This window comes from Petromyzon marinus (assembly GCF_048934315.1).
Source record: "Petromyzon marinus isolate PM22_M1 ecotype Great Lakes invasive population chromosome 84 unlocalized genomic scaffold, UKy_Petmar_22M1.pri1.0 chr84_unloc.4, whole genome shotgun sequence".
NCBI lineage: Eukaryota > Metazoa > Chordata > Hyperoartia > Petromyzontiformes > Petromyzontidae > Petromyzon > Petromyzon marinus.
In genome coordinates this window covers 231,367-293,092 of record NW_027422641.1, presented here as the reverse complement: position 1 = coordinate 293,092, position 61,726 = coordinate 231,367, and the positions used below count along the sequence as shown (strand labels likewise).

General features: G+C 47.1%; 3 long non-coding RNA genes across 3 annotated transcripts; 1 reads left to right on the top strand and 2 right to left on the bottom strand.

Annotated features, from left to right (window-relative positions):
- The first annotated feature begins 22,546 nt into the window (after positions 1-22,546).
- LOC142908461 (uncharacterized) lies at positions 22,547-27,491 on the top strand. Its single transcript, XR_012931793.1, has 2 exons — positions 22,547-22,745; positions 24,790-27,491. It is a non-coding gene; the product is annotated as an uncharacterized LOC142908461 (long non-coding RNA).
- Positions 27,492-38,834: 11,343 nt separating this feature from the next.
- Positions 38,835-43,948, bottom strand: LOC142908460 (uncharacterized). The gene is made up of 2 exons (XR_012931792.1): positions 43,631-43,948; positions 38,835-41,405 (listed from the first exon to the last, which is right to left on the bottom strand). It is a non-coding gene; the product is annotated as an uncharacterized LOC142908460 (long non-coding RNA).
- Positions 43,949-54,592: 10,644 nt separating this feature from the next.
- Positions 54,593-56,439, bottom strand: LOC142908495 (uncharacterized). Its single transcript, XR_012931812.1, has 2 exons — positions 56,307-56,439; positions 54,593-55,423 (listed from the first exon to the last, which is right to left on the bottom strand). It is a non-coding gene; the product is annotated as an uncharacterized LOC142908495 (long non-coding RNA).
- Between the last annotated feature and the right edge of the window lie 5,287 nt (positions 56,440-61,726).

Here is a 61,726-nt window from a genome sequence, read left to right as displayed (position 1 = left end):
TGATGAAGGCCATTTAATAAAATAATGATAATTAATTATGCACACACACACAGGTCACCAAAGTAGCCTCAATAGACATGTTAGGGCAAGTTGTGGAGCCTTGTGCTGTGGAACACACGAGGGGGTGGTATGTATTTTGTATGTTGAACTTCTTTTGCACGGTACGTAGCCAACCGTGCTAATCGGAGGTGCAGGGGAAGGGCAACAAAGTAAGCACAAAAAGTAGTTCTAAAGAAATGAGTTTTCAATTTAGATGTAAAAGTGAACAGCTCCAGTGGCTTCTAATATCAGAAGGAAGAGCGTTCGAGACGGCCGCAGAAGCGCTTCTGAAAGTGTGATGCAGCGACCGCCTTTGTTCGATGGTTCGCCAAAATCCGCTGTGGGAATGTGATGTGGCCAACACCATGCACGCGGCCACCTTTGTCTCTCCCAATTGCTGATGTTTATTATAGACACTGCACCAGGTACTCTTTAGAGGGTGAGTCGACCGAGGGAAGGTTCAGGACTGGGTCACACAGACACACACACAGAAAAAGATGCCCTATGTCAAATCCAGAGGCTTCTAAGAAAATGGAGGTATAAGACGGACACAGCTATTACATGGATGAAGGTGTAATACAGATATTTGTGTTAAGGTGGTGCTGCTCACCTGAAAACAATAACAAAAATCCCAACACTCATTCATCTGTTTAATCTTTGATTGGAAAACGCTGGGCGAGACCTGCGACAATCGAGTGAGCTCACCTACTCGCTCACAAACACAACACTCAACCCAGTCAATCAACATGTTACACACCCTAAATATGACCCGCCTTGTCCTGGGGAAGACCTGCAACATGCTACTGAGCTCACCTCTTCACTCACCTACTCACCCACTATTGCTATGTCATCCACACACCCACACACTCGCTTATCTTAAAAGACCTCAATAATTGACATTTAGCTCTTGAAGATATTGCTACATGCAATAAAACGCGAGTGTGTGAGTGATTGAGTGATTGATTGAGTGTGTAAGTGAGCGTCTGGTTGCGTGAATGAGTGAGCATGTGAGTGCGTGTGTGAGTGTGTAAGGTGAACGGTAGTGTATCGGCGAATGTGCTGTGCTACAAATCTGGTGATCCGAGTTCAAATCTCGTTCACCAGTCTATGGGTCTCTGTGTAAGTCTTTACCTCTCTGTAAGTCTATGGGTCTCTGTGAGTCTACAGGTCTGGTAAGTTTACTGGTCTCTGTGTGAGTCCATGGGTCTCAATGTGAGTTCATGGGTATCTGTTATCATCATCTGTGTTTGAATGAGTCGATGGCTCTGTGTGATTGACTCCAAGTCTCTCTGTTCGAGTGAGTTTATGGCTTTCTGTGCGAGTCTATGTCTACGTGACTTTACCGAAATAACCAAAGAGTAATTCCTGCAGTCACGAAAGTGCCAAATCAAGTTTGAGTCTATGTCTCTCTGTGTAAGTGAGTACAACATATCCTTGCTTAACGCGGGGGTCGCGTTGTCGAAAATTGCTGCTTAAAGCTATTTTACGTCAAGCAGAAAACTTTTCTACAAGGAAAAACGGTAAATGGGGAGGCTCCGTTTTAGCACAAGAGAACTTTCATTATTATTTTTAATTGAGAGTACAGTACACTGTTTTCTATGTTTATTTTAAATGTGTTGTGTATATGTAGAAGATCTATCTTATAATCTTTATTTATACTGGAGGAATCTAAAAAGCCCTTTTTCACAGATTTCCAGTTGGGGTGGTACAGAAAGTTACAAGAACAAACGATGCAAAAACACAATCGAAGTGAAAAGTATAGGAAAGGTAAGCAAATCACAAAAAAATAAAAATAAACTATTTTTATCTTACCTAGTAAAGCCCTCTAAGCTATTAGCTTCTATTTCAGAAGCGAACTGGCCACAAATGATAGATGAATGAAGTAGCTTATGACGTGGAAATTTATAGCAGCCAAATAATAATAAAAAATTGTGTTACATTCATCAATATACATACAAAGGACGTGAAAGGGAGATATGATGAGTGAAAACTATAAGGGAGTGAGTGAGATGACACTACACACATGCTGGAACAAAGGCTGAGGAAGAGGATGACACGCCACGTAACACAGCGCGCACCGGTACAGCATCAGCTCCCAGCAATACAGAACAATGCTGCCAACACCCACACCACTCATAAGAGCAGTCCGTCATGTGCTACTCCAGTTATAGTGGGTGTGGTGTGCGCTAAGCGAAACACATTACATAAAAGACGAGGATGTACTGCATATAGTCCTCTGCGTAAGTGAGTCTATGTCTCTCTGTGTGAGTCTGTGCGAGTGACTCTATGGTTCTCTGTGTGGGTTAATCAATGGTTCTCTGTTTGAGTGAGTCTATGTGTCTCCATGTGAGTGAGTCTATGGCTCTGTGTCAGTGAGACTTTGGCTCTCTGTGTGAGTGCTCTCTCTGAGTGAGTCTATGGCTCTCTGTGGGAGTAAGTGGGTCTCTAAGGCCACCACCATCTTGCTCCCTGCCCAGTGCGTCCACCTGGTTGAGCTGCAGAAGTCTATTGTCCACCGCTCCAGACCGCACAGATATCCAGACGTCCACCTCCAGCACAGACACCGGCAGATTCTTAAACCTGGTTGTGGAAGTAAGGACACGAGAGGGGTAATAGTCAACCACCATTACCACCATCAATACCACCATTACAACCACCAAAATCACCGCATTCGTTAAAACCACCATCAATATCACCACCTCCACCACAACGATCACAATCAAAATTACAATCACAATACTCTTTGGTTCTTTCGGTAAAGTCACGTAAGTATAAAAAATAATAGATCACGACGTTTCGATCGCAACACGAGCAACCATCATCAGGCGAAAAAATATAGCGAGAAAGCTGCTGAAACACGAAGTTATATTGGCTTGAGATAAGCTCAGCCCAAGGGTAAGTGGGCGGGGCTAGAGGTATAATTTGCATGTAAATACAACACCACATCGTGGAAAAGGAAAGAGAGAGACAGACACCGAGAGACATCCACACACACAGAGAGGCACACACAAAGAGACACACGAGAGACGCATATAGAGAAAAACACACCGGCAGAGAGAGACACCCACACAGGTAGATGCAGAGAGAGAGACACAGAGAGAATTACATAATTGCCCATGAATTACTATGGTGTGACAATGCCAATTACCAATGTCAAAGGGAACATCAATGAATGGTAAATGTGGGGTAATATCCCCAGAAGAGCATGTAGACTACATTAAAAAATCAAATAATCAGGCAATATAATATCACATATGGGTTCAGTTTAAAGTTTACTTATGACAAATAATACTGAAATAATTGTGCTCCATAGATTATCTTAATGGCCAAGTTACATAACCATCATGGAATCACTTAAGCTGACCATTTAAAAAGACATTAATTGCAAGATGTTGAGCAAAGGAAATTGTTTGGAAGTTCATCTCACACTAAGTACATGTTACTATTAATCTAAATCTGCATAGTTCTCGATCAGCAAAGTCGCAAACATGTTTTACCACAAGCAAGGAGTTCGGTGTAAAGCTATCTAGAGTATGTTTGGCTGGTGCTACACATTTCTACGTGATTAGCCATTTCGCTGATCTATCATTTGTGGACAGGTCGCTTCTGAAAAACAGCCACATAGCTCAGTGGGTCTCACCTGGTAAAATAAAAATAGTTTATAGAGTTCGTTCTGCCTTAACGCGTGTTTTCATAACGCTATTTGGATATGGCACGATGGATGTAATAGGGAACACGTTTTATAACACGGATGCTAAGTGGATATAACGCGATTGAGTCAACAGAACCACGTCGCGCGAGTAGGAATGTGCGGTTGTACGGCTGCCTGGGCACAGCATCACACGAGGCATTGGGATGCTGCTGGATGCTTCCTGATGCTCCCCACGCGCCTCAGTCTTTGTTCAGCCGACACACGCATCTCACGCTGTTATCACGGACTGTGCTTTACCCTGTATTAGTCATTGTAACGAGGGAGTTTACATAACGCGGTGTTCTTCAGCAACGCAACTACCGCGTTATAGAACACTGCAGTAAATATTGTCGCGGTGTGGAATCAGAATCAGAATCAGAAATCAGAATCAGAAAGGGTTTTATTCGCCATGTAAGTTCACACCGACACGGAATTTACTTTGGCAGGATGGTGCATACATTCAACATATAGGAATCTAAAATCTTAAATAAGTTTTAAACAAGTCTTACTATAATAAGGGTTAAAAGTCTAACACTAAGGGGCTGAAGTATATAAAATTAAATAAATATCGAATATAAAATAGCTTTAAGATATAATTAAAAAATACAAATAGGGAAACATAGTTAATATCAGCAACGTGTCGTTATGTAGATCAAATGTTAAAAACAGTGTTAGCCCTTGGCCTTGTTTAACAGGCCAGCAGCAGATGGGAAGAAACTGTTTTTATGGCGTGAGGTTTTGGTCCTGATGGACCGAAGCCTTCTGCCGGAGGGGAGTAGCTGAAACAGAGAGTGTCCAGGGTGGGAGAAATCGGCCATAATCTTCCTCGCTCGCCTCATAGACCTTGTCGTGTGCAGGTCCTCGAGGGTCGGTAGATTGCAGGCAATTACCTTCTCAGCAGTGTGGATGATACGCTGCAGTCTGCTCTTGTCCTTGGCAGTGGCAGCAGCGTACCAGACGGTTATGGAGGAGGTGAGGATGGATTCAATGATCGCTGTATAGAATTGCACCATCATTGTCTTTGGCAGGTTGAATTTCTTCAGCTGCCGTAGAAAGTACATCCTCTGTTGAGCTTTCTTGGTGAGGGAGCTGATGTTCAATTCCCACTTGAGGTCCCGGGAGAGAATAGTGCCCAGGAAGCGGAAGGACTCTACAATTTTTACTGGGGAGTCTAACAGGGTGATGGGGGTGAGTGGTGCTGTATTCTTCCTGAAGTCCACAACCATCTCAACTGTCTTTAGAGCATTTAGCTCTAAGTTGTTCTGGCTACACCAGGTCACCAGATTGTCAGCTTCCCACCTATAGTCAGACTCATCCCCACCAGAGATCAGCCCAATGAGGGTGGTGTCATCCGCAAACTTCAATAGTTTGACGGACAGATGATTGGAGGTGCAGCTGTTGGTATACAGGGAGAAGAGCAGAGGGGAAAGGACGCAGCCCTGAGGAGTTCCGGTGCTGATGGACCTGGAGCCAGAGACTTGTGTTCCCAGCTTAACGCACTGCTTCCTGTCAGACAGGAAGTCTGTGATCCATTTACAGGTGGTGTATGGCACGTTCAGCTGGAAGAGCTTGTCCTGAAGCAGGGCAGGGATGATGGTGTTGAAGGCAGAGCTGAAGTCCACAAACAGGATCCTGGCGTAGGATGCTGGGGCGTCCAGATGCTGTAGGGTGAAGTGGAGGGCCATGTTAACTGCATCGTCCACAGACCTGTTGGCTCTGTAGGCAAACTGAAGGGGGTCCAGGAGAGGGTCTGTGATGGCTTTGAGGTGTGCCAGGACCAGGCGCTCAAAAGACTTCATTACCACAGATGTAAGGGCGACCGGTCTGTAATCATTTAGTCCTGTTGGCCTTAGCTTTTTGGGCACAGGGATGATGGTGGAGGACTTGAGACAGGCTGGTACATGGCATGTCTCCAGGGAGGTGTTAAAGATGTTGGTGAACACCGGAGACAGCTGGTCAGCGCAGTGCCTGAGGGTGGCTGGAGAGACAGAGTCCGGCCCGGCTGCTTTGCGTGGATTCTGCCTCTTGAAAAGTCTATTAACTTCTCCCTCCTGAAAGGAGATAGTCGTCTCTGTAGTATTGGTGGTGGATGGTGCCTCTTGGGTTGGAAGGGGTGGTTCAGGACAGTCCAATTGTCTTTCAAATCTACAGTAGAACTCGTTCAGGTCGTTGGCTAGGCGGGAGTCGTTAGTGGTGTGGGGGGCTCTGGGTTTGTAGTTGGTGATCTGCCTGAGCCCTCTCCAGACAGAAGCAGCGTCGTTTGTAGAGAACTGGTGTTTTAGTCTCTCTGAGTACAGTCGTTTAGCCTCTCTCACCGCTTTGCTAAACCTGTTCTTCGACTCCTTGAATCTGTCTCTATCTCCACTCCTAAACGCTTCCTCCTTCTCCAACCTCAACCTTCTGAGCTTTGCTGAGAACCAGGGCTTATTGTTGTTAAGGAGCAATGAACGTCATCTTGTGGCATGGAAAGGCATCGCAGCCCTAGCGAGCAGCCAGAGACAAAGCCTGCACGCACGGCAAAGTTGTGATTGACCCGGAGACTATTAGCAAGTGACACGTATGGACTAATGGTTACTCTAAATGACGATGTTGACGTTGGTTATAACGTGCTACAAATATGCTAAATGCACATCGCATTAGTTCTGACAAATAGCGTACGCTTTTTTTAAAAGTTATCGTTTACAATGGTTAATTTGTATATCATGCCAAGTGAGTAATTTGCGTGTGGACCCTGACAGCGGCACTCAATGTCCAACTCTTGCGAATGCTCTCAGGGGATCTTTACCGTGCGCTGCGTTCACTCACTCAGCCCCAATCTCCCTGTCGTGAACTCACCACTCACCCACTCACTCACCTCACCCTTCAACTCACTCACCCTCCTCACCTATTAATTCTCCTCATTAACTCACCCTGCAATCCACTCCCTCACCCCCCCTCTCCATCACCCGGCACTCACCGCCTGTCCGTGACCACCTCTCCCGTGACTACAACCACAAACACCACCACCACCTCTCCCGTGCCTACAACCACAAACACCACCACCACCTCTCCCGTGCCTACAACCACAAACACCACCACCACCTCTCCCGTGCCTACAACCACAAACACCACCACCACCACCTCCTGCTGCTGCTGTCGCGGTCTCCGCGTGGCGCCGCGGGCCCAGGGGGAGGCCTCGCGGCCCAAGAGCGGCACCACGGCTCCCCCCCTCCCGCTCCTGGCCCCTCGTCCCTCCTGGCTCCTCCCCCTCGTCCCTCCTGGCCCCTCCCCCTCGTCCCTCCTCCTCCCGCTCGCAACGTGGAGTGAACTCAGCCCCGCCCCCCCCGCCCCCCGCGTCCCCCCCCTCCGCCCCCCCCACCCTGCGCGGCCCCGCCGCCCATTGCAAGAATGGCGGGAAGCGGACGCGGGGCCTACCGCGCGCCGCCTCTCGCGTGATTGGCTCGCTTCGCGTCACGTGGGGAAGGCGGAAGAAGAGTATGGGGGAGGAGCTGCGCGGTTAGGGGCGGGGCCGTGGAGTCACGTGGTTGGCAATGATCGACAATAAGTGGGCAGGGATGGCCGTACGTCAAAGCGTACGTCACATCCGGTAATGACGTTAGTATAAATAACACGCCCCTTCGTGACGTGTCTCTCACTTGCTTCTGTCCCGGGTGCCGTCAACTCGAGCTGAGCATGGCGCTGCTGATCGTTGGCGTTCTGGTCTTGGCCATGCTTGGGATGGAGATCTTCATTTATCGTCGTTTTACGCTTTCCATCTCAGACTTTTACCGCGAGATCATGACGCTGCAAACGGAGAGGATGAGCCAGCAGAATGTGGAGCTCTGTCAGAAGAACAAGATGCTCCGTCTGGAGCTACAGCAGCAGCAGGAGGAGTTGATGGAGAACCGAGAGACTCTCCAGAGAGAGAACAGGAGCCTGGTTCAACAGCTTAAAGAGTGCCAGTTGGAGCTGGAGTCCACGAGAGTGCCTTGCAGGGAGAGCAAGTCTCTCCATGCGGATTTTCTCCGAGACTGCAATGCAGCACAGCGGCAAATGTCGCTGCGCTGTGAAAACAAAGATCTCCGGAGGTCGCTGCACGCCCACCTGACGGAGTTGAACTTCCTGGATCCGCAGAGAGGCCAGGAACAGTTTAGGCTACGCGGGAAGCTGGTGCGTCACGAGGACATGTGGCATGGGGAAAAGAGGCTGCATGAAGAGAACCTTCATCTCAGTAGCCAGCTGAAAGAATTGAAATGCGCCGTGTCTCAAATGTACCATGATGCCACCGATGCCCCTTCCACCGCCGCTTCTGCCACCACCACCACCAGGCCCAAGAAGAAGAAGAGATTTATCCATTGGGTGCGAAAATTGCTGACGCGCAAGTCGGCCATGTAAAATCATTGGGGAAATTATGAAAATGACACCGCCCCAATTAAAACATTACTCAGCAAGACAAACATACCCCATAGAACATCAACATACTATTGGGAAAAGTGCTGTACAATATATATGTATCTATATTTAACTTTCTTTGCATCGTATGTAGTCAACCATACCAATGGAAGGTGCTGTTAGCGAATAGTACAACTTATGGGTTCCATTCCTGAGAACTGTCCGTAAGTCGAATAGTTCATAAGTCTGAATACAATAGTGTACTGTATTGAAATCCACATGCTGTAAGTTTTTTAAGATGTTATCACGGTTCAGCAAAACATGTAAACATTGTCAAAGTCATATGTAAGACAAAATATCGTACATTTGCATGCAACACTGTAATAAATACTGTATTGTGAGCAAAACATAAAGTTACTTAAATGGAAAAAAAAAAATCTGTTTTTATTGTCACTTACCTTTAGTCCGGATGCTGGCCTGCTTGTCGGGAGGGGGCGTAATGAGTCCCTAAAACTGCACACACGGGGGCGGTGGGAGGGGGGTGAACGTCCATACACACACAACAGCGACAATCATTCGCCGTATAGCCTTACCAGAATGTTGGGGCAAGTGCTGTTAGCGAGCAGCGCCTATGCAGCTTAGAATAGCACACGGGCCAGCACCACGCCCAGCTGCCTATCTTTCTCTCTCCATACAAGAGACTCACAGGCGTACATGCGTCCGTGCACACACGCACAACACAACAACCATTGTTCACCCCTAAGTGGCGGTGACATCACCACAGCACTTGTGCCATGCTCGATGTATTTTGAGGCCACGTGAAGTGTCGAAGGCTGGCTGGCAGGAGGTCATGTAATAGACGCAGGTGCCATGGATTGACTTAGGAAGATGATGGACTGATGCAACAGCCGTGCTCCCCACTGTGCCAACTTTCTTTGTTTCAGTTGTTTGGCGCTATGCTCGTTGTTTTGAGCCTCTCTTCTCTGCCCTATGCTGTTGCTGGAGGGCGACTGCCTCCACCTCCCCAGTAGCGCCGTTCATGAACCTCCTCCACAGAAGCCGATCATGACACTGCTGATACCAGTCATCAATACGTCCAATCAGCTCCACATCCTTCTGTACCACATCAGTCCATCTCTTCTCTAGCCCGTACCACGCCCACTTAGCGCCATCTATCCAGCCAAATTGAAGCTGCTTGGGGATGCCGTGGCTGTACAAACGGACTGCATGACACAATCAACGCAGCCTCGCTTACTGGAGGAGCCCACAGATGGGCATTTGTCCAGATATTCTAGGAATCTGTGAGCTCATAAAGTCCAGTCTGGTTAAACCCTGGATAGATCGTGGGCAAGCTAACCTAAATGTTCCTTTCGAGAGAGAAAAGGGAGGGTATAACTTTGGCCGAGAAGACATGAAGATTTGTATGGAGTGGCATGCCAGGTAGCTTCCACACTGTGTTGAGCAGCTGATGAAAATATAATGCTGCTCGAATTATTTGAAATGAGACCTCAGCTCCCAAAACGGAGATGATCATCAGCACACTGCCCACTCCACTCTCTCCTCAGGTGCCCCAAATACATGAGGAATTGAGGAAGGGAGCATTTTTATGATGTAAAATACCCAGGGAGGTGATTTGTTTTCGTGGGGCTGATGGTAACGGCCCATATTTTAGTAGCATGCTTCATGTTTGGCTGTAGTGTCTCCAACTTCTCCTTAGAGTGGGCAGTAATCACCAGGTCATCCGCATTCATAATATGATTTAACAATAGAGATTCATACCATGACCGGCTCGGGCATCGATCAGCCTCCCATTATATCTATACCAGATATAAATTCTACTGGTACATCCATGGAAATAGTCTCAAACTACGTAGTCAAAGAAAATGTTCAGTCGTGTAGGGGCCAGAGGACATCCATGTCGCACATTACTCACACATTCTATCATCCCTTAGCTCCATTACGTCGATTTCCCATGAGACACAGCAGTTGTCTTTATATTGTTTATATATGCTTTATCGAAAGAAGAAAATAGTATATTTGCTTTAATTACTGTAACTCTGTGTTTTTTTTAGCTTTGGTAATTTGGGTGATCCAGGTCTCTCTTGCAAATGAGACTCATCATGGTCGCTTTAGTTCTCGCCTTGTTCAACTCAATAAACTGGTACTCACTCCATTATGAACCTACCCACTTCCTTAAATCTATGACTCACGTAAATACTCCCTCTCCTCATGAGTCATATATTTACCTGATCACACAATCACCCGATCATTCACTGTGTCAACCTCACTCACGCACTTTTTCATGCTCTCAAGAATGACCCACCCATTCTATCACTACATTAATCACCATCCCCTTCCCTCATTGACCCACTGGTAAAATTAAAATACTCGACAGCAACAACACGTGAGATTGTACTCAGGCTTACACTCACATGTGTAAAGAAGCTCCTTTGCAGGTTCCATTTGATAGATGATTTATTTCACGATAACGTATTTACAACGCAAGAGTACGACTCACACGAACCTTCCCCCGTACAGTAACCTGTACCTGTTTCAACCCATCTCCACTGCCCCCACTATAAACTTTGCCATCCAAGAGAAGTGAAGTAGAAGACAATAGAGTCTGCTGAGAGAATCTACCGGGGAAAACTGCTGGAAGTTACCAGGGCGTGGCCGTGCGGGTATATAAGGGGGAGCATGGCCCGCAAATGGGGTGATGCCTTGGGGACTGAAGAACAACTGCAGGTGGATGACATCGGGGCCGACTGTTGGAAATCAACATGGTGGAAACCATCAAGAAAGACTGTTCGAGATTAATCTACTCTATTAGAAACCACCGGGACTGCAGATAGTCATAGCCTTGTGCAACGTGTGAGTTGCACTCTCACCTTGTAAATATGTTATCGTCGGGAATAAATCATCTAGAAAATGAAACCTGCGAAGGAGCTTCTTTACACATGTAAGAATGCAGGACATGCTTTATCAGCAGGCCGTTGTTTTTGTCTACAACAGACTTATGCACACGATCTTGAAAATGGCATTTGATTAGGATTGTCACCTGCAACCCATTATGAAATCGTCCAACTACCAAAACCCTTGTCTGCATTATACCTAAGACTTTTGACTTGTACATCTCGTAATTTTCAGACGATGGGTTGACCAACGTGGCAATGTTATTTTCTCATTTTATTGACAGTAAACAAAAAAACATGGCATAGTTTTTAATTTCCCTGTTAACTTGTACATACGAGTGAAACGGTGGCACAATGGTTTGTGCATTGCACTATGAATCAGGCCACTTGAGTTTGATTCTCGGTTATAGTTAACATCAAACAAACTGACCATGAGCCTTTTCGTTATCAACCCACGTTGAAAAGCATGATGGCGTATGGTGAAACAATCTCCATGACTGATCCAGTATGGGAAGACTTCACCCATGACAATGGTTATACATTTATCATTGTTTTTGTTGTATATTAACACCAAAGGAGTAACTTCATACCTGTCAGCCAGCCTATATATACTCATAGATAAACTTTCGCCTAAACAGCACCATTGGGATGAAGCTGACTTGGTATCTTCCATACTCTTTGGTTCTTTCGGTAAAGTCACGTAGGTATAAAATAAAATAAATCACGACGTTTCGGGTGCAACACAAGCGTCCGTCATCAGATGGCAAAGCATGATCTGCTGTTGAGGCAGAATGTTTAAAAGAGTTTGAAATGGGTGTAGCCCAAGGGCCATAAATAAGTGGGCGGGGCTAGTGATGTTAATGTGAGAAATTAGCATGTAAATGTAAGAACGGAGAGCGGCCTCCTCATAGAGGGCATGAAAGGGGCTATGTTAATGTGAGAGATTAGCATGTTAAAGTAATATCGAAGAGTGGTGGAATCCAAAGGCATGAGAGTGCAATCCAAAGGACATGTGAGCATGAGAGATCTAAGAGAGAGGCATAGAGAGAGACACAAAGAGTCGGAAATAACAGCTGACATAGGCAGGTAGGATGGAAATATCAGAGTCATAAAGAAGGTACACCACTCTGTGCTATCGTCTCCACCAAAGAGTATGAATCCCTGCATTCATGAAAGCTTTAATTTAAGATTATTCCAGCAAACTTTACCGTCTTCTACCTCGAACCTTCCCTCGTACGGTACCATGCACCTGTTTCCACCCATCTCCACTGACACCACTATAACTTTTGCCATGTACAGTACCCTACATCACCCTCTTCTGCCCATAAAAATATCTGTCCCGGCTAAAACTCTAATTTAACAGGTCCCTGCAGGGTGGGCTGGTAGGAACATTGGAATTTTGCGCAATTTTATTTTTACACCCCAATAGCACGAGATTTCACTTCGTTAAAGTATTGAAAGGGGACGGACGGACGCATTAATCTATTGCAAGCTGGTACACTCATCTATTGCAGGCTGGTACACTCAGTTTACAACTTCGTTCCTACCAGTAATAGGGAACTCTATGTGGGAATCAATGGGATCGCACACGGGATTCAGTGATGTGGGCATGGAGTACAAAACATTTAACCTCTGGGTTAATGCTTAACATAGGCGCTTGAATCAAGGGGGGGAAGGCATTACAACCCAACTTGACCATTCAGTATCATCACCAAACTCTTACGTGGGCTGCCCTATTGAAGGTGTACATTCTTAGGCAAACAATACGCAACATCATTAGCCCTACATTTACAACAAGCCATCAATATGTACTGTAGGTGTGGTCGAGCAGCACATTCGACCTGGTGACACTCCTTCTCGGCACCTCTCTAAATTAGTCCGTCGGCCTCCCTCATCGTGGCCATCTTCATTCCGGTCGATCCTGAGAGGAGAGTGCGGGGGCAGTATTTCTGTGAGGAGGATGCTCCCCTCCCTGGCATTCATCACGACGCCCCTGGACACGGCTTTGTGAGCCTGAACGATCCCTTGTGACGTCAGTTCTCTATATGGTTTAGGGCGACTCGGATTAACCACCCATCTCTGGCGTCCCATTTGGATGCGAACACTTTGTGGGCAGAGGATTTTAACAATTCCACTGGGCTTTGCCAAGGATGGTGTAGTTTGGCGGATTTTCTAACCCGGACCTCAGGACAGTGTAACCAGGCCCGATCACCCTGTTCAAAGGGTACAGGCGTCTCCGTTCTTTTCCGCAACCGTTTGTTTGCTATTTGCGATCTGCCTGACTCTGCTATCGCGGCTTCACGAGCTTCACAGAGCTTTTTTAGTGGCAGTCTGAGGGAGGCTGGTGACGACACAACTTTAGCAGGGAAAGCCACCAGTTGGTCCTCAATAGGTGGCTCAGGGTCTCTCCCATACATCAAAAAGAAGGGGAAGAGCCCGGCCGATGCATGTGGCACTCTACAATATGCCCCTAGGACCCCTGGGATGTGCAAGTCCCAGTCCATCTGATCACCATTTACAACATGGCACAACATTGCGGACAGCGTGCGGTTAAGCCTATCTACTTGTCCATCACACTGCAGGTGGTATGGTGGCGTTCGAATTTTCTTAGTGCCCACGATATTACAAACCTCTCGCAACAGGTTAGTAGAAAAATTCTGACCCTGGCCTGCTAGACGTTTCTCAGTGGGGCCCTTGTCCAATACATAGCCATGGAGAAAGGCTTCTGCTATTATTGCAGCCGTTTGGTCATTTATCGGCCATGCAACGAGCCAGTGTGTGCAATACTCCATCCCCTCGAGCAAATATTTATTTTATCCTTGCTGTTTTAGGAAATGCACCCAGGATATCCAACGCTACTAGTTCGTTTACCCTCACCACTGCGATCGACTGCAGTGGAGGCTGTATAGGATGGGGAGCAGGTTTCCTTTTTGCACACTCCTGACAATGATTACCCGCTCACGTACATCTTTTGACATCACTGGCCAAAAATATCGAGCCTGCAGTGTGAGCAATGTGTTTCGGTGGCCCAAGTGCATTTGTTGTTTGGCGTGCACTTCTAGTAGCAACTGTTTTTGCAAGGGTTTTTGCACCACTAGGCAACAACGCTGCATCTTCATGTCCCACCTCATCAGGAGTCCTCGCCATGGGATGAATGGCTCCCCATTTTGACCAGTTTGAGCACATTCAGCTGCCTGTGCAGCCAATGACTGTATAATTTCATCCTGTTTTTGCAATCGGATTCATTCGGTCCTTATCAGCCCAAGATCATGATCTGTGGGTGGTACATCATTTTATATAGTTGCTGTGTTTATTGACATCACCTGTCTCGGCGAGTCAGGGAGGGTCGGTTTACACCATGCTGCTCCTGTCGCTGCTGCTACGACCGATCTCACTAACTTTTTCCACTTAGCCCGAGATGTTGGCCGAATTTTCCCTGTTGTTTCACTCCAGGTCGATGTGATCGAGTGGTGTGCTAGTGATGTTGGTGATGAGGGTTTTGGAAATGAGGTGCACGTGTGATCTGGCAGGGTGTACAGGCGACACGCCTGGGTGTTTCTTGGTTGTCTCGGGATGACTTCCCCTCGGCAACCTCTCGCGATGTGGCCCGACCTCCCGCAGTGGTAGCAGTACATCACCGCATGGTCCTGAATTCCTCCGTGGTTGTGCCATGGTCGCTGATGCTGTAGTTGACACCTTGAATCGTTGAACCCCTGGATGGCCACAGCCATCTCTTCCAAGGTCGCCTGCAGATCACCCTCCATGCTGGGCATTGCGGCGGTCCCTGTTGTTGCTGTCCCTGTTGGCTCCGTTGGTCCTCCTGCTCCTCCATTCTCCATCACCCTTGTCACATGGGCTGCTACTTCACATGGTGCCCTGGGATCTGTGTGTGCCCAGAGGCATTTAGCAAACTACATTGAAGTTTGCTCACTCTCTGGCAAAATCGGCAATGTAATGCCACTTTGATAGAGGAGAATTTGTAGCCGCTGCGCCACTAGCACGTCTCAGGTTGTCATGTCCATCCTTGGAAATGCCACATCTGCAACCGCATGCAAGGTACTTCTATAAGCCATCAGTGGCTCGCTATCTCCTCTTCTCCAGGATGAAAATTGCTGCCTTGCGCTGGACGCAGGACAGAAAACATCGGCCATCCCTTGACAACCTTGTTGGGTTGTGGCAGGTTGATTTTCCGGGATCATAAAGAAGGCCAATAGTGCTCTGTCATCCAACACCGTAGGCAGCAGTCGTAGCACTTCATCGTCAATCAATCGGCTGACTCTGACAGCTGCTTCAAATCTTTTGATGAATGCAATACAATCACCTCCCGTATTTTTATGCATGGTGGTCAAGGTCTGTTGAACAGCTTCTAGTTGTGGTTGAGTCATTTGATTGGTTCCCGCCTGCTGCTCGACGGGGGGAAGCGATGGCTGCTGCCCTATGGCGCTTTCTCCTCGCCATTGCGGTCCATGGTGGAGATGGATCTGGCTTCAGCCGCGCACTACCTGTTCCTTCCTCTTCTCTTTTCTTCATCATCGAAATTATCAGTCGATCCACCACTGAGGTAAGGTGGTCCAACCTGTCCAACAGCTGCCGCCAATTTTCTTTGTTCGGCGATGCTGGTTCTTGGGTCTTTGGCGGAGCATCCACTTCCATCGGGAACTTGGCTGCCAACGGGGTCCGGCTCTCACTCGCGCTATTTGCCGAGTCTGAAAAACCTGGAGCGCTTAGGGTTGATAACTCGTTCTCTGCAGGAGCTCTTCGGCGGGTCTTCCTTCTTGAACTTGTAGACTGTATCCCACCACTGCCACCAGAAGCCTCTTTGCAGGTTCCATTTTTGAGAAGAGAGTGCAACTCACACGCTTCACAAGGGTATGACTATCTGCAGCCCCAGTGTTTTCCACTACATTCATCTCGAACAATCTTTCTTAATGGTTTCCACCATGTACAACAGTCGGCCCCGATGTCATCCACCTGCAGTCGTCCTTCAGTCTCCGAGCTAGCGCCCCAATTGCGGGCCTCGCTCTCCCTTTTCTACCCACGCAGCCTCGCCCTGGCAGCTTGCAGCAGTTTCCTTGGTACATTCTTCCAGCAGACTCAACCGTCTTCTACGTCCTTTCTCTTAGATGGCAAAGGATATAGTGGTGTCAGTGTTGATGGGTGGAACAGATGCAGGGTACTGTACGAGGAAAGGTTCATGTGAGTCGTACTTTTGCGTTGTAAATACGTTATCGTGAAATAAATCATCTAGACAATCTAACCTGCGAAGGAGCTTCTTTAAACACGTGAGTGTTAGACTGCGTATTTCCATTTTACCAGTGGGTCAATGAGGGAAGCGGATGGTGAGTAAGGTAGTGAGTGATGGGATGAGTAGGTCATTGGTGAGATTGTGAAATAGTGCGTGAGTGATGTTGGCACAGTGAATGATCAGGTGGTTGCCTGAGTTATCAGGTCAATATATGACTCATGAGGAAGGAGAGGACGTATTTATGTGAGTCATAAAGTAAGGGAAGTGGGTGAGTTCATAATGGAGTAAGTAGTAATTTATTTAGTTAAAACAGGCGAGAACTAAAGAGACTAGGATGATTCTCATTTGCAAGAGAGACCTGGATCACCAAAATAACAAAAGCTAAATAAAAACACAGAGTTACAGTAATGAAAAGCATATATAAACAATAGAAAAACAACTGCTGTGTCTCATGGGAAATCGATATAATGGAGTTAAGGGATGATAGAATATGTGAGTAATGTGCGACATGGATGTCCTCTGGCCCCTACACGACTTAACATTTTCTTTGACTACTTAGTAATGAGACGATTTCCATGGATGTACCAGTAGAATTTATATCTGGTATAGATATAATGGGAGGCTGATCGATGCACGAGTCCGGTCATGGTATGGCTCTCTATAGTTAAACCATATTATGAATGCGGATGATCTGGTGATTACTGCCCACTCTAAGGAGTTGGAGACACTCCATCTAAACACGGAACATGCTACTAAAATATGGGCCGTTACCATCAGCCCCACAAAATCAAATCACCTCCCTGGGTATTTTACATCATCAAAATGCTCCCCTCCCTCAATTCCCCATGTATTTTGAGGCAGTTGTGGAGAGAGTGGAGATATTTCCGTACTTGGGCAGTGTGCTCATGACCAACTCTGTTTTGGGAGCCGAGGTCTCACTTCGATTCATTCGAGCGGCATTATATTTTCATCAGCTGCGTAACATTGTATGGAAGCTACCTGATCTGTTACTCCATACAAACCTTCATGTCTTCTGGACCACAGTTATGCCTTCCCTTATTTCTCTCTATAGGATTATCTGCAATGGTTTGAAACATTTGGTCTAGCCTGCCTACGATCTATCCAGGGTTTAACCAGACTGGACTTTGTGAGGAGGCCAAAATTTCCCAAAATATCTAGACAAAGGCTCATCAGTGGGCTCTTCCGGCAAGTCAGGCTCCATTGGCTGGGTCATGAAGTCTATATGCACTGTCACCGCATCCCCAAGCAGCTTCAATTTGGGCGGATAGATCATGCTAAACAGGCGCGGCATGGGCTACAGAAGAGATGGACTGATGTGGTACAGAAGGATGTGGAGCTGATTGAACTTGCTGATGACTGGTAGCAGCAGTGTCGCGATAGGCCTATGTGGAGGAGGTTCATGAAAGACTCTACTGGGGAGGTGGAGGCAGTTGCCCTCCAGCAATAGCGTAGGGCAGCGGAGCGACACTCATAACAATGAGCAGAGCGCTATACGACTGAAACACTGAAATTTGGCACAGTGGGGGGCACGGCTTTTGCATCTGCCCGTCATCACCTTAAGTCAACCCATGGTACCTGTGTCTATTCATGACTTCCTGCCAGCCATCCTTCGACACTTCAAGTGACCTCAAAATGCACCAAGCACCGCACAAAAGCGCTGTGGTGATGTCACTGCCACTTAGGGGCAAACGGCGAATATTGTCTTCTTGTTGTGCGTGTGTGCACGGACGCATATACCCCTGTGAGTGTGTGTGTGGGGAGAGATAGTGCAATGGTGAACACTGTCTACCATCCCACCGATCCCAGTTCGATTCCCACTCACGACCAACACCTTTAACGATTATATTAATGGTTGCTGGGCTTTCCGTCGATTGACTCAGCCTCAAATAAGTGCCTGGTGTGGTGTGTAAATATCACCACTGGCGAGACAAAGGCAGCCGGGCGTGGTGCTGTCCACGCACCCCCTCGTGCGACATTCCAGCCTTCATAGGCGCTGCTGGCTAACAGCACTTGCCCCAACATTCTGGTTAGGCTATTCGGGGGATGACTGTCGCTGTTGTGTGTGTGTGTGCTTGCGGGCGTTCACCCCCAACCCTCCCGTGTGCAGTTATGGGGACTCATTATGCCCCCTCCCGACAAAAGGTCCCACATCCAGACTCAAGGTAAGTGACATTAAAAACATATTTTTTGTCCTATTTACGTAACTTTATTTTTTGTTTACCATACAGTATTTATTACAGTATTATTTGCAAATGTATAATATTCCGTGTTATGACTTTAACAATGCTTCAAAATTTTTGTTAAACCGTAATACATTTTACAACACTTCCAGTATGTGAATTTAAATACAGTACACTATTTTATTCAGACTTATGAACTGTTCAACTCACTAACGATTCTCTGTAATGGAATCCAAAAGTTGTACTATTCATTAACAACATCTCCCATTGGTATGGTTGACTACATGTGATGCAAAATAAGTTAAACATAGATAAATATATATTGTACAACACTTTCCCCAACAGTGTTGAGGCTACATGGGGGACCTTTGTGTTTGTGCTTGTGATTGTATTGTGGAGGCCTTCTTAGGTGCTGCTCCTTGCTAATAGCACTTGCCCCAATAGTCTCTTGAATCTATACGGGGAACGTTTGTCTTTGTGAATAATGTTTTAATTGGGGCGGTGTCATTTTCTAAATTGCCCCAATGTTTTTAAATGGTCGACTTGCGTTTCAGCCATTTTCGGACCCAATTAATACATCTCTTCATTTCTTGGGCTTGGTGGCGGTGGTGGCAGCTGTGGCAGCGGCGGTGGCAGTGGCGTTGGTGGTGGTGGCATCTTTGTAAATTTGAGAAATGGCGCATTTCAGCTCTTTCAGCTGTCTATTGAGATGCCGGCACTCTTTGCGCATCTGCACTTCGCCGTGCCACTTTTCCTCGTGACGCGCCAGCTTCCCGCGCAGCCTAAACTGCTCCTGCCCTCTCTGTGGATTCAGGAAGTTCAACTCCCTCAGGTGGATGCGCAGCGACCTACGGAGACCTTCCTTTTTACAGCGCAGCGACATTTGCCGCTGTGCTGCATTGCAGTCTCGGAGAAAATCCGCACGGAGAGACGCACGCTCGCAGCCAGGCACTCTCGTGGACTCCAGCTCTAACTGGCGCTCTTTAAGCTGTTGAACCAGGCCCCTGTTCTCTCTCTGGAGAGTCTCTCGGTTATCCATCAACTCCTCCTGCTGATACTGTAGCTTCAGATGGGGCGTCTTGTTCCCCTGACAGAGCTCCACATTCTGCTGGCCCATCCTCTCCGTTTGCAGCGTCGTGGTCTCGCGGTGAAAGTCTGAGATGGAAAGCGTACAACGAAGATAAATGAAGATCTCCATCCCAAGCAGGGCCAAGAGCAGAACGCCAACGATCAGCAGCGCCATGCTCAGCTCGTGTTGACGGCACGCGGGACAGAAGCAAGTGTGAGGCACGTCACGAAGGGGCGTTATTTATATAACTTCTTTACCGGATGTGACGTACATGTTGACGTAACAGCCATCCCTGCCCACTTATTGTCAATCATTGCCAACCACGTGACTCCACGGCCCCGCCCCTAACAGCGCAGCTCCTCCCCCATACTCCTCTTCCGCCTTCCCCACGTGACGCGAAGCGAGCCAATCACGCGAGAGGCGGCGCGATGGGCGGTGGGGGGGCGAGATCACTCCACGTCGCGAGCGGGAGGAGGGACTAGGGGGAGGGGCCAGCAGGGACGAGGGGGAGGGGCCAGTTGGAACGAGGGGGAGGGGCCAGGAGGGACGAGGGGGAGGGGCCAGGAGGGACGAGGGAGAGGGGCCAGGAGGGACGAGGGGGAGGGGCCAGGAGCGGGAGGGGGGGAGCCGTGGCGCCGCTCTTGGGCCGCGAGGCCTCCCCCTGGACCCGCGGCGCCACGCGGAGACCGCGACAGCAGCAGCAGCAGGAGGTGGTGGTGTTTGTGGTTGTAGGCACGGGAGAGGTGGTGGTGGTGTTTGTGGTTGTAGGCACGGGAGAGGTGGTGGTGGTGTTTGTGGTTGTAGGCACGGGAGAGGTGGTGGTGGTGTTTGTGGTTGTAGGCACGGGAGAGGTGGTGGTGGTGTTTGTGGTTGTAGGCACGGGAGAGGTGGTGGTGGTGTTTGTGGTTGTAGGCACGGGAGAGGTGGTGGTGGTGTTTGTGGTTGTAGGCACGGGAGAGGTGGTCACGGACAGGCGGTGAGTGCCGGGTGATGGAGGGGGGGGGGTGAGGGAGTGGATTGCAGGGTGAGTGAGTTAATGAGGAGAATTAATAGGTGAGGAGGGTGAGTGAGTTGAAGGGTGAGGTGAGTGAGTGGGTGAGTGGTGAGTTCACGACAGGGAGATTGGGGCTGAGTGAGTGAACGCAGCGCACGGTAAAGATCCCCTGAGAGCATTCGCAAGAGTTGGACATTGAGTGCCGCTGTCAGGGTCCACACGCAAATTACTCACTTGGCATGATATACAAATTAACCATTGTAAACGATAACTTAAAAAAAAGTCCGCTATTTGTCAGAGCTAATGCGATGTTGCGTTCAGCATATTTGTAGCACGTTATAACCAACGTCAACATCGTCATTTAGAGTAACCATTAGTCCATACGTGTCACTTGCTAATAGTCCCCGGGTCAATCACAACTTTGCCGTGCGTGCAGGCTTTGTCTCTGGCTGCTCGCTAGGGCTGCGATGCCTTTCCATGCCACAAGATGACGTTCATTGCTCCTTCCACACCGCGACAATATTTACTGCAGTGTTCTATAACGCGGTAGTTGCGTTGCTGAATAACACCGCGTTGTGTAAACTCCCTCGTTACAATGACTAATACAGGGTAAAGCACAGTCCGTGATAACAGCGTGAGATGCGTGTGTCGGCTGAACAAAGACTGAGGCGCGTGGGGAGCATCAGGAAGCATCCAGCAGCATCCCAATGCCTCGTGTGACGCTGTGCCCAGGCAGCCGTACAACCGCACATTCCTACTCGCGCGACGTGGTTCTGTTGACTCAACCACTTAGCATCCGTGTTATAAAACGTGTTCCCTAATACATCCATCGTGCTATATCCAAATGGCGTTAGGAAAACACGCGTTAAGGTAGAACGAACTCTATAAACTATTTTTATTTTACCAGGTGAGACCCACTGAGCTATGTGGCTGTTTTCCAGAAGCGACCTGTCCACAAATGATAGATCAGCTAAATGTCTAATCACGTTAGAAATGTGTAGCACCAGCCACAAATACTCTAGACATGGGATCCCCTTTGACAGGGTCAGTGTCTACTTAGATTCACTCACTCCGCCTATTATCATGTGGCGTGCGCAGCTGCGTCGTGACACTTGGTAGAGTGCTGTCTTTGAGGCAGAGAGCTTTACAACCGTGTGCAGTGGTTAATTTGCTTAACAGCTTTACACCGAACTCATTGCTTGTGGTAAAAAATGTTAACAACCTTTCTGATCGAGAAGGTTGAACTATGTAGATTTAGATTTACAGTAAAATGTACTTGGTGTGAGATGAACTTCCAAACAATTTCCTTTGCTCAACATCTTGGAATTAATGTCTTTTTAAATGGTCAGCTTAAGTGATTCCGTGATGTTTATGTAACTTTACCATTAAGATAACCTATGGAGCACAATTATTTCAGTATTATTTTTCATAAGTAAACTTTAAACTGAACCCATATGTGATATTATATTGCCTGATTATTTTAATTTTTAATGTAGTCTACATGCTCTTCTGGGGATATTACCCCACATTTACCATTCATTGATGTTCCCTTTGACATTGGTAATTGGCATTGTCACACCATAGTAATTCATGGGCAATTATGTAATTCTCTCTGTCTATCTCTCTCTGCATCTGTCTGTGTGGGTATCTCTCTCTGCCGGTGTGTTTTTCTCTATATGCGTCTCTCGTGTGTCTCTTTGTGTGTGCCTCTCTCTGTGTGTGGATGTCTCTCGGTGTCTGTCTCTCTCTTTCCTTTTCCACGATGTGGTGTTGTATTTACATGCAAATTCTACCTCTAGCCCCGCCCACTTACCCTTGGGCTGAGCTTATCTCAAGCCAATATAACTTCGTGTTTCAGCAGCTTTCTCGCTATATTTTTTCACCTGATGATGGTTGCTTGTGTTGCGATCGAAACGTTGTGATCTATTATTTTTTTCTACCTACGTGACTTTACCGAAAGAACCAAAGAGTATTGTGATTGTAATTTTGATAGTGATCGTTGTGGTGGAGGTGGTGATATTGATGGTTGTGTTAACGATAGCGGTGATTTTGGTGGTTGTAATGGTGGTATTGATGGTGGTAATGGTGGTTGACTATTACCCCTCTCGTGTCCTTACCTCCACAACCAGTTTTAAAAATCTGCCGGTGTCTGTGCTGGAGATGGACGTCTGGATATCTGTGCGGTCTGGAGCGGTGGACAATAGACTCCTGCAGCTCAACCAGGTGGACGCACTGGGCAGGGAGCAAGATGGTGGTGACCTTAGAGACCCACTTACTCCCACAGAGAGCCATAGACTCACTCAGAGAGAGCACTCACACAGAGAGCCAATGTCTCACTGACACAGAGCCATAGACTCACTCACATGGAGACACATAGACTCACTCAAACAGAGAACCATTGATTAACCCACACAGAGAACCATAGAGTCACTCGCACAGACTCACACAGAGAGACATAGATTCACTCACGCAGAGGACTATATGCAGTACATCCTCGTCTTTTATGTAATGTGTTTCACTTAGTGCACACCACACCCACTATAACTGGAGTAGCACATGACGGACTGCTCTTATGAGTGGTGTGAGTGTTGGCAGCGTTGTTCTGTATTGCTGGGAGCTGATGCTGTACCGGTGCGCGCTGTGTTACGTGGCGTGTCATCCTCTTCCTCAGCCTTTGTTCCAGCATCTGTGTATAGTGTCATCTCACTCACTCCCTTATAGTTTTCACTCATCATATCTCCCTTTCACGTCCTTTGAATGTATATTGATGAATGTAACACAATTTTTATTATTATTTGGCTGCTATAAATTCCCACGTCATAAGCTACTTCATTCATCTATCATTTGTGGCCAGTTCGCTTCTGAAATAGAAGCTAATAGCTTAGAGGGCTTTACTAGGTAAGATAAAAATAGTTTATTTTTATTTTTTTGTGATTTGCTTACCTTTCCTATACTTTTCACTTCGATTGTGTTTTTGCATCGTTTGTTCTTGTAACTTTCTGTACCACCCCAACTGGACATCTGTGAAAAAGGGCTTTTTAGATTCCTCCAGTATAAATAAAGATTATAATATATATCTTCTACATATACACAACACATTTAAAATAAACATAGAAAAGTGTACTGTACTCTCAATTAAAAATTAATAATAAAAGTTACATTGTGCTAAAACAGAGTCCCCCCCTTTACCGTTTTTCCTTGTAGAAAAGTTTTCTGCTTGACGTAAAATAGCTTTAAACAACAATTTTCGACAACGCAACCCCCGCATTAAGCAAGGATATGTTGTACTCACTTACACAGAGAGACATAGACTCAAACTTGATTTGGCACTTTTGTGACTGCAGGAATTACTCTTTGGTTATTTCGGTAAAGTCACGTAGACATAGACTTGCACAGAAAGCCATAAACTCACTCGAACAGAGAGACTTGGAGTCAATCACACAGAGCCATCGACTCATTCAAACACAGATGATGATAACAGATACCCATGAACTCACATTGAGACCCATGGACTCACACAGAGACCAGTAAACTTACCAGACCTGTAGACTCACAGAGACGCATAGACTTACAGAGAGGTATAGACTTACACAGAGACCCATAGACTTACAGAGAGGTAAAGACTTACACAGAGACCCATAGACTGGTGAACGAGATTTGAACTCGGATCACCAGATTTGTAGCACAGCACATTCGCCGATACACTACCGTTCACCTTACACACTCACACACGCACTCACATGCTCACTCATTCACGCAACCAGATGCTCACTTCCACATTCAATCAATCACTCACACACTCGCGTTTTATTGCATGTAGCAATATCTTCAGGAGCTAAATGTCAATTATTGAGGTCTGTTAAGATAAGCGAGTGTGTGGATGACATAGCAATAGTGGGTGAGTAGGTGAGTGAAGAGGTGAGCTCAGTAGCATGTTGCAGGTCTTCCCGAGGACAAGGCGGGTCATATTTAGGGTGTGTAACATGTTGATTGACTGGGTTGAGTGTTGTGTTTGTGAGCGAGTAGGTGAGCTCACTCGAATGTCGCAGGTCTCGCCCAGCGTTTTCCAATCAAAGATTAAACAGATGAATGAGTGGTGGGATTTTTGTTATTGTTTTCAGGTGAGCAGCACCACCTTAACACAAATATCTGTATTACACCTTCATCCATGTAATAGCTGTGTCCGTCTTACACCTCCATTTTCTTAGAAGCCTCTGGATTTGACATAGGGCATCTTTTTCTGTGTGTGTGTGTCTGTGTGACCCAGTCCTGAACCTTCCCTCGGTCGACTCACCATCTAAAGAGTACCTGGTGCAGTGTCTATAATAAACATCAGCAATTGGGAGAGACAAAGGTGGCCGCGTGCATGGTGTTGGCCACATCACATTCCCACAGCGGATTTTGGCGAACCATCGAACAAAGGCGGTCGCTGCATCACACTTTCAGAAGCGCTTCTGCGGCCGTCTCGAACGCTCTTCCTTCTGATATTAGAAGCCACTGGAGCTGTGCACTTTTACATCTAGATTGAAAACTCATTTATTTAGAACTACTTTTTGTGCTTACTTTGTTGCCCTTCCCCTGCACCTCCGATTAGCACGGTTGGCTACGTACCGTGCAAAAGAAGTTCAACATACAAAATACATACCACCCCCTCGTGTGTTCCACAGCACAAGGCTCCACAACTTGCCCTAACATGTCTATTGAGGCTACTTTGGTGACCTGTGTGTGTGCATAATTAATTATCATTTTATTAAATGGCCTTCATCAACAAAGGACACGAGTCCATTGAGGGACGGGGACAGCGTGGGACCCTTCGTGGAGCCGATTCTCGCAATGGCGGAGGAAGAGTTGGAGGGATGCAGCAGAGGAGGGGGTGGCATCGCACGATGTTCGTGCTGAGAGTGAACGTGGCACTGGGGGAGGCTCCGGAGTTGGGCCTCTTCAGGGCGACTGGCGATAGAGTGGAGAAGTCGAGGTGAGAGTGACTCGGGGAATGGGGGTGAGGTGAGTGGAGGGGTGACTCGGGGAGTCAGATTAGTGGAGGGGTGACTAGGGGAGTGGACGTGCACCTGATTATGCACGAATGTGAGTGGACTGCCCATGCATTCATCATCATTATGGGCATCATCACCAGTGGTAAATCCACTGTTTGATGAAGGCCTCCCCAAACCAACGTCACTTCTCGTGACGCCTGCGCTGTGACAATCGGCCCCAGCACCTCCTGTGCATGAGCTTCCCACCTCCTCCTCCCCTCCAAGTTACTCTTGATCATCAGCCATCGTCACTTCCAGAAACGTTTTCATCTGCGTGTTGCTCTTTCCTTCTCATCATGGTCAACATGAGGAGGGATCTTACCTCTGTGTATGTTCTCTCATCTGCACGTTCCTCTGTCTTGGTGTGATTTCGAGCACGCGTCTCTGCATGCTTCTCTGCGCAGGGTTTGTTCTGTACGTGTTTTTTGAGCTGGTGGCCGCGTCTGAACCGTGTCGTACCCGTCAGGATGCCACTCAATACAAAACAAATGGAAGGAGTGAAATTATGTTGGGACCACAGCCTTATCTCAATTCTTCACCCCTGGTGTACAAGTCAGCAGCTGGGACCATCACTGCTATCCATTAATATGTACGGGCTGCTAAGGATTCTCTTCATCTCTGGGTCTCTACCTCTAAATGTTGACTCTGAGTATTGACCGCAGTGCATTTCTCAGCTCTATCGAGTACCCGGTAAGATCGAGAAACTCTCAGCTCACACGGTGGCTTCGGGTGATCAGCCAATGAATACATCAGGATGTGCACCCTCATGAATAACAAACGTGCATTGCGGAAGGTGCCGACTGACTGCCATGCTGCATACTGCTGTATAAATAACCCACCCACACATGCACAAGCCTGTGTGGGTATGCGTATTATCCGGTAATTGTATAGTGTTTCGCGTATTGCGCGATGAACTTGGCAACACCAGTACCGATGAACTAAAGTGGTTTTGGGCTAACCCGAGTTCGACTCAGCCTCCAATGAGTACCTGGTGCGGTGTGTAAACATCACTACTCGGGAGATAAAGGCGGCCAGGCATGGTGCTGGCCACCCTCCCCATTGTGTACCATGCTGGCTTTCATAGTTGCTCGCTAAAAGCACTTGCCTCAAGAGTCCGTTGAGGTTATACAGACAACCTTTGTGTTTGTGTTTAATGTTTTAATTGGTGGCGGTGTAATTTTAAATGTAAATTTTTTTCATGGCCGACTTGCACTTTGGCCACTTCCAGACCCAACAAATAAATCTGTTCCTTTTCTTGGTGGCGGTGGTGACGGTGGTGGCGGTGGTGGCTTTGGTGTATATTTATAGAGTGCCTTCTCTCTTGACATAACAAGCACAAGGCGGTGACAGAATGGAATGATTTAGATGGCAGGGGTGTACAAAGTTTGAGGAATAAGTGACAGCGATAGACAGCAATGGGATCGGAGAAGAGTAGGGACGAGAAGGAGTGGAGGCTTAAGGGGAGAGAAGAGGTAGAGAATGGGCAATGGAGAAGAGGTGAGGCTTTAAGGGAGGAATGGAAGAAGGTTAAGTAGATGGACCATAAATGAGGTTTGGCACAAAGAGGAGGGACAGAGACAGAAGATTGGGAACAAAGAGGACGAGAGAGGACATGGAAGGAGATGAAAGAGGCAAAATTATGTAGGGCAAGTCCATGGAGAGGTTTAAAGACCAGCGACAGGTATTTTAAAAGACAGTGGTAGTGAACGAGAAGCCATTGGAGTTGGAGGAGAGGCAAAGTGTGAGAATTAAAGGGGAGATTGAAAATAACTCGTGCAGAAGAATTTTTTATTTGGTGGAGGGGAATGAGGGCAGATGCAGGGAAATCAAGAAGAAAATTACATTTGTAATTAGAGGTAGCTCTGTTATATCAACTTCTGTGGGTGACTGTCTAATACATATGTGGTTCATAAAGCAGTGCGCCAACCACAAATAACTCTGTCCGCGTGTGATTTTTTTCTCACAAAGGATTTCAACTGCACGGCAGTGCGTACAGCTATAGACCCCTAAGTCGTATGCGCTGTGCAACTTTTAGGCCTTGTAAATATTCCCACACACATCTTCTTAATGCGATGTTTTTTTCAATTGTAGAGGATTATCATCGTTAAAATGTTTACTCAGGCACGTGTATATGCATAAACACGATTTGATCAAGACTTGTCACACTAGACTTTCGCGACTACAAAGTAGAGCAGTAATGCATGGTGCTGTTTTTGTTTTATTTTAATTACTTAGATTCGCTCGGGGAGGGTACATGCGGAGTGTTTTTGTATCTGAACGTGTAAACGTGACTTTACCGTAAAAAAACAAGTATACTATTTTCACTGATACCATTGTGAAATCTATTGTTTCCAGCCTGCATAATTTATATTTGTTGTGATTGGTTTTCTCATCATTTACAGATTTGATTACTGTTACCTTTAGACAACTGTCTATGGGGTCACCATAGTGTAAAGGTCATCTCCATATATGGGGCTGCCAGAGGCATATGGCAAGAGAAAGTATTGATTACCGTCCTGCACTAATGAGTCCTAATTAGACGAAACCGGTCCACAGTTGTCTTTGTCTCACTGCTGCCTGTTGCTGGGACGGCCACGTGTTCTCAACGCTTTGAGTCTGTGGTCTAAACCAGGGGTCCCCAACCCCCCGGCCGCGGACCGATACCGGTCCGTGGCCTGTTAGGAACCGGGCCGCACAGCAGGAGGCGAGCGGTGGGTGAGCGAGTGAAGCTTCATCTGTATTTACAGCCGCTCCCCATCGCTTGCATTACCGTCTGAGATTCGCCTCCTGTCAGATCAGCGGCGGCATTAGATTCTCATAGGAGCGCGAACCCTACTGTCAACTGCGCATGCCAGGGATCTAGGTTGCGCGCTCCTTATGAGAAGTCGGAATCCGTAACTTATTATAGTCTGCGCGTGGCCTGCCCATTATTGTATTTACCACTTCCGTCCACGCCTCTCTCCCGCACTGCGCACTTGTCTCAGTCACAGTTTTGGTATAAAGCCCACAAGCTAACCCTCGCCAAAATGAGCAAAAAACAAACGTCGCTGGAGAGCTTCTTTGAAAAGGGGGAAAGGCCCAATGATGACCCCCCCTCCAGTCCGTAAAAAAATGTCTTCCACGAAACCGGTCCCTGGTGCCAAAAAGGTTGGGGACCGCCGGTCTAAACGACAACTTGGTCACAAATTCAGTTTTTCTGAGCTGTTGGTCTAGATAAGTTGGAGAGCGTGGGTGCATGCATGCTGCACACCTATGTATGGTTTTTCATCTAAGATGACTCCCTGTCCCTTCAAATGCCGTGAATCCTACACGTGGAGGGTGATGGTGGTAACGATGGTGTGGGTGGTGACGTTGGTGACAGTGGTAACGATGGTGAAAGTGGTGACGGTGGTGGTAACAATGGTGTGGGTGGTGATGATAGTGACGATGGTGACGATAGTCACGGTGGTGACGATAGTCACGGTGGTGACGATGGTGACGGTGGTGATGGTGGTGACAGGGCTGACACTGGGACGCCTGCACGGCGCGACTGCCTCTCAAGGGCAAAGCTGGGCCACGTGGTTTGCGAGAAATGCAATCCCCTTTGCACTTCTAAAGGGCACCCCAAGTGGCAACTTTTTTTTGCACAATAAGAAGGCGACTCAGCATTTCACCTGCAAGCGGCTTTGCTCTGCACGTAGGGGTGCTGATTGCTCGATGTAAAATACAATTGAGTAATGTCCGATTATCACGGTTGGCTAAGCACGGTGCAACAGAAGGTCGACATACAAGGATCTTATTGCAGCCTCGTAATTTAATAACACACTGATCCACATTCTCGCATTTAGCCACAAACACACGCGCAGTTGAGCACACCCACAGCTAGACGATAACGCGTGCGTCTCTCGAGTTATCTGCTGTCATCTGGCTCTCGTGATCGCCGGCCTTGCCTCGCCACAGCTGCTGTGGAGTCGCCTTTGTGCAGAATATAAATTACAACGTAGAAACGCATACAGCCCCTGTCTACTGATCTATTTTATCATCTGTAAAACAAGTAATCCTGATTTGTTTACAGATGTTTTACTAGCTAAAAGTCTATCCTCCCAAGAGCGGGTGAGTGAGCAGATGGGTGTGGGTGGGTGAGCGGATGAATGTGTGGATGGGTGAGTGGGTGAATGTGTGGATGGATGGGTGGGTGAGCAGGTGGGTGTGGGTGGGTGGTGAGTGGGTGGGTGGTGAGTGGGTGGATGAATTAATGGGTGGGTGGTGAGTGGTTGGGTTGGATGTGTGAGTGAGTGGGTGAGCGAATGGGTGAGTGGGTGGGTGGTTGAGCAGGTGGCAGGGGTGTGAGTGGGTGGGTGAGTGAGCAGGTGGGTGGTTGAGCACTTGGGTTGGTGAGCGGGTATGGTTGGTGAGTGGGTGGGCGGGTGGGCAGGAGGGTGGTGAGTGAGTGGGTAAGCGATTGGGTGAGTGGATGGGTGGGTAAGCAAGATGGTGGGTGTGTGAGTAGGTGAATGAGCGAGTGAGCGGGTGGGTGGACGAGCGGGTGGGTGAGTGAGCAGGTGGCGGGTGTGTGAGTAAGCGGGTGGGTGAGTGGGTGGGTGGGTGGGTAAGCAGATGGCAGGTGTGTGAGTGCGTGAGTGAGCGGGTGAGCGGGTGAGCGGGTGGGTGAGTGGGTGGGTAGGTGAGCGGGTGGGTTGGTGAGTGGATGGGCGGGTGAGTAGGTGGTTGGTGAGTGTGTGAATGAAGGAATGGGTGGATGGTGAGTGAGTGGTTGAGAGCGTGGGTGGACGAGTTGGTGGACGAGTGAGTGGTGAGCAAATCGGCGAGCGAGTTGGTGAACCGGTGGTGAGTGGGTGAGCGAGCAAGCGGGTAGGTGTGTGAGTGGTGGATGGGTTAGGAGGTGAGCGGCTGGGTGAGCGAGTGGGTGAGCAGGCGGTTGAGTGGGTGGGTGGTGAAGGGGTAGGTGAATTGCTGGATGGTGAATGGGTAACTGGCTGGTGGGAGGGTGAGTGAGTGGGTGAGCGGGTGGGCGAGTTGTGAGCGAGTGGCAGCGCTGCTCGTGAAGCTGTGAGTCTGTGTGAGTCTCTGTTTAAGCCTCCGTGTCTCTGTGCGAGTCTGTGAATCATGAGGTGAGTTTATTTGCGAGTCTTAGCGTGCGTCTTTGTGCGAGTTCACGAGTCTCCATGTCTCTCTCAGGACCCCCTGGATGCGTTGAGGCAGCTCTGATCGCGTAACTGTGAATCTCTCAAGGCGGAGTTCTCCAGTGGAGAGTCTCGCGTCTTGTCCTGGACTCGCACCCAGGAGTCCTTCGCCCAGGAGCTCCTGGATCTGCCCCACTGCCAGGACCACTGCGTGCATCTCCACGGCAACCGCCGTAGCAATCGCGGCAACCAACATCACCGCGATGGTCACCGTAGAGACCGCCATGATTATAGCAACTTCCATCGCCATAGCAGCAACCACCATCACCACAGTAATCACCGTAGTTACCACCATCACTGTCAGCAACCATAGCGTAGCAACCACAATCAGTCTAGCAACAACCACCATCACCACAGCCACCAATATGGCAACGACAACACAGCAATCACCATCAACATAGTTGCAATCACAGCATAGAAACCACATTCACTCTAGCAGCAAACCACCATCACCACAGCAATCATCGTAGTAACCACCGTCACCAAAGCAACCACCATAACTGGAACCCAATAGGAAAGAGTCATTATGTTGATGTTGACGATGATGTTTTTGTTGCTGCAAGTTGCAAATCAACTTGTTTCCAAAGTCCGTGTCTCCGCGATCTCTCTCCCTGCTATACTAAGGTTTTTAATTTTTGCCCCCCTGATTCTGCTGAAGATTTCCTCTTCATACTTCCTCGTCTCCTTGTTCTCGAGTGCCTCCTCCTCTTCTCATTGCGTTCTGGATGTCCGTTTTAGTTTTAGTCGTAGGTTGCATAGTACCAACCACTGAGGCATGGACAGTCCTAAACATGGGATTGGAAACTGCGAAACAGGGAGTGGCTCTTCTTTTAAATAAAACAATGAATGCGGTGTGGGAAGCTGCGAATCTCAAGTAACGGTGGGCTCACCTCCCCATTATCGGGAGTCAGGTAATGGTGGCTTGGTCACAGGAAGATGCGCTTGAGAGTCTTCCACTCTGGTGGTGGGTGTCCATCTCGGACCCCATTAAAACCGACAGTGGCCTGGTTTCAGCCAGCTGATGAAAGTTGTAATAAATAATTTCATCATCACTTGCAGTTGGGGTTGGCATCGCCCCCCTCTCCTACTTATGCCCATCCATCCTTGGTTTAACCAGGCTGGATTGTGAGCTCACATCACGTGAGCTCTTCCGACGGGCAATGCTTGAGTTGACTGGGTCATCTAGCCAACATACCCAGCCACCACATGCTCAAGTAGCTTATGTTGGGGCAGATAGAGGGTTATAAACGGACATCACACAGGCTGGAAAAGAGATGGACTGATGCAGTAAAGGAGAATGTGGAGCCGAGTGTATTTGCTGAAGACGGCGCTCAGGGGAGAGCTGCATTTTGGGGACATGGGTGTTACGATATAAGAAATAGGCTGAGCCATTGTCCCAAAGAGCACTTGACTCTAGAGCCTGTATGGCTATTAGGGGTTCTTTGTCTTAGCTTTTTGTGTGGAGGAGAGGGAAAGAGTGCTCCTAGCATAGAGAGAGAGAGAATTACAAATATAATGATAATAACAATGTTGTCCATCTATCTACGAAAACATCACCGGCATCACAAGACTAATTTTTTAAGAAATTCCTGCCCTGGGACGGCTGACCATTTCCATGAAACAGGTGTTTGGCTTTGTGTGGGAGGGAACCAGAGTACCGGGAGAAACTCCACGTTGCACATGAGAGGATAACACTCACAGTTCTGCAACAGATGGAATTCACAGACCCGCTTGCTGTACTGTTGGATAAAGGCCTTCCTACATATTATCTGTAGTAATGCTTTCTTGCTATATTTCACCATTACGCCCATTATGGGTTGGTGAAGCGAGGGGGGCAGGACCGATTCTTCTGTCACTCGACTGATTTCAGGCCATGGGTTTCTAGTGCCGGTGCTCTAAGCACTGCAGCTGCTCCACCCGATATTCCTGTGCAACGTTGCACGTAAGATATTCTATCGCAATGGATTTTCCAGATGAAATATTTTCTGAAATGAAAAATGCAATGCAGGAAAAATAGAAAAAACTGCCACGACACGGTGGGCAGGTGTGAGATAGAATGGATTAAAATGATCACGACTGAACACCCATCTCGAGCACACCGTAGTGGTGTTCACTTCATCTGGTGGCGAGATGTTAACGAACACCTTGTGAAAGGCCCAAGGCAGATCCCTGGGTTTGATCTTCCAAGAAGCTCATGGTCCACCCTAAACCGCATCCACTGCACAAACCATGGCAGATGCAGATACCTGATGCACAAATGGAAAATTAAAAACTCTCCAGTGTTCAACTGTGGTCATCCAGAACAGACCAATCAACATACAATGAAGCAATGTCCGATCCACATGACAATGACACACTGCGCTACTCTTGAAGTGGTTATCTGGCTTGACCACCTGAATGTGAAATTGTAGTTGTTACTCTGCATCTACATCAGCCATCTGAAAACAGAAGACAAAATGATAGGGGAGGGAGGGGTAGAGAATGGGAAATGGAGAAGCGGTGAGGCTTTAAGAGAGGAACAGAATGAGGTTAAGGAGGGGGACTACTTAATGTGCTGGGGAAGATTATTCCAGTGTAGGTGTGCAGGGAGAAGGATTGAACGCAGGGAGATGGAGGAACAGAGAATATTGGGAACGGAGAGGACGAGAGGGGACATGGAAGGAGATGAGAGGCAAGAGAAGGTGGGGCAAGGCCATAGAGAGATTTGAAGATGAGCATCAGACATTTGAAAAGACAATGGTCGTGAACAGGAAGCCAGTAAAGTTGATGGAGGAGAGGCAAAGTGTGAGAATAAATGGGAGATTGAAAATAACTTGTGGGAAGTCTTTTTTATTTGTTGGAGGGGAGTGAGAGCTGATGCAGGGAGACCAAGACGACGAGAATTGGTGGTCCAGACGGTTAAAAATGAGAAAATGAACTAGCAGTGGGATAATAGTGGGAGGTATTAGTGATATAGTGGACGTGGCAAGTTATCAATTTGGCGGATCTAAATGGTAGTGGGCTGGGTTAGTGGTGGAGTGGGGGCTACGACTGGAGTGGGCAGGGCTAGTGGTGAAGTGGGTTGGACTAATTGAGGAAGTGGGCGGGCCTCGTCACGGAGTGTGCGGGTCTAGTCGGGAATGGGCATCTCTAGTGGTAGTGTGGGCGGGGCTAGTGGGGGAGTGGCTCTGTGTACGAGTCTGGACGTTTTCGTGAGTGTGTAGATTTGAGTTGATATACGAGCCTCTTTGTGAGTGTGTTTGTCGAAGCGAGACTGTCTGTGTGCCTCTGTGCGAGTCTATGCACATGGCCTGGCACAAGCGTCGTGGTGATGTAACCGCCACTTAGTGGCAAATGGCGGTTGTTATTGAGTCTATGCAACCCTGTACGTCTAGCTCAGTGCGAGTACATTTCGCTGTTTGTCTTTTTGTATCAACATGCGTCTTTATATATCAATGTGAGTCTGTGGATCTCTGTGAGTTTATGGGTCTGTCTGAAACTGAATGTCAGTGGAAGGCATTTGACTGGTAAGCCCTGTGATATCCACTTTTGTGGGCCACTTTCTAACACAAATGCTTGCACTGCATCATGAGATATCCAAACAGATTATATTATTAGTCTCGTGACACCATTAGTAGGTCGATGAAAGTATTGGGTACAATATCAAAAATATGCAATAATATTGAAACCTTTAAATGGCAACGCCGCATGAGTAACCAGGAGAGTCCTCTTGTGAGTTACACCGAGTTTGTATTCTCCAGCACGTAGTCCATGCGAGAAGTTTGAATGCTTGACAAGCAAGAGAAGGAAGTGGAGTGAGCCATATGGAAATTTACTAAACCACCTGCACCAAAAGCTCAATGCGCTGAAACTGAGAGCGCAGGAGTGGGGGTCACTGGGAGTCTCTTCTCTGTTTCCGTGTTTCATCATCACCACCTACAGTCACGGCTACCCCCAGACACAAATACAACACAAATCCCCCATATACAGTACACACACACAAGGAAACCATACACAGATCCCTCATGTAGTCTACACAGGCTGTTGGGGAAAGTGCAGTTAGTGAGCACCTATTCAGGCTGACATGGCACACGAGGGTGTGGTGTGGCCAGTGCCATGCTCGGCCACCTTTGTCTCCGCACTGCTGATGTTTACACACTGCGATGGGTACTCGGTTAAGGCTGAATATACAAATACAAATCTACACCTAATAGCAGAATCTGAATCTTTATACTGGAGTAATCCAAAGAGTGGAGTCAAGACAGGACAGGAAGTTACAACAACCAATATAAATACACGATAAGAGTGCAAACTATAGTAAAGGTGAACAAATCACTTAAAAATATGGAAACAAAATAAACTCTGTTTTATCATACCAGGTAAGGCCCAGAGCTATTATCTTGTTTTTCAGAAGCGACCTGGCCACATATAATAGCTCGAGGAAGTGGATTACCACTTGAAAATTTATAGTAGCAAAATAATCTAAACGGATGTTTCTAAATGTGGAGGGAAAAACTGGAGGACCCAGAGAAAATCTCCATGTGTCCACGGAGAGAACTTGAACACTCCACATGTACAGCAGGTATCAGGGTCGGACCCCCAAACTCCTGCATACCAGCCGAGGAAGATAGCATCACACCACCGTGGCGTCACTTAATAATACATAATAGCATGCAAGTTCAAATTACATCAGATCCCAAGCTTTGGAAAGGCAGTAAAACAACAGCAATACACATTTCCAGACCACACCGAGACAATGACAGTCTCCCAATAAAATTGTACATTTAAATTTAATTATTGGTACATTTTCTGGGTTCTTTCGGTAAAGTCACGTAGAATGGAAATAATAAAATAAAGATAAAACAATAAAATAAAATTCTCCCTCAACGTTTCGGCCACAACACAAGTAGCCTTCTTCAGGTGAAGAAACAGAACTGTCGGGACAACAGCGCTTCAATGAACACTGCTAAGCTTGGCAGCGTCTTTAGGAAAACTACCCATATGGATGCTTACTTAAAACCGGATTCCCACCACCATCCATCCCAGAAGAATTCCCTCATCAAGACTCTATACCATAGAGCCCAATGCATTTCCGACCAGGAACACATTGCCAGTGAACTCGAGCACGTACACCAAGCTCTCAAGGCTAATGGTTACTCCGACTACACAATCCACAAAGCCATCACTCCAACCAAGAAGAAGGATCCTCTTGAGGAGCCATTCAAAACCATGACCTTACCCTACATTGCGGGGGTCACAAAAAAGATCTCCAAAATCCTGAATAAACACAAGATCCAGGTCCGATTCAACACAGTACATAAAATCCGTGATCTGGTTCCGTCTGTAAAAGATGTGGTTCCAGACATACAGTACCCGGGGGTCTACAAACTAAGTTGCCTCTGTGGTAGCAGCTACATTGGAGAAACCAAACGACATATCTCGGACCGCATCCGTGAACATAAAGCAGACTTGAAGCACAGTAGGACGAATACCTCAGCCGTGGCAGATCACTGTTATAATTCAGTGGGCTCACATGACATTGACTTCTCCAAGACGGAGGTTCTCTGCAAGCCATCCGGCTACCATGAGAGATTCGTTCATGAGGCCATCCACATATACAAACACAGACAATTTCAACCGAGAAGATGGATTTTGGCTTTGTAACCATTGGAAAGACGTTATAAACCATTTCGGTTCTTGATTGATTGTATTTTACGGTGACTTTCAGACCGCAGTCCATTCGCTGGCACTGCCTCTTAGTACCTTTCACACGACGGTCAATGGTATGGTTTTTAGCATGTTGTATAATAATAAATAGTATAACAGTGTAATGTTTAACATAATTCACAAGGCAATATATAGTATCATAATTGTATAGTGAATATACAGCAGTGTTGTATAGAGTAGGGTTGGTAGAATAATACATAGTGTAATATTACAAGTCTAATATTTTATAGTCTAAAGTATAGGGTAGTGTATAGTAATGCATTGTATAATTCAATGGTGGGGTTTGTCTATGGCAGTGTATATTACGGTGTATAGTCGTGTAATATATAAAAAAAAGTTTAATTGGAGGCATATCAATATAATGCATAATGTTAGAGCTTACATTGGGCTGTATATACGATATTATACAATGTAGTTTAGATTGGAAGGTTGTAATGTATAGTAGTCTAGTTTATAGCATAGTTGTAATGCAACACAGGATAGAGCAGCGCATCATGGCTGTTTCTCTTTCTCCCCCCTCCTCCGTTCCGAGCATAGATGGACTCGTTCGACTGAACAAAGCTTGTCGCTTTCCGTGGTGCTAACATTGAAAAGAAACCGCTACTTTTTTCGTCATAGAATTGTAATGTATAGTAACTCATTGCTAGTAGCTCAGCTGATTGGATAGTATATTGAGTTTATTGATAATGTTGATGTATACTCTTTAGTTATATTTGGTAAAGTCACGTAGGTAAAAATAAAATAACAAAAATCACGACGTTTTGGCCACAACACAAGTGGCCTTCATCAGGTGAGGGACTGGACTGTCCAGAGGACAGCGTTGGAGTGAAGACAGCCAAGCCCAGGTCGCGTCCTTTAAGCTGTGTGGGAGGAAACAAAAGACGCCTTGACAAAGGAATTAGCATAAAATGATGTACTGGACCGGCACGGTTGGGGGGGGGGGGGGGGGGAATTTTACATAATGTTGGTGTGAAGGGAAATAACCTGCTATTAAAGTTTGGGATACCACTACTTGAAAAAATATACTGTACCATTGAAAATTAGTATAATGTTTGGTTTGATTTAGAACATCTTTCCAATGATTGCTTAATTTGAAACCATCCTCTCGGTTGAAATTGTGTCTGTGTTTGTAAATCTGAATTGCCTCGTGGACAAATCTCTGATTAAAACCCGTGGGTTTGCAGAGAACCTTGGTATCGGAGAAAACAATATCGTGATCATCCACAGTGTTGTAAGTGATCAGCTACGGCAGAAGAATTTGTTCTGCCGTGTTTCAAATCTGATTTGTGCTCGTGAATTCGGTCAGAGACATGTCGTTTCGTCTCCCCGATATAGCAGTCACCACAGGTGCAGCTCACAGCTTAAAGGACGCGACCTGGGCTTGGCTGTATTCACTCCAACGCTGTCCTCTGGACAGTACGGTCCCTTCACCTGATGAAAGCCACTTGTGTTGTGGCCGAAACGTCGTGATTTTTGTTATTTTATTTTTACCTACGTGACTTTACCGAATAGAACCAGAGTATGGATCCTTGCAGTCACGAAAGCTTCAAATCTAGAATATTGATGTAGTTTATATTTTAGTTTTTTTTAATCAGTTTACTATTTGGTATTCATTATACAGTGTAGTGCATACCCAGTTACTTTACGTTAATAGCTCAACTTATTGAAGAATATATTGAGTACATGTATTATATTGATGTAGTTTATTCTTAGTTCTTTCACATCGGCTTATTGTACGACAGTTGGGTAGTTGCAGTTCTTTAGCGTCAATATACTAAATGCCTCTGTTGATATGTAAACTCTGACTTTAACATAGCTACTTCCGTGACCAGTTACATGCTAATCTCCCAATTACATGCTAATTTCTGACTTTAACACTCTGCTAATCCAACACATTAACACAGCTACATCAATGATAAATTCTTCTGTTGATATGTAAACTCCTTTGTCAAGGCGCTCTGCTCCTCCCACCCAGCTTAAAAGACGCCGCCAAGCTTAGCAGTGTTCATTGAAGCGCTGTCGTCCTGACAGTTCTGTTTCTTCACCTGAAGTAGGCTACTTGTGTTGTGGCCGAAACGTCGTGAGAATTTTATTTTATTATGTTTTATTTTTATTATTTTTTTCCATTCTACGTGACTTTACCAAAAGAACCAAGAAGATGAATCCCTGCAGTCACAAAAGCTTTAAATCGAAATTTATTGATACATTGTTAAGCATTCCGAGGCTGTTGAAGTGCTGTTATTCGGTATATAGATATATGTTGACATAGAAATTTGAAATATCAGGTGTATTTTTTAACCTGGTTTTTTTACCTGGATAGCCTAATTTGCAAGTGTGACCTGACACCAAAAAATAAAACTAATAAATTAGAGCAATGAAGCAAAGAGAAATCAGAGCAAAAACAACTTTAATGCAAGAAATGAACATTCCACAATCATTAAATTTCGATTTAAAGCTTTCGTGACTGCAGGGATTCGTATTCTTGGTTATTTCGGGAAAATTCTCACGACGAAATGTCGTGAGAATTTAAGTTAAATTTTTATTATTTTATTATTTCCCTTCTACGTGACTTTACCGAAAGAACCAAGAATATGAAACAATCATTAATTAAACAAAATAAATCACGTTACAGTTGCAACACAAGCGCCCGTCTTCAGGTGACAATCGCGATAGCCGCGATGTCTGCTGCGAGCAGCACGATGTCTGCAGCAGACACACCAATTGAAAGTTAAAATACATACATTTTAAACAGATATAGGGTGACTATCGAAGTCATACGTAAAGTGGCTAGGATATGTGCATGTTGTGTGATACACACCTCTATGTACGCACCAGTGATGTGCGGTGAGGTCAATAGCTGGGGAGGCACTGGCTAGTGTCAGAGCCAGATTCACATAGAGGGCGTGGCCTCACGGAGGGGGGCGTGGCCTCACTGAGGGGTGCGTGTTAGACACGTCCCCCTCAGTTATAGCTGCCTCCTCTGGTGCTTTTTCATTGCAATTTCATGACGAGACCAGCGAGCCTAAATATATTTATACACATACGTGAAATAAGTTACCTCGAGTATGGAAGGCGAGGACATGAAATGAAGGGGTCTACAAACATTACACACACGAACATATGCACACACAATTTGTGAAGTAGTGAATGCGAGGTGTGCAAGTCTCACACTAGCTCTTTACATCTGTGCAGTCCAGGCTGAAGCCTCTTCATTTCCTCGGTGCCAATGCCGCAGTCAAACAGGTTGAGTGTCTCCACAGGTTCCTCTCGATGCAGCAGGATCGAGGTGATGGCAGCGCAGTCTGGCAGGGACAGCCTTGTGAATGACAGGTCTATCTCAGTCATGGACCGAGTGGCATCACTCATGGACTTGCGGTCGTGCAGCTCGTGCACACAGTGCAGGAGACTGATGAGCCTGTGTTTGTCAACCTTCTGATTTTCCATGTTGTGATTGAGCCACTCGATTATTTCCTTTTGAGAATCTGCAGATGGAGGATCCAAGATACCCTCAAAGAACATCCATGGAGTGCTTGATGCTAGTCCACAAAAAAACCTCTGAAACACATCAAACCTCCCATCTTTGCTGTCCTCAATAGCTTTGATTATGTCACTCACTGGCCGTGTTGAATGTGTCAAATGCATGGCTAGAATTCCTGGATTGTTAAGTGTGAAAACGAATAACAACTCCCTTATTCTTAGTTCTTTCGGTAAAGTCACGTTGAAGGGAAACAACAAAATAATAAAACGTGACTTTACCAAAAGAACTAAGAATATGAATTACTGCAGTCACGAAAGCTTTAAATCAAAACAACTCCCTTGTTTAATGCCCTCACATGTGAACACTTTGTTGATGAATGTACTTCCTAGTTCAGAAGAACTAACAACACACTCTTCTAGATCTTTTTGGCTGAACACCTGGATGTTTTGCTGAACCCCTTTCAGAGCCATATTTGCAAGAGACAATAAAATTTCCTTGGCTCCGTGGCTGCCACGTCCATGGTGTTCTACGAGCCCAAACACGTATTGTGTGAAGAGGTCGGTCATTGATTTGAGGATAATCTCAGAATGATCAGACTTTTGTAAATGTTCCTTCAGTGTAATGGCTGCTATATGACAGAATGAAGGGTTCTGGGACAATGTATTCACTGTTTCATTTTCCTGCAGGAGCTTGAGTACTCTTTCTGCTAGATTCCTATCTTTGTAAAAATTGCATAAAAATTCTATTTTATCCTCATGGGAAAACCCAGCAATTTCAACAGCTCGATCAACATTCACTCCACTCAGCTGCGCCATGGCAATAGGTCTGGTCGTTATCAAGACCGAGGCCTTGGGCAAGAGGTTTCCATTCACTAGTGCAGCAATGATGCCTTCTACTGTTGCCGTCTTACGTGGATCAGTGCAAGCATTGGCATAGTGAAGGCACTTTCCAAACTCATCCAACCCATCCATAACAAAAAGGGTTCTCTCTTGGTTTGCGTAAACCTCATCCGCTTTTTTTCCCAAACATGAGTGCAGCACAGAAAACAGCTCTGCCAGTGACACCTCTCCAACATCATTTATCTCCCTGAACGTGATGAGCACGATGTGCTCAAAGCGTCGTGCAAACACTCTCTCACCTGACAGCAGGCTGTGCACAATGAATTTGCTCAACATGGTTTTACCGCTGCCTGGAGTCCCAACTACAATAACCAGTCGGGGGTGTGTTTCTTTTCCAATGAGATCAAATAGATTATTGTAAGTCATCCCTTCTCTCTGTGCTCTCTTCATCAGCTCCTTGTGCTGTTTGCCTCTCGCTAGTAACTCGTGCTGCTTGGTTTCTTGATGGCGGTAGTAGAGAACCAGAATTGGCTTCACCATTCTCTCCAGCAGAAATACTGCAGGTTCTCCAGGTCGTGCGTTGTAGTCTCGTGTTAATGATGTCAGCTTCAGCAAGAATTCTCTGTAATCATCACCAGGGTTATCTAAATGAAACAAATAATTTAAAAACAAATTAGTTTCATTTACACTAAAAAAACATTCCTATAGCAGACAAATATGTTTAAAATAAACTACGTAAAAAAAGCATAGCGAATTCGTTCATCATGGAAAATGTATCGCCATCATGTACATCACAAATTATTGTGTGGACATTTTCCCGATGTGTATTCTACATATCTTAACAAAGATTTACCACCACTTGTCTTGTTTGTTTTGCATGTGAAACAAGATAGTACCACCACATTTGAAATTACGATGTACATCAGCATAATCCCAACCTAATGCTATCAATTTGTGTCTAAAATGCACTGCTGCCTTGTCCTACAATTATTATTTTTTGTTGTTTAGGATGTTGAATTTTACTTTTTATATTTCACTGGTATTGGGGTTGTGTTTCCTTTTCCATTTCAAGCTGGCCTACATCACCTAGCAAGGGGGCTACACTGTGGTTGAGTGCAGTACACCAGGCACGGTCCTAGCAGCAGAGAAGATGAAGTGCTTTCACCTCCACAACAGCCACATGAATTACAGAATTCGTAGCATCCCACGTGTTGCATCGTAGGTTCACTTAAACTTCAAATAATCTGGTTACTGCATCATCAGCAAGCACTGTGGCATCCACTACATTGGGGAGAGTGTCGATTTCCAATAGCAAATTTGCTCAACAACTTCCATCTGCTTTCCAAGTAAACACTGAACCCAGAGGCGCACCACTTGGGCAATGTTGACCATAATAACCGTGATACCTCTGTATCTGATGTTATTTTAATCTCTCGGGAATCATATATTCAGAGTCATTTAATCACGTCGACTTTTTTTCTAAATGAGAGGGATACAAATTTGACGTTTAATCTGGAGTGAATTATAACCAATCCAGTTTCAGTTTCATTTATTTTGTATAGCCCTGTGAACCATTCGGCTCTTGAATCGGGTGCAACCGCAACAAATAAAAACAGGAAAAAGAAACATCTTAAAGTGACTACGCGCAAACAGAAAAATCCAGGAAAAAACAGCAAAGTCTTCCAGAAAAAGCACTGTATATCAATGCTGTGTGCAAAAATCCCAGTGGGATGCAAGTCAAACAATAACAACCATAAGACAATTTAGATTAAAGTTATCAGTCTAACTCTGTACTACAACAAACAAATATGGCTAAACCAAAACATTTTCGAAATCACCAAAAGAAAGCTATAAAAGCAATGGAACAGTGATCATAAGAACTGATTGAAATTTTACAATAAACGATATAAATAACATGTACTACCAAACTTTGCAGCCATAGCAGGCTGCATGAGTCACTCCATAACAGCAGGAGTATCAGTAGGAGTGTCAACATTTTTAAAGAGTTAAGAGGATAGAGTAGGTTCCGTTTCATGAGTCAATGGCGATAAAAGGCTGGGTGTCCTTAGAAATAGCAGTGATAGCTAGTCAATATAAAAAAAAATTAGGAGTAAAAAATGTCCACAAAGGAGGAGACATTGTACTGAGAAGAGCAGATAGCCAAGGACGGAGCCATTTGGAACACCATAGAATGGGGGCTTCTGAACGGAAGGCAGTCATTGCTTGGAAAAATAGGGCTCACTTTTAGAGGGTGAAGCAGAAGCAGTGGGGAAGTGTGTGAGAGATGCCTGCGTAGCAATGCCGATTCAAGAGGATGGAGTAGAAGCAGCTTCCATAATTTAAGAGAGGTGGTCATTCACCCTGCAGTTTCAACGACATGGCCTTGGTGGAATCCAGATTGTACCAAGTCATGGAGACCATGGCAGCAGATGGGTTTGCTGCCATGGCCAAACATCTTGGGCTTGACACTTGAAAGAGCTTCATAGCTCATTACATTCTTCCAGCTGAAATAAAATGTCTGTGTCTGAAGAGGTGAGAGAAAATCACCATGTTTAAGTCTTTTGCAAGGAAAATGAGGTGTAGGATAGGACAGAAATTCAGGAATGTTGGGGTCCAGTGTGGATGTAATGTTTTGATACTGACACACATTTCCATTATACATCCATCCTTTCCTCCAAGTTGCTGATTCCTTGTACAGACCCTGCTATGGAATGGAATATTAATGTCCTCCTTCTGAGAGGAATGTTGTCATGCAAGGGTGGTGCAGTTTGCTAATATTAAATGACAATTCATATCAGTTCAAAGCAATTATTTCACTTAAATTTGCCAGAGACATGCAAATGAATATGTGAAGTTTAGCATCACTCACGAGAAGCTGCTCCAGGGATGGCTTTACCCGCAGTTCAGCTCAGATCGACACCCATTACGTTGAGCTGCTGCTCATGCTGTGATATCCACTGATCCAAGAGAGGGATCTCGGATCTCAGCGGCACCAGCACGGCTTCAATGAATCTCATGCACACTTCTTCTCCCTTGCCGAGCACCAGGTCAACCAGGTGCCGTGTTCGCACAATGGGGACTATCTCTGTTTGACAGGAATGGTCAAGCACTTCTGAAGACTTCGCCTGGAGGTATTCCTGCAGTTTCACTTTGTTGGTTCTAATAATCTCATATGCAGGATCATTTGATGCCATCCCGACAAATGCATCGAGTCACCTGAAGAAAATGAAAACAAACCACGTGTCACCTGTAAGCATAGTCATGTAATTTTAGCCAGGTAAAAGAAATAATAATTATAAAAATAAAATGTTGCTACTAAATTCTAAGAGGTCTCGGTTAGGTACAATTGTGACTCTAGCTATTTGATCGTGAATACATTGGGTTATTTAAATTGTAATACAAGCTTAAAATTGTTATTGGAATATATAGAAATACGTAAAATTGCATCGAAACACTTTAGGCATCTCAAAACAGTCTTCACTGCAAGCATTTGAACATTCACATGAACACAACACTACGATAAAAAAAGTAAAATGTAAACTTAATTCAAAACACCACACAGTTTTAGCAGATTAAGCAGCTGTGTGACACCACGTGCTCACTGCCTCGACCATCGTGATGCCACGCAGACGGCGAATTGCGCTGTAATGTGCAATGATGGAGATAGCGTCACCTCTAGTTGAGTGACGATTAGAGGGAGGGAGCCAGGTTTGATCTTGGGTAGTCCCTATGTAGTGGGCACTCCTATGCTCTCGATGGTAGAGGGTGCTCTGAGATTGTCTAGAAGTGGTATGACGTCACATACCGCGTTCCCAGCAGCGGCTGGCGGGGCCGTTTGTGAGGGGGCCGGGGGAGCTGACGGAGGGAGCCGACGGGGCCGGGGGGGGGGGGGGGCGACGGAGCCGGGGGGGGCGACGGAGCCGGGGGGGCGATGGAGCTGGGGGGGGGCAACGAAGCCGGGGGGGCCGACGGAGCCAGCGGGGGGGCGTGGGCGACGGAGCCGGGGGGGGGGGCAATGGAGCCAGGGGGGGGCGATGGAGCCAGGGGGGGTTCGACGGAGCTGGGAGGGGGGGGGGGCGACGGAGCCAGGGGGGGGGCCGACGGAGCTAGGAGGAGGGGGCGACGGAGCCGGGGGGGCGGGGGGCCGGACGGAGCCAGGGGGGGCCGACGGAGCTGGGGGGGCGACGGAGCCGGGGGGGGGGGCGACGGAGCCGAGGGGGGGGGCGATGGAGCCGGGGGGCGGAGGGGGGGGGGCGATGGCGCGAGCAGAGGGAGCCGACACTGACTTTCTCATACATCATGCACTGACTCACTCACACATCATGCACTGACTCGCTCATCATGCGCTGACTCGCCCATCATGCGCTGACTCACTCACACATCATACACTCGCACAACCACTGACCCATTCACTCATCATACACAGCTTCACTCATCGTGTGCTGGCTCACTCGCACATCATACACTCACTCTGCCGCTGACTCGCTCACACATCATACACTGACTCACTCATCATGCGCTGACTAACACGTCATACACTCACTCAACCTAATATTAACTCACTCATCATACGCTGACTCGCACATCATACACTCACTCACGCTGCTGCTGACTCACTCACACATCATACACTGGGAGTGTCGTGCTGCCAGCTATGGCTGCAGGTTTTGTCGTACGTGTTATGTATATCGTTGTTAAATTTAAAATCACAGTTCTTATGATTACTGTTGTTACATTGTTTTTTTAGCTTTATTTTGGTCTGGTTGTGGTGTAATAGTTTTCTGCAATGTAGATTCATATTTTGTTTGTTGCGGTTGCACCCGACTTAAGAGCCGCATGGCTCACAGGGCTATACCTAATAAATGAAACTTGAAAACTTGAATACGCTTCACGGAAATGAGTAAACATGACCTTTTGTGGAGGTAGTGTTTGTGTGGGAAAGCCAAAACTTAAAGTACACACATGAGGCAGCGTCAATGTTACTGTAATGTTCATTATGTTAAATAAATCACTTATACAGGACAGCAGTGGTCCATGCGTCTGTGCAGCCACCTTCCTACGTCTTTGAATCTCCACCTACATTGTCTCTTAGGAATCCTTCAAAATGAGCGGCACGTTACATCATCATCAGCAGCCATTGTCTCTCTACCGCTGAATGAACGCCTCCCTATATTTGTTTAACGTGAGAAATTAATGAAAAAAATTCTTAATTTAACATTTTTTATTAGTATCAATAATAACGAAGCATCTGGTCAGTGAGTATGCACCACGTGCATTTACAACAGCATGCAGAGCATGAGACTATAACGAGTTTTGTACATCATGTTTGTAAACCCAAGTAATCCATTCTTTAGTATGAGATATTTTTACATTTAACTCTTTGTGTATTGAGCTGTGTGTATTGCATTGCTGCAAACTAAATATCTATACTGTACATATACAGGCCGGTCTGACTTAACCAGCGTTCTTTTTACAAGAATGTGCTATAACAAGCCATATTAATTTATCCCTGGGGTGTCACTATATACGTATGATTTTATGAGTAGTCAAAGAGTACGAGGAGATAATGTAATAGGGAGAAGGGGGTGAGGGCGTGGGCTTAGTCGCTTTTTCTCTCATAAAGCACACATCTCCACAGGAAATGAAAAAAATAACACCTGGCAAATGGACATACATTGATGTTTACACCCAAGGCGCAACAACTCTATTGGTTTCACTATCGTACAGCTCCACGCTACACACAGCAGACGCGTGCTCCCTACAGAGGATAAACTGTCGAGCGTCTTCTACGCCGACAGCACGAGCTTCAACACAAACATCCCCCATGTAGCTCCACAGACTGGTGGGTCAAGTGCTGTTAGTGAGCCCCTTTGAAGACCCGCACGCAAAGTGGGGTAGAAATGGCCAGCACCACACCTGGCCACGTTTGTCTCATAGGTTATACTGATTACCCATTGTACCAGGCACTCATTTAATGCAGACACAACCTAGAGGACCCAAAACCAGTGTAGATATCACGTGCTATTGATAACTGTGGCTGAGTTTGTTGTGCAGCATGGCTCGCCACAAACACACATAGGCGATGTACACAAACATACAAGATACAAATGAGAAAAATCTCCCATATCGTTTTTTACATTATTGGGATTAGTTCTGCTAGCGAGCACCTAAGAAGGCCAGTACGGCACATGAAGGGGTGGGTACATAAACACAATAACAATAAAAGCCATTCGCCACTCAAAATTGGTGACGTCAACAAAGTGTTTGTGCCAGGCTAAGTGCACATTGAGGTCATGTGGACTGTCGAAGGTTCATGGGCAGGAGGTTACAGGATAGATAAAGGTGTCATGGGTTGAGTGACAGGGATGACTGGCAGATCTACCACCTGTGCTCCCTACTGTTCCACCTTGCTGCATTTTACTCATTCTGCACTCCGCTCGTTGTTGTGAGCATCACTCCTCCGCCCTCCGTTATTGCTGGAGGCGGACATCCTTCACAAAACTCCTCCAGAGACGCTGATCTTGAAACCACTGGTCGAGCTGTTGGCAAGCCCAAACAGCTCCACCATCCTTCTGTTACACAGCAGTCAAACTCTTGCCTATAGCGATAAGCCCCTTATATCTGGACAAACAGAAGCTGTTTGGGTACACAGTGACTGGGCATTTGGGCTACATGACTCAGCCAATGCTGCCTCACCTGCCTTAGTATCTCACTGATGGGCATTTGTCCAGATCATTCAAGGATCTAAGCTGCTCACATAATCTAGTTTGTTAAGCCCACGGTGGATCGTAGACAACTTGAATATGCAAAACCAGTGTGGATGTTCCTTTAAAAGGGATCCAAATTTCTCAAATGTAGAGAAGGGAGGGAATATCTGGCTGAGAAGACCCAGAGCTTTACATGGAGCGACAGGCAATGCAGCATTCACAGTGTGTTACGCAGCTGAGATAATTATGTTCAACCGATTCGGAGCATGACCTCTGCTGCCAAACTGGAGCTAGTCACATGCACCCTTTCCAGGTATGGAAAATTGTTCTGCTCTGTCAAAAACTGCCCCACTGCTCATGGGGAGTGGAGGGATGGGAGAATACGATGACACAGAATACCCAGGCAGGTGCTTTGTTTTATGTGGGGATGAACGTAAACCCCATTTCTTAGTAGTACTCTCGAAGTTCAACAAAAGCTTCTCCAGCTCATACTGGATATAATTCTTATGGTGGGGATGGTTGTAATGTGGAGGTGGGCAGTGGTAATGCACACTCCTGTCTAATGAGGAACCAACAGTTTGGGACAATTTCAAGATTATGTAAACAACGCCGCCAAGACCTGCCCAACAACCTGTTGCAATATTGGAAATGAATGGATTAGTGATTAAACGTGGTGTTTAATTGAAAAAAGAACGTAAAAACTGCTACAAGGGCCTAAGAAGGCAATGCAAAACTCAGATCTGGCATGAACAGAGGGGGCCTGATGGAAAAGCTGCAGCAGTTGAATAATAACTCTCAGTCAAATAAAGGATGACTTTGCAAACTTCAGTCAGCTCAGGGGAGCCTACTTCAATATTTCCTGCGCAATTGCAAATGCCAGTGGCAAGCTCCTCAGCAGTTGAAGGCAGAAACTAGCATGCTAGAAGTAATTATGCTCCCAAATGCAGAATCGCTCTTCGTCATATCCCTTTGAAGAGCTCATGCAAGCCACAGCAACCAAAGACCCTACACCTTCTGCATTGAGCCATTTGAGTATAAAGTGAGAGGTACCCTAAGAAAAATGAAAGAAATCACTAGTATCCAACACTTGCAATATCAGAGCAGAAATGCTTACACCCAGAGGCTCAACTATCATCACATGGGTGAGTAAGATCCTTTAACACACGTGGAGGGCAGGCTTGAAACCAGCTTTCAATGATGCAGCCTTTTTGGTTGGACTGCAGGCAGTCTTACTCGTGCCGTGTCAGTCATAGAAGTTGTTGGACCATGCTTATATTTGCCTCAAGCAAGTCTTGACGAACAAAGTGGGGCATAATCTGCTGAGTAGTGTAGTGGAGGCTGTGAAATGAGAAATAATCAATTAGAGTGCCTTTAAAAAGAGCCTCTGTCAAGGTGATGTGCACATCAGTGAGATACAATCATCATTGGGAACAAGGTGGTGTACATTCAGCCTACATTTCTAAAGAGAGAACATACAGTGATGATCACAGGAGAAATCTGTGGATGGTAAGTGACAGGCCCAAATAATTGCATCAAAAGAAAAGGGAATGAGTGACCTCCGAATGAGTAAAGGTTGATTAGAAGTTCCAACTGGAAGCCTTGGTTGCTGGGCGGAGAATGAGTGAAGGCGAGTAAAGCGAGATGGTAGGGACGATATAGGAGAACATTGGGAGGGGAATGAGATGATGGGAGAGGCAAACAGGAGCGTGTCCATGGTGGAACTTGAAGACAGCAAAGGGGATATTGTGCTTGATGCAGAAATTAATCGGATACCAGTGGAGGTATCAAACACGATCACAGCTTTACCAATTAAAAACCAGGCAACAGAAACAAACATGAGTACAGCATTACCAAAGACAAGACTGTCACACTATATGAAGTCCCACTCATTTCATGGATCGTTATTAAACAAAGGTGTCGCTTTAATCGACATTGTGAACTCGGGATGTTACGGGACAATGAGTCCCATAGGCAACGCCACGGGCTGAAGGGCACAGTGGGGGCTATCACTCCCTCGACTGACTGTGCGCGAGTAACATACTTCAGCTTCTATTGACGATCTCTGTGAACAGGGAGGTGGAAGCCAATAGAGTTCATGTCAACAACAAAAACCGTGACCTTTAAAGAGACAATGCTCCTGTTAAAATACGATTGACAGTACATTACCATTTTTACATACTTCAGAGTACTATACCGATTTTAGAAGCAGCGTTGCTTTGTAGATTGATTTTGTTACTGATGGAGATAGTAAAAAAAGCATGTGGCAAGATGAGACGTTCATTCGAATGTCCTAGCCCCTTGGCATAGCCCCTAGGCTCGAGCACAAGACACTGATACTATTTTACTCAACACCCACCTCTATAACCCCCCTAATCGCTCCCCCTCAATCCCGCTATGTCCCCCTCCCCCCATCGCGATGTTATTTATCTTCCAAAAAAACTTCTTCGATAACACCGCTTTGAAATGAAATGTTTATAGTAAGAGACGATTCAGGCAATGGCCCTTTTGTCACAGCACTTCAGTCTCCTCGACTTGTGACATCAGCACCACCCATGAGGAGGCCGCATTTGTTGCACTCCAAGATGGCTTGGTGAACGCCCCTCCCTGCCACTACCCCGACTTTTCCTTGCCGTTTGTCCTTGATACAGATGCTAGTAACACTGGCATTGGAGCTGTTCTGTTTCAAGTTGTCAATGGCGTCGAGAGTGTTATCGCATAAGGAAGCAGAGTGCTGTCTCCGGCTGAACAGCGGTACTGTGTCACATGCTGATAACTGTTAGCTATCGTGTTTTTCTTGCAACAGTATCTTCCATATTTGTATGGGAGAGACTTTGAGATGCGCTCGGACCACGCGGCGCTGCAGTACGCGCTGCAGGTTGACCAGCCATCTGGCGAACTTTCACGCTGGTTGGAGGTCCTCCAGGACTACTCTTTTCAGGTTACCTATCGCAAAGGCTCCCATCACACGAACGCGGACGCCCTGTCGCGATTACCCACGAACGAGAGTTGCGCAAGTTTTTCGGGCTCCGGTCGCTGTAAGCCGCGCAACGAACACTCGCCCCCTACCCTTACGGCATCGGCCGAGGTTGTAACATCTGAGGGGGCTGGGGATCCAGTGGCGCGTGATGCTGTCATTGGATTGGACCACGACGAATGGGGGCGCCTCCAGGTTGAGGACGCTTCCCTGCTTAAATTGTGATGCCGTGTCAAAGAGACTGATGGGGGCGAGGATCGATGGGGTGTCGCCTCTTTCATTCTCAGAGGCGGATTGCTCATGCATTGGGGCGGAGAGATGCGATGTTCCAACATTGTTGTGCCCACCGCCCTGCGAAGTAAGGTCATTTGGGTGGTGCACGAGCGTCTGTTGCACTTGGGTGTGCATAAACTAGCATTGGCCACACGTAAGTCGGATTTCTTCTGGCCTGGCATGGCTGAGGATGCTGCCAATTTGTTGAAGGCGTGTGTGCAGTGCACGCGGTAGAAGCCGCTTGTGGGAATAAATATTTTCTGGTGGGAGTCGAGTATTTCTCATGATGGCCTGTGGCCTGGCCGCTTCCCAAACAGTTGGCGGCAAAGATCACTGAGGCATTCCTCAATGGCTACGTAATTGTAGTGGCATGGTTGAACATGATCGCCACTAATCATAGCCGTCAGTACTAGCTTGTGTCAGTAGGGAGCAGAGGGGAGGCTGAACCTGCTGGATTAATGATGACGGGCCGTTGGCCAAGGCAATCCCTGGGGGAGCATCGTGACCAACGGTCGGGACCCCAGATCCCGGGAAGGGGGCTGGGGAGATGATGTCATTCTCCAGACCCTCGGAGACGGTCCTAGAAGGAAGGCGTGGCCAGGGGCGGAGTGAGCCAGGAGCCTATATATAAGTCAGGTCCCTGAGCGGTCCCAGCAGTTGTTGTCCGGCCGAAGACTGAAGAGCATCCTGGAGCCCTGAAGAGAAGAGCCCAATGGGCAGAGCAGAACCCCTGGCTAGGGTCGGCTCGAGCTTGTACCAGTGAAAGCTCCAGCTGATAACCCGTGAAGACTCAAGGGAAGACTCAAGCCCCAGCAGTATAGATGCCGTGATAGCCAGTGAGAGGCAAGCTAGTCTGGAGGGACTACCTCCATAGAGTATCGGGTGAAAGGGGCCATTACCCCATTGTGTAATAACCTGTTAATGTTATAATAAATGTGTTGCCTCAGAGTAAGCTTCCTCCAGTTTATTACCCACTACATTATGGACAAGAGTGCTCCCGAACGTCTTCTGAACAATCAGGGCAAAACATTTTCTTCAAAATTATTGCAAGAGGTGTGCGTTAGTTGTGAACCAAGAAAGTACGCATGTCACCGCACAATCCGCAGACGGATGGTATGGTTGAGGTGGCTGCACAGGACTCTGACCTCCATGTTGAGTCATCAGGTCAGCGAGAACACGACCCCCTGATTCATGTTCAGTTACAAGCTGCACCCAACAAGGCAAAATCTTAAATCTCTGACTCCGTGTGCTGCGAAGTGCGGGAGACTTCCAGGGTAAATTCTGATTTGTGCCGATTGGCCAATGAATGGCTGAGGGGCTTCCGTACTTCAGTGCAACCAAGCTCTGGGGACAAAGCTTGGTTGCACTGTCCACAGGTACCGTTGGGTACATCGCCCAATTTGCTCAAACCCTGGAGAGGGCTGGTTGATGTGATTCGGGTCATTCGACTGCAGTGTGTCCAGATCCGCTTGGGGCGGCGGAGTTGGTTTGCACACTCCTCTTGCCCTAAGCCCTTTATTGCTCCCTGTGAGTTTGTTCCATCTCCACACTGTGGGCGCCGAGGGACAGATGTGTCCAGCGAGCTGGCATGTGTGCACGTTGAGGTTGGTCCTCAGCGGAGTCGTGTGCTTCCTCCCTCAGGTGCCGCGCGCCTGATGTCCCCCAAGCCGCCGCCTGCGCTGTCTTCACTTGATTCGGGAGAGGAAAACCCGTCGACCCGGCCTACTGCTCTTCGACTGGACAGTTGCATATTCCCCCTGGGACCTCCAGAGAGAGTGAGCCCACCTCCACTGGAGGCCCAGCCACGAGGACTCGCTCAAAAACTCTTCGGATTTTGTGACACCCATGCACACACACTCCCACACCATCAGTTGCTTGTCACACTCAGTAGGCCATATCGGTTATTGGCTGAACCTAGCCTTTGTTGTGCTTATGGGTATTGTTACACAGTGAGGATGGGAGTTGTTGGTGATGGAGGGGATTCCGTGCATTCGCGTTTTATACTTTCTCGTGTTGTTCTGTACATTTGTAGCTAGTGCATATATTGTATAGGTGGGCTTGGGTATTTATATGCTATTTGTTATTGTTAATTATTGAGGCACACATAGCGTTTAGTCACTTTTACTCGCTTTTTATCACCTTATTCACTTAAGCAACCATTGGAAAGATGTTCTAAATCATACCAAACATTAAACTAATTTTCAATGGTATTTATCCAAATAGTGATATACCAAACTTTCATAGAAGCTTATTTCACTTCACACCTACATTTGTAAACTCCCGCCCCGTGCCGGTCCTCTACGTTCCACTTAACACCCCCCGCGTGCCGGTCCTCTTGTGCGTTACGGTCATTTGTTGCTAATTCCTTTGTCAAAGTATTTTGTTTCCTCCCACACAGCTTAAAAGGACGCGACCTGGGCTGGACTGTCTTCACTCCAACGCTGTCCTCATGACAGTACGGTCCCCTTCACCTGATGAAGGCCACTTGTGTTGTGGCCGAAACGTCATGAATTTTGTTGTTTTATTTTTTACCTACGTGACTTTACCGAATAGAACCAAAGAGTATGGATCCTTGCAGTCACGAAAGCTTCAAATATAGAACTTATTCACTTGGTTAGTTTTAAGGGGGAGTTGACAGCCAGGATGGCTGAATGCTACGAATGGGGGGGGGGAGGGGGGTAATGTAGTGACATCGGGAATGCCACTGTGTAGTGCCGGCCTGAGAGGCACGGCGTGCGATGTAATTACATCACCGACACCCCATATATGTGGGTGTAGTACCAGCCTTAGTGGGGCTTGGTGAGCGCTGAGTCATGGCGCTGAGTGGCACCACGTGTGGCGTGCAGTGCTGTTCTCTATAGGAGGGGTGTGAAAGTGTCAGCCATGAATGAGGTTAATGTGGGCCATTGCATTTTGTTTGACCCTGGAAGGTACATGACGGGTAAATTCTACACAGGGGCCACAAGTTGGGGTTAGTGGGTAGTCACGTGTCAGGGCGAGATCTTGCAATAGGAATCGAGAAGGTAGTCGTGGCCAAGGGCGGAGCCGGCCACGACTGGTAAGCATATAAACCGGGTCCCCAGAGGGACCGGGGTTCAGCTTTGCTGTTGTCTTCTGAAAGATCTACATTCAACGTCCGTGAAGAGTCACCAACACATGGGCAGGACTCAAGCTGGAGTCCTGCTCGTTGTAGCTATCCCAGAGTGTTAGCGCAGATAGCCTGGTGGTCCACCACCATAGGTTGTTATCTGGTAAAAGGGAAGTTACCCCTTCGTGTTGGTATAAATAAATTTGTTGCCTCCAAAGAGTATGTCTGCGACTCAATTGAACCGACTACACAATGGTGCAAAGGTCAGTAAAGTGACCGAGGCCACCAGGTGCTGTACCAGTATACCACATCAGATTAACAAGGGGCTCAGTGGTGGCAACAAGTTATCCCCTTCGCCTGGAATGCAGGAGTTCGTGGGTTCGATTCCTACCCCGACGCCTGAATATTTGGAGTTTGCATATTCTCCCCGTGGTGGCGTGGGTTTTTCTCTGGATCCTCGAGTTTTTTTCCCTCCACATTTAGAAATATGCGTTTACAGTATTTGGCTGCTACAAATTTCCACGTGATAAGCCACTTCGTTGAGCTATGATTTGTGGCCAGGTTGCTTTTGAAAAACAGCTATATAGCTCAGTGGTCCTTACTTGGTACAATAAAATAAAAATCTGCCGATTCCTGGAGTTATACTATAGGAAGGCCTGGGTACCCAAGGGACCAGGTTACACCATTTGTCAGTTCAATGAAAAATCGACAAACAATAAATCCAACAAACACACCCAGTGCTGAAATGCACTGAAAAACAGTAAATGTACCAGAATGAAGCAGTACACATCTTGTCAAGTTGTATTTATACAACAAAGATAACTAAAGAAAAATAACCAAATCCACAATTAGATGTGGATGTGATAATAAAGTAAAGCCCTTCTGGATAATGGACACCCTATGCCCTGTCGGTCGTGTTGATTTTTTACCATATTTCACCACGCCGACTAGTGCGGGTTGGTGAAGCGAGGGGGGCAGAACTGATTCATTTGTCACTCGCCTCTGGATTTAGTCCATGGGTGTGTAGTGATGTGCGCTAAACACTGTGCAATTGGACGACCCCACATGCCCTGGGCACCCTTTCGCATGAGATATTCAAACTCAATCTATTTTGCAGGTGAAATATTTCTGAAATAAAAATGCAATGAAGGAAAACAGAGAAACTGCCATGACACGGTGCACAGGTGTGAATTAATATATTATAATAATCAGTCACACGACTGACCATACAAGGCAAGCACACCATGGTGGTGCTCGCTTCATCCACCCAGCAACACACTTCAGCGCAATTGTTTCCCAGCGCCTATCTCGTGACTCGGTATGGGAATCGCTGCGGCGGTGTCCGCTCGTGCAGCTCCATGCGACCCACAGCAGACGAGCGCTCCCTATAGAGGATCCACGGTCGCGCGTCGTCTATGCCTACAGCACGAGCTCCGACACAAACATCCCCCATGGAGCTCCACAGACTGGTGGGGCAAGTGCTGTTATTGAGCTCCTATGAATGAAGCAGTACACATCTATGAAGGCCGCTGTGAAGTGTTGAGTCGCCCCGCGTCTCTCGCCCCTGACGCGGCCCAGTTCCCCGTGTAGCCTCCTCTGCTGTGCTCTCAGCCTCTGGCCCTTACGCAGCAGAAAGGAGAGGGGTGGAGGGGTGACGGGAGGAGTGAAAGGAGCGTTGAGGGGAGGGTTGGGGGGAGGATCGGTGGGAGGGGTGGGAGGGGTGGGGTGGGGTGGGTGGGGTGGGGTGGGTGGGTGGGTGGGGTGGGGTGGGTGGGTGGGGTGGGATGGGTGGGGTGGGTGGGGTGCCCCTTGCTTTCTTCGGCCCCTCCCCCCACCTCTGCTACTTATTTTAAGCCTCTGTCTGTTCATCCATCCGGCCCCTTTTTTCTTGCTTCTCTGTCCGTCTTTCCTCTTCTTACCTCTTGTGTCCCTGTATATGTATTTCTGCTATCTTATACCTCGTATTTGTTCACTCTGTCTATGCTGGTATGTTCAACCCAGAGGATGAACACGAAATTTAGCACTCTTCTGAAATTCGTGGTCTGCCAGGCAAGTGTCTAACTGTGTCGTTGGCCGACTGGTATTGCATCACGTAAAATTTTCTTAGGTTTTTTGAATTCTCGTCTCTCATCTTCTTGTTGTATTTACCTCCGTGCAGTTTAACACTCTCTATGTGTTGCGTTGATGTCACCTTAAGTGCTATTTGTTTTTACACCTGATGAAGATCGCTTGTGTTGCGGTCGAAACGTCGTGCTTGATTTATTTTAATATAATTTTATGGTATTTCTACATATGTGACTTTACCGAAAAAAACAATGAGTTAATCAATGGTTCTCTGTGTGAGTGAGTCTATGTGTCTCCATGTGAGTGAGCCTATGGCTCTGTGTCAGTGAGACTTTGGCTCTCTGTGTGAGTGCACTCTGTGAGTGAGTCTATGGCTCTCTGTGGGAGTAAGTGGGTCTCTAAGGTCACCACCATCTTGCTCCCTGCCCAGTGCGTCCACCTGGTTGAGCTGCAGAAGTCTATTGTCCACCACTCCAGACTGCACAGATATCCGACGTCCACCTCCAGCACAGACACCAGCAGATTCTTAAACCTGGTGGTGGAAGGACACGAGAGGGGTAATAGTCAACCACCATTACCACCATCAATACCACCATTACAACCACCAAAATCACTGCTATCGTTAACACCACCATCAATATCACCACCTCCACCACAACAATCACAATCAAAATTACAATCACAATACTCTTTGGTTCTTTCGGTAAAGTCACGTAGGTAGAAAAAATAATAGATCACGACGTTTCGATCGCAACACAAGCAACCATCATCAGGTGAAAAAATATAGCGAGAAAGCTGCTGAAACACGAAGTTATATTGGCTTGAGATAAGCTCAGCCCAAGAGTAAGTGGGCAGGGCTAGAGGTAGAATTTGCATGTAAATACAACACCACATCGTGGAAAAGGAAAGAGAGACACAGACACCGAGAGACATCCACACACAGAGAGAGTCATACACAAAGAGACACACGAAAGACGCATACAAAGAAAAACACACCGGCAGAGAGAGACACCCACCCAGACAGATGCAGAGAGAGATAGACAGAGAGAATTACATAATTGCCCATGAATTACTATGGTGTGACAATGCCAATTACCAATGTCAAAGGGAACATCAATGAATGGTAAATGTGGGGTAATATCCCCAGAAGAGCATGTAGACTACATTAAAAAATAAAATAATCAGGCAATATAATATCACATATGGGTTCAGTTTAAAGTTTACTTATGAAAAATAATACTGAAATAATTGTGCTCCATAGGTTACCTTAATGGTAAAGTTACATAAACATCACGGAATCACTTAAGCTGACCATTTAAAAAGACATTAATTGCAAGATGTTGAGCAAAGGAAATTATTTGGAAGTTCATCTCACACCAAGTACATGTTACTATAAATCTAAATCTGCATAGTTCTCGATCAGCAAAGTCGCAAACATGTTTTACCACAAGCAAGGAGTTCGGTGTAAAGCTGTTAAGCAAATTAACCACTGCACCCGGTTGTAAAGCTCTCTGCCTCAAAGACAGCACTCTACCAAGTGTCACGACGCAGCTGCACACGCCGCATGACAATAGGCGGAGTGAGTGAATCTAAGTAGACACTGACCCTGTCAAAGGGGATCCATGTCTAGAGTATTTGTGGCTGGTGCTACACATTTCTAACGTGATTAGCCATTTAGCTGATCTATAATTTGTGGACAGGTCGCTTCTGGAAAACAGCCACATAGCTCAGTGGGTCTCACCTGGTAAAATAAAAATAGTTTATAGAGTTCGTTCTGCTTCAACGCGTGTTTTCATAACGCCAATTGGATATAGCACGATGGATGTATTAGGGAACACGTTTTATGACACGGATGCTAAGTGGATATAACGCGATTGAGTCAACAGAACCACGTCGCGCGAGTAGGAATGTGCGGTTGTACGGCTGCCTGGGCACAGCGTCACACGAGGCATTGGGATGCTGCTGGATGCTTCCTGATGCTCCCCACGCGCCTCAGTCTTTGTTCAGCCGACACACGCATCTCACGCTGTTATCACGGACTGTGCTTTACCCTGTATTAGTCATTGTAACGAGGGAGTTTACACAACGCGGTGTTATTCAGCAACGCAACTACCGCGTTATAGAACACTGCAGTAAATATTGTCGCGGTGTGGAAGGAGCAATGAACGTCATCTTGTGGCATGGAAAGGCATCGCAGCCCTAGCGAGCAGCCAGAGACAAAGCCTGCACGCACGGCAAAGTTGTGATTGACCCGGGGACTATTAGCAAGTGACACGTATGGACTAATGGTTACTCTAAATTACGATGTTGACGTTGGTTATAACGTGCTACAAATATGCTGAAGGCACATCGCATTAGCTCTGACAAATAGCGGACTTTTTTAAAGTTATCGTTTACAATTGTTAATTTGTATATCATGCCAAGTGAGTAATTTGCGTGTGGACCCTGACAGCGGCACTCAATGTCCAACTCTTGCGAATGCTCTCAGGGGATCTTTACCGTGCGCTGCGTTCACTCACTCAGCCCCAATCTCCCTGTCGTGAACTCACCACTCACCCACTCACTCACCTCACCCTTCAACTCACTCACCCTCCTCACCTATTAATTCTCCTCATTAACTCACTCACCCTGCAATCCACTCCCTCACCCCCCCTCCATCACCCGGCACTCACCGCCTGTCCGTGACCACCTCTCCCGTGCCTACAACCACAAACACCACCACCACCTCTCCCGTGCCTACAACCACAAACACCACCACCACCTCTCCCGTGCCTACAACCACAAACACCACCACCACCTCTCCCGTGCCTACAACCACAAACACCACCACCACCTCTCCCGTGCCTACAACCACAAACACCACCACCACCTCTCCCGTGCCTACAACCACAAACACCACCACCACCACCTCCTGCTGCTGTCGCGGTCTCCGCGTGGCGCCGCGGGCCCAGGGGGAGGCCTCGCAGCCCAAGAGCGGCGCCACGGCTCCCCCCTCCCGCTCCTGGCCCCTCCCCCTCGTCCCTCCTGGCTCCTCCCCCTCGTCCCTCCTGGCCCCTCCCCCTCGTCCCTCCTGGCCCCTCCCCCTCGTCCCTCCTCCTCCCGCTCGCGACGTGAAGTGAACTCAGCCCCCCCCCCACCCTGCGCGGCCCCGCCGCCCATTGCAAGAATGGCGGGAAGCGGTCGCGGGGCCTACCGCGCGCCGCCTCTCGCGTGATTGGCTCGATTCGCGTCACGTGGGGAAGGCGGAAGAAGAGTATGGGGGAGGAGCTGCGCGGTTAGAGGCGGGGCCGTAGAGTCACGTGGTGGGCAATGATTGCCAATAAGTGGGCAGGGATGGCTGTTACGTCATAGCGTACGTCACATCCGGTAATGACGTTTGTATAAATAACACGCCCCTTCGTGACGCGTCTCACACTTCTTTCCGTCCCGCGTGCCGTCAACACGAGCTGAGCATGGTGCTGCTGATCGTTGACGTTCTGGTCTTGGCCATGCTTGGGATGGGGATCTTCATTTATCTTCTTTTTACGCTATCCATTTCAGACTTTGACCATGAGGTCACGACGCTGTCTACGGAGAGGATGAGCCTGCAGAATGTGGAGCTCTGTCAGAAGAACAAGATGCTCCGTCTGGAGCTACAGCAGCAGCAGGTGGAGTTGATGGAGAACCGAGAGACTCTCCAGAGAGAGAACAGGAGCCTGGTTCAACAGCTTAAAGAGTGCCAGTTGGAGCTGGAGTCCACGAGAGTGCCTTGCAGGGAGAGCAAGTCTCTCCATGCGGATTTTCTCCGAGACTGCAATGCAGCACAGCGGCAAATGTCGCTGCGCTGTGAAAACAAAGATCTCCGGAGGTCGCTGCACGCCCACCTGACGGAGTTGAACTTCCTGGATCCGCAGAGAGGCCAGGAACAGTTTAGGCTACGCGGGAAGCTGGTGCGTCACGAGGACATGTGGCATGGGGAAGAGAGGCTGCATGAAGAGAACCTTCATCTCAGTAGCCAGCTGAAAGAATTGAAATGCGCCGTGTCTCAAATGTACCATGATGCCACCGATGCCCCTTCCACCGCCGCTGCCACAGCTTCCACCACCACTTCTGCCACCACCAAGCCCAAGAAGAAGAAGAAGAGATTTATCCGTTGGGTGCGAAAATTGCTGACGCGTAAGTCGGCCAATGTAAAAACATTGGGGAAATTGTGAAAATGACACCGCCCCAATTAAAACATTACTCAGAAAGACAAACATACCCCATAGAACATCAACATACTATTGGGGAAAGTGCTGTACAATATATATGTATCTATATTTAACTTTCTTTGCATCGTATGTAGTCAACCATACCAATGGAAGGTGCTGTTAGCGAATAATACAACTTATCGGTTCCATTCCTGAGAACTGTCCGTAAGTCGAACGGTTCATAAGTCTGAATACAATAGTGTACTGTATTTAAATCCACATACTGTAAGTTTTTTAAGATGTTATCATGGTTCAGCAAAACATGGAAACATTGTCAAAGTCATATGTAAGACAAAATATCGTACATTTGCATGCAACAATGTAATAAATACTGTATTGTGAGCAAAACATAAAGTTACTTAAATGGAAAAAAAAATCTGTTTTTATTGTCACTTACCTTTAGTTCGGATGCTGGCCTGCTTGTCGGGAGGGGGCGTAATGAGTCCCTAAAACTGCACACACGGGGGCGGTGGGAGGGGGGTGAACGTCCATACACACACACAACAGCGACAATCATTCGCCGTATAGCCTTACCAGAATGTTGGGGCAAGCGCTGTTAGTGAGCAGCGCCTATGAAGCTCAGAATGGCACACGGGCCAGCACAACGCACGGCTGCCTCTCTTTATCTCTCCATACACGAGACTCACAGGCGTACATACGTCCGTGCACACACGCACAACAACGGAACAACCGTCGTTCACCCCTAAGTGGCGGTGACATCACCACAGCAGATTTAAAGCTTTCGGTGTCCTCCAGACAGTCTCGTCCCTTCACCTGATGAAGGCCGCTTGTGTTGTGGCCGAAACGTCGTGATTTTTTGTTATTTTATTTTTTACCTACGTGACTTTATCCAATATAACCAAAGAGTATCACCACAGCACTTGTGCCATGCTCGGTGCATTTTGAGGCCACGTGAAGTGTCGAAGGCTGGCTGGCAGGAGGTCATGTAAATAGACGCAGGTGCCATGGATTGACTAAGGAAAATGATCGGCAGATGCAACAGCCGTGCTCCCCACTGTGCCAACTTTATTTGTGTCAGTTGTTTGGCGCTCTGCTCGTTGTTTTGAGCCTTGCTCCTCTGCCCTATGCTGTTGCTGGAGGGCGACTGCCTCCACCTCCCAGGAAGCGCTTTTCATGAACCTCCTCCACAGAAGCCGATCGTGACACTGCTGATACCAGTCATCAATAAGTCCAATCAGCTCCACATCCTTCTGTACCACATCAGTCCATCTCTTCTCTAGCCCGTACCACGCCCATTTAGCACCATCTATCCAGCCAAATTGAAGCTGCTTGGGGATGCCGTGACTGTGCATACGGACTGCATGACACAACCAACGCAGCCTCGCTTGCTGGAGGAGCCCACAGATGGGCATTTGTCCAGATATTCCAGGAATCTGAGCTCCTCACAAAGTCCAGTCTGGTTAAACCCTGGATAGATCGTGGGCTAACCAAAATGTTTCACACCAGTGCAGATGTTCCTTTCGAGAGAGATACGGGAGGGCATAACTGCGGTCCAGAAGACATGAAGGTTTGTATGGAGTGACATGCCAGGTAGCTTCCACACAGTATTCAGCAGCTGATGAAAATAGAATGCCGCTCGAATGATTCGAAGTGAGACCTCGGCTACTGA